At 47.6% G+C, this 72089-nt stretch overlaps 1 protein-coding gene and 1 long non-coding RNA gene across 2 annotated transcripts; both read right to left on the bottom strand.

The window, feature by feature from the left end:
- Nucleotides 1-23068: 23068 nt before the first annotated feature.
- Nucleotides 23069-30439, bottom strand: LOC134909559 (uncharacterized). Its single transcript, XR_010175969.1, has 2 exons — nucleotides 27025-30439; nucleotides 23069-23531 (listed from the first exon to the last, which is right to left on the bottom strand). It is a non-coding gene; the product is annotated as an uncharacterized LOC134909559 (long non-coding RNA).
- Nucleotides 30440-41213: 10774 nt separating this feature from the next.
- PTMA (prothymosin alpha) lies at nucleotides 41214-55332 on the bottom strand. Its single transcript, XM_063916548.1, has 5 exons — nucleotides 55097-55332; nucleotides 51180-51251; nucleotides 50118-50208; nucleotides 43358-43431; nucleotides 41214-42230 (listed from the first exon to the last, which is right to left on the bottom strand). The coding sequence occupies exons 1-5, from the start codon at nucleotides 55139-55141 to the stop codon at nucleotides 42180-42182; spliced, it is 333 nt and encodes a 110-aa protein (XP_063772618.1). The 5' UTR covers nucleotides 55142-55332; the 3' UTR covers nucleotides 41214-42179.
- Between the last annotated feature and the right edge of the window lie 16757 nt (nucleotides 55333-72089).

Genomic DNA, 72089 nt, shown 5'->3' with positions numbered 1-72089 from the left:
AACTTCTTAAGTAGAAATTGTTTGGAATTGTTCTGACCGAGCCTTCCGGCCTCAGAAGCACAAAAAAGCTTGAATAACAGCTTTTATTTTTTTTACGTGACCGGGACAGCAGAACAATGACCTGATTCTGACCCAACTCTTGTATGGCGTCGCATACTATCTCCCCGTCCAGAGGAGAATTGGAAAGGTTTATTTGAAAAATCAGTGAGGGGAATCATCTGGAAACTCCAGTATGTCCCCCCCCCAAACTCACTGGTCCATGTCCGTTCCAGGACTGACTGAAGAGCATTAGACGTGGTCCCACCGGTGTGGGCTCCCGCAAGTTAGACCCAGCAACATGCGGTGGATGTGGTAGAAACAGAGGATGATTTCTGCTTCTGCGAACTTGAAGAGGCTGCTGACCTCTTACCTTTTCACCTTCCTCTACCTGCAAAGAAAGGGAAACCCATATCCATTCGGTCGAAATGACTGCATCCTACAAAAATGCGTCACCAACCGTTGTGAGGGAACATAGGTCAAGAAGGTAGACTTACCAGTGGTATCTGCCGAGATCAACTTAACAAAGCCATCCCCAAACCAGACTTCACCTTCATAGGGAAGATACTCCAGTACTTCTCTGAGTCAGCCTCAGCATTCCATTGGTGAATCCACAACGACCCTCCTCGCCGAGACCGCCATGGAAGTGGCCCGCGAAAACAAGAGTCCCATATCCCTTGTAGTCGCACGGCAGTATGCTGCAAAGATATAGACATGACTCAACTTAAGTTGCATACAACTACTCCCCCATGCGCATGTAATGCAAGTATAAACAACGTACATGCGGACACATCATTAGAGTACCACATATCTTCCTGCATACGATCCTTTGTGACAGGTCCCCGTGCAGAACAGGGGGTGACTCTCACCTTCTATCCATTGAGAAGGACAAACTTTACCTCAGCATTCATTATAAATATCTTTATATACATATATACATAAATATATCTTCCAATGCACCTATACACACATATGTACATATATATATATATATATATATATACATACATATATATACAAGAAAGGGGGGTGTCTTAAGGGAGCTTAATCAAGGTATTATCTTCCAGGATTTGACCACAGTTAACTTAAAAAACTCCAATTTATTTGTATAAAAGTGTTAGACAGTGAATCACATTGAATAACAAATGGTTGACATATTTAAAATACAGACATCAGATATAAAACAATATAATGCGGACAATTTGTTAATCCGAAGATGCTCTCTTAATTAATACATATCCGATGCTCTCATATCCGAACCAAAACCCTAAATACATATATATATACATAGTATATATATCTACACATACACATTCTTTGCCAGGAACAGCAAGGTCCTTAGAGACGTTAATACGTTCTAATGTGTAACTATAAACAGGTACTGAATGCCAATTTTTGAGGATCTGATCAGGAAACATTATGGTCGACCTAAGAAAGATTTTCGAGTCGATCTCAGGGAGTAGTAACTGGGCAAAATAAAATTTTTGCGGCCCTGAAGGGTCTGAGAGAAATCTATTCTATGAATATGGGCCCTCATTCCGAGTTGTTCGCTCGGCGATTTTCATCGCATCGCAGTGAGAATTCTCTTGGTGCGCATGCGCAATGTTCGCACTGCGACTGCGCCAAGTAACTTTGCTATGAAGAAAGTAAGTTTACTCACGGCTTTTTCATCGCTCCGACGTTCGCATTGTGATTGACAGGAAATGGGTGTTACTGGGCGGATGCACGGCGTTTTAGGGGCGTGTGGCTGAAAACGCTGCCGTTTCCGGAAAAAACGCAGGAGTGGCCGGAGAAACGGTGGGAGTGCCTGGACGAACGCTGGGTGTGTTTGTGACGTCAGCCAGGACCGAAAAGCACTGAACTGATCGCACAGGCAGAGTAAGTCTGAAGCTACTCAAAAAGTGCTAACTCGTTTGTGATCGCAATATTGCGCATACATCGGTCGCACATTTAAGAAGCTAAGATTCACTCCCAGTAGGCGGCGGCTTAGCGTGTGTAACTCTGCTACATTCGCCTTGCGAGCGATCAACTCGGAATGAGGGCCATGATTTCCACCATAAAATTATCACGTCTGTGATCGTGCCACAGACCTATACAATCATACTATACATACATATTACACATAGGTATAGATCTATTTGATATGCATCATATTATCATGTCCATATCCACCCAGTCAGATATTGTTGGTGCCCTCAGGGACACCCCCCACGTCTGTGTCTCCCATATAGTTTTCTCTTGGGAAAATATGCCTCTACTGACATGTTGACATATTTACATGTACCAAGTACCATTAGGAGTCGACAGCACCGACATAGTCCTTCCCTTTGTGGCAGAGCCCTCAGCCTCAAATATGCTGACACACGTGTACCAAACACCCACCGACATTTCACTGGCTATAAGGGATAGACCCCAGTACATTTTGTTATGGACACAGAAGGAGTTTTCAGCTCATTTTCCCCAGCGCCCCTGATATAGTGTTTTTATTTCACTTTATATCACACCAAACCACTGTGCCCCCCACCCCCTTGTTTTCCACTCTGATCCATGCAGCAGTGTTTAGGAAGGACCAGTGTCTCTGAGGAGAAAATGGCGCTGGAAGTGCAGTGAGGGCTAAGCCACGCCCCCTCACCGGCGCGCTTCAGTCCTGCTCAAAATTACATATTTATACTGGCAGAGGTTATATTTTAGTGCCTAGGCACTTATAATACCAGTTTTAGAAGCTTCAGTGTCCATGCTGCCCAAAGCGCCCCCCCTGCGCCCTGCACCCTGTCAGTGCCGTTGTGTGTGTGGGAGCATGGCGCGCAGTGTGACCGCTGCGCGGTACCTCAACACTGAAGTTTTCTGCCGTCACTGAAGTCTTCTTTTCTTCTTTACACTTACCCGGCTTCTTTCTTCCGGCTCTGTGAGGGGGTTGACGGCACGGCTCCGGGAACAAGCAGCTAGACATACCAAGTGATCGAACCCTCTGGAGCTAATGGTGTCCAGTAGCCTAAGAAGCAGAGCCCTTGAACTCTTGAGAAGTAGGTCTGCTTCTCTCCCCTCACTCCCACGAAGCAGGGAGCCTGTAGCCAGCATGTCTCCATGAAAATAATAAACCTAACATAAAGTATTTTCATAGAAACTCAGTAGAGCTCCCCTGTGTGTGACCAGTCTCTCTGGGCACAGAATCTAAACTGGAGTCTGGAGGAGGGGCATAGAGGGAGGAGCCAGTTCACACCCAATCAAAGTCTTAAAGTGTGCGTATGTCTCCTGCAGATCCCGTCTATATTCCATGGTTCTTGAAGCATCCCCAGCATCCTCTAGGATGTATGAGAAAAGTGAATTAAAACCATTATTTCAATGACAGGCTCTCATTCAAAGTAAAGCTGGGAATCTTACGTACAGTCACAGTTAGGCCCATGGAGAAAGGGGACACCCATACAGGGCCCCAAGGGTAAAAGGCACAAAAAATGGGTCCGCATAACCTCATAATGCTAAGTGTTCCAGCTGCCCGTGGTTTTAGTTCAAAACACAGTACAGGATTCACAAAGCACCCGCTTTTAGCAGTGGCGGTTCCGTACCCTCCAACTGTACCTTTTTGGCAGGTACAGTACTTTTTTTTATGGTCTGTACCATACTTGCCTTCTCTCCCAGAATGGCCGGAAGGCTCCCCGCAAGAGCAGGCAAATCTCCCGATTTCTGGAGTCCCCCCTGCTCGGCCGCCCACTTAACGAGTAAAGTGGGTGGTCCAGGCAGTCGATGACTCGTTTCTTGCTGAATTGCATCATCATAGCCACCTCTGGTACTCACCCCTCTGCTCATCACGTCACTGCCCCTCCCCCTGCTGGGCCGACCAGGCTGATCTCTCTCGGGGAGAGCTGCCATAAAGTCGGTAAATATGGTCTGCACCGATTTTTGGATCTTCAAATTTACATTGAAAGTATAGGAAAAGGGATGTGACCACGCCCCTTTACCCGTGACCACGCCCCTTATGTGTAAAATGTTGGAGGGTATGCGGTTCACTACAGGCAAGCAGGGCAATCACGCAGTGACTCCACCGGCGCCGTCAATATTACGGCCGCTCTCGCCCACCCCCAGTGTCATGCCAATAATGTGAAAGGGGCAGGAGGTCTCTCCTGTCCCATCCGGGTGCCAAAGGCAGACAACGGTAGCATGGACCTCAGAGGCTATACTCCCAGCACAGAGACCACCTCGTAACCAGCAGAGAACCCCACCCGCCAGGCTGCTCCCACCCCTCACAGCCCCAGACTGGAGTCCAGCAGCAGCAGCAGCCCACCTCCTAACTACTCCCATCACCCGGCCAGCAACAGCATCATGTACAGAGCACACGAATGGCCCGGTGAGTACCACCTTGTTTCATAGCATTGGGACTAGAAGTCCCAGCATGTCTTCCTGCCTTTTTACTTGCACAGCAGCTGAGATTCCCCCATTTTGCTTTATCTGGCCAGTAAAGTGTGTAGTTTACATTTGGCATGGTGTTATGTGGAGGTGTAACTACCAGTCCCAGCATGTCATTATTGTAGGCCACACCCTACAATAATTTTTGCCCTGTGCTCCACTTGGACCATGTCGACCTAAAGACCCTGTTGTCCTAGAGACCCTGTCGACCTAGTCACTGTCGACCTAGTTACTATCTACCTTCCATACCACACCCTTCTAGGGTTACCCTGTAACGTGGTCCGGTCCAGGCGGTCCATGCTGTGTCGCTATCATGACGCTATCTGTCCCTGCCAACATTGAGGAATCAGGCATACTAGTTGGAAAACATATGTATATGTATGTATATATATACAGTATGTGTGTATATACTGTACATGTATCTATGTAAGTATAATTTAAAGCAGTGGTTCTCAACCTCGGTCCTCAAGTACCCCCAACAGTTCATGTTTTCCAGGTAACCCAGCAGGTGCACAGGTGTATTCATTACTCACTGACACATTTTAAAAGACCCACAGGTGGAGCTAATTATTTCACTTGCAATCCTGTGAGGAGACCTGGAAAACATGAACTGTTGGGGGTACTTGAGGACCGAGGTTGAGAACTATTGATTTACAGCATCCCTCTGCTTTAAAAGTGGGGGGCCATGGGGAGTTGAGCGGGCCCAGATATCAGTGTACCAGGCCCCAATATTTCTGTTACCAGCCCTGGTCGCAGTACATAAGATTCACAACCTGGCTGAGTTTTATACCCATTATGCATGCAGAGCAAGAGAGCTGTGGCAGGCCCAGGTACATTTTCAGGGGCGTGACCTAATTTCAAGAAGCCTGGCCAAGCACCCTTATACAAATTAGTGTTAAAAAAGGTATTTTCAGTGTCGCGATTTTGGGCAGCACTATCATGCCAGGGACAAATCCAGAGAGGGGCACAATCAGTGTGATCACTTCTCCCTCAACATTCTTTCTCCCCCCCATCCCCGGAGGGGCAAAAGAAACTGCTGCTGCACCACCACAACCCAGCCAGCACACGCTGCTGCTGACAGGTCGGGGTGGTGGCGGCGGACCTGGGCCCTCCATCAGGCCCGGACCCAGGTGAATAATACCTGCTGCGTCTCCCTCTCTGTGGCAGTAGCCCCAAACTTTGATACATTCTAATTGTTTCAACTAAACATTGGCAGGGCTTCTGCAACATTTCACCCTCCTCCCCTACTCCCTCCAATTCATAATATACTACATATCAGTGACCCCAAGTTATAATATTCCACACAGCAGTGTCCCAAATTCTTAATATACTATATAGAAAATAAATGCCCCAACTAATATGCCACACAGCAGAGCCCCAAAATAATAATCTGATTCATAATCCACAATTCATAATATCATATGCCACACATCTGTGCCACAAATTCATTATATGCCACCCAGCTGTATCCCCGCTGTATAATTATGCTACACATCACACTCACACACATACAATTCATACCTCCCAACTTTGTCAGGGTGTGAGGAGGACATCTGGGCATGCCCATTTTTGTCACTATGGGGGCATGCCCAGCGCTCTGTGAGCTGCTGGCCATGTCCTTAGTCCCTCTCTCCCAGTCAATAGATGCTGCGCGCATGCGCACACCATTTATTCACAGATGCATGTGAAAGGGGGCCTCACCACCCCACCATAGCGGGTCACTGCGGCATGCAGGGCTGACGGCAAGACTGTGCACAAAAATGGGACTTTCCCGACAAAATCAGGACAGTTGGGAGCAGTAGCAGCTAGAGGTGGGGTTGCAGCACAGTACAAAATTCAGATAGGGGAGCCACACCAACTGCCACCCCAAATGCTGCCAAACATCGCCGGCTGGGACTCACTGGCAGTTGGTGTGGCTCCCCTATTTGAATTTTGGACACACACTATTACTGTCAGCACTCATTAACACATATACCCCATCCACTACACACACACTCACATACGCATACACACTCATCCTGCCAACACTCATTAACTCCAGACCCCCCCCCTACACACACACACACACACACACACACACACACACACACACACACACACTATTCCTGTCAGAACTCATTAACACACATTGCACACACTCACCCTGCCAACACTATCCATGTCAGAACTCATTAACACACATTGCACACACTCACCCTGCCAGCACTCCATAACTCCCACACACACTCACCCTGTCAGCAATCCATAACCCCCACACAGGCCCGGCGCTACCTGCTCAGCAAGGGGATGCAGAGCAGGTAGGCGCCAGGCTGGAGAGGCACTCTCCCTGCTCTGGTTCCCCACTGCTGCGCCTGGCCTCCCTGCTGCTGCGCCTGTCACTGTATTAGGGATGGCCATCGACCATTGATGATTCAAAATTATCGATGGTCTATAGCCGATGTTCAATAATTTTACCATCAATGGTGTATAACCAGATGGTTATACACCATCGATGGTAGCTGTACGCACGATGGGTTTTACCCCCACCTTTCAATTTTAGGGCTGCCTGTTGCTGCACAGGGCTGCTAGGCTGTCAGCCAGCAGCCCTGCGCAGCCTCCGGCTTTTACACTGTGTGTAAGATCCGGGAATGGGATGTCCCTCCTCTTTAAGAGGCTGAGCTGTCACTCACATCTCAGCCTCGCCCCTATCTCTTACGCAGCAGAAGAGCAAGCATCTGCGCATGCGCATAAACACCGATGGTAAAAGCCATCAATGTCTATGCAAAGAATACTTAGCTGCCATCAATGGTTTGTCTCACCATCGGCATCGATGGTAACTATCGATGGCAGTAGCGCCGATGGCCATCCCTACACTGTATGACAGGCAGCAGGGCCTGGCAGCTTAAAGCCTCCTCTCCCCCTCCTGTGACAGCGGCAGTCAGTGACAGACCGGAAGAAAAGGGGCAGAGCTACAAGGTTGAAGGTGGTGGCGCTATACGGATGGAGAGGCGGAGCTACATGGGACCAGCATACTGCAGTGCCACAGAGGAGGACATGCTGCTCCAGATCCTGCCAGCCAGATTGTGATAGGTAAGTGAAGGGAGAGTGAGTGAGAAAGTATGTGTGTGTAACTATGTATGTATGTATGTATGTACTGTATGACTGTATGTATCTGTGTGTATTTATGTATGTGTGCGGGGGGGTAAGGATGTGAATAAACAGCACTTCTGTCGGAGTAAGCGGCGCTACTACTGGGGCGTTATGTGTAAGCTGCATTACTGCAGTGTTATGTGTAAGCTGCGCTTCTACTGGTGGCGTTATATGTAAGCTGCGCTACTACTGGGGTGTTAGGTGTAAGCTGCGCTACTACAGGGGCATTACGTGTAAGCTGCACTACTACTGGGGCGTTATATGTAAGCTGCACTACTGCAGCGTTATGTGTAAGCTGCACTACTGTGGCGTTATGTGTAAGCTGCGCTACTATTGGGGTTATTACATGTAAGCTGCGCTACTACTGGGGGCATTACATGTAAGCTGCGCTACTACTGGGGGCATTACATGTAAGCTGCGCTACTACTGGGGGTGTTACGTGTAAGCTGCGTTACTACTGGTACATTATGTGTAAGGGGCGCTACTACTCGGTTCGTTATGTGCAAGTGATGCTACTACTGGGGTGTTACGTGTAAGCTGCACTACTACTGGGGGCATTACATGTAAACTGCTCTACTACTGGGTTCGTTATGTGTAAGCGGCACTACTACTGGGGGCGTTACGTGTATGCTGCGCTACTACTGGGGGCGGTACATGTAAGCTGCGCTACTACTGGGGTGTTACGTGTAAGCTGCGCTACTACTGGGGCGTTATGTGTAAACTGCACTATCACTGGGGTCGTTATGTGTAAGCTGCGCTACTACTAGTGGTGTTATGTGTAAGCAGCACTACTACTGGGGCTTTATGTGTAAGCGGCGCTACTACTGGGGAGTTATGTGTAAGCGGCGCTAGTACTGGGGTCGTTATGTGTAATCAGCGCTACTACTGAGGGCGTTATATGTAAGCGGCGCTACTACTGGAGTCGTTAAGTGTAAGCGGCGCTACTACTGAGGCGTTGTGTGTAAGCTGTGTCACCACTGAGGCGTTATGTGTAAGCAGCGCCACTACTGGGGGTGTTTTAAATGGAGGTACTATTGTGTGGCCACGCCCCTTCCTTGTGAGACCACATCCCTTTTTTGACACGCGCTGTCCCTTTGTAAAGTATGGGAGGGCGCAAATTTATAGTTTGCAGGGGGGCGCCGAACACCCTAGCACCGGCCCTGCCCCCACACACACTCACCCTGCCAGCACTCATTAACCCCCCCACATACACACATACACACACTCACATTATGCCTGTCAGCACTCATTAACACACATACACACACACACACACACACACACACAAGCCACGACCCACCCCCTACACACTCACTCAACCTTTAAAACTTTCTCTTCACCAAAAGAGATATGCCTTGCTTGTGTTGTCTAGCAGGGTGGAGGAGATTCTTAAGTGAGTGTAAGGCTGCTATCTGGAGGAAAGGAGAGGACTGGAGGAGTCAGCTGCTGACTTTCTCACTGACAGGTAAGGGGGGTGAGTTTCAAAGGCTGAAAAAACATCATTCATCTTTTTTTCTGTGATGGACTCAGCAGCGCAATCCAATGGGCAGCGCTCTTAGGCAGCTACCTAAAGCTGCCTGATGGTACCGCCAGCCTTGAACATTGGGTGGTTTAGGTGGCAGGTTAGACAGGACAGCCAGGATGCATGTAGCATAAAGGGGACAACCGTTCCATCCAAGCACACCCATGAACAGCCATTAACTGCAGCTAATTATGCCAAAAGCAACAGGAGTCAGAATCTGACAGACAGGGAGCCACCAGCTTGCACCCACACAGAAAATATATGGGATGTGGTCAGGATCCCGGCAGTCGGAATACCAATGCCTGAATACCGACACAGCTCGGAATGCCTGACAGCGGGGATCCTGAACGAGTTTCTGCAGACCCGCCAGAGAGGTAAGTCGCGAAGGTTGGAGAAAGTTAGGTTTAGGCTGTGGGGAGGGGGGATTAGGGTTAGGCACCCCCGGGTAGGGTTATGGTTAGGCTGCGGGGAGGGGGGATTAGGTTTAGACACCACTGGGGAGGGTTAGGGTTCGGCTATGGGTAGGTGAGGGTAAGGTTTAGGCTGGGGGAAGGGAGGGTTAGGGGCCATTAGGGATTCCCATCATCGGGATACCGCATATCGATCCCAAGCCAAATATACATTTATTTTCTCAAACTCTCCATTTGTAGAGGTGGATTGTACCTAGACTAGTGATGAGCGGGTTCGGTTTCTCGGAAACCGAACCCCCCCGAACTTCACGCTTTTTACACGGGTCCGAGGCAGACTCGGATCTTCCCGCCTTGCTCGGTTAACCTGAGCGCGCCCGAACGTCATCATCCCGCTGTCGGATTCTCGCGAGGCTCGGATTCTATATAAGGAGCCGCGCGTCGCCGCCATTTTCACACGTGCATTGAGATTGATAGGGAGAGGACGTGGCTGGCGTCCTCTCCGTTTAGAGTAGACTAGAGAGTAGTAGAGACACTTGATTTACTAATTTTGGGGAGCATATTAGGAGTACTACTTGCTGATAGTGTGACCAGTGACCACCAGTTTAATTAATCCGTTCTCTGCCTGAAAAAAAACGATACACAGTGTGACACAGTCACATACCATATCTGTGCTCAGCCTCAGTGTGCCCTCAGTGTGCTGCATCATCTATGTAATACTGTATATCTGACTGTGCTGAGTGCTCACTGCTCACACAGCTTAATTGTGGGGGAGACTGGGGAGCAGTTATAGCAGGAGTACATATTTTAACAGTGCACACTTTTGCTGCCAGAGTGCCACTGCCAGTGCCAGTGTGACTGACCAGTGACCACTGACCACCAGTATATTGTGATTGTCTGCCTGAAAAAGTTAAACACTCGTCGTGTGGTGTTTTTATTCTATAAACGCATTCTGCTGACAGTGTCCAGCAGGTCCGTCATTATATAATATATACCTGTCCGGCTGCAGTAGTGATATATATATATTTTTTATATCATTATCATCCAGTCTATATTAGCACTGCAGCAGACGCAGTACGGTAGTCCACGGCTGTAGCTACCTCTGTGTCGGCAGTCGCTCGTCCATCCATAATTGTATACCACCTACCCGTGGTGTTTTTTTTTTTTCTATCTTCTTGATACTAGTAGCTTACTTTAGGAGTCTGCAGTGCTGAGCTGACAGTGTCCAGCAGGTCCGTCATTATATAATATATACCTGTCCGGCTGCAGTAGTGATATATATATATATTTTTTATATCATTATCATCCAGTCTATATTAGCAGCAGACGCAGTACGGTAGTCCACGGCTGTAGCTACCTCTGTGTCGGCAGTCGCTCGTCCATCCATAATTGTATACCACCTACCCGTGGTGTTTTTTTTTTCTATCTTCTTGATACTAGTAGCTTACTTTAGGAGTCTGCAGTGCTGAGCTGACAGTGTCCAGCAGGTCCGTCATTATATAATATATACCTGTCCGGCTGCAGTAGTGATATATATATATTTTATATCTCATTATCATCCAGTCTATATTAGCAGCAGACGCAGTACGGTAGTCCACGGCTGTAGCTACCTCTGTGTCGGCAGTCGCTCGTCCATCCATAATTGTATACCACCTACCTGTGGTGTTTTTTTTTTTTTTTTCTATCTTCTTGATACTACTAGTAGCTTACTTTAGGAGTCTGCAGTGCTGAGCTGACAGTGTCCAGCAGGTCCGTCATTATATAATATATACCTGTCCGGCTGCAGTAGTGATATATATATATATTTTTTATATCATTATCATCCAGTCTATATTAGCAGCAGACGCAGTACGGTAGTCCACGGCTGTAGCTACCTCTGTGTCGGCAGTCGCTCGTCCATCCATAATTGTATACCACCTACCTGTGGTGTTTTTTTTTTTTTTCTATCTTCTTGATACTACTAGTAGCTTACTTTAGAAGTCTGCAGTGCTGAGCTGACAGTGTCCAGCAGGTCCGTCATTATATAATATATACCTGTCCGGCTGCAGTAGTGATATATATATATATTTTTTATATCATTATCATCCAGTCTATATTAGCAGCAGACGCAGTACGGTAGTCCACGGCTGTAGCTACCTCTGTGTCGGCAGTCGCTCGTCCATCCATAATTGTATACCACCTACCTGTGGTGTTTTTTTTTCTTTCTATCTTCTTGATACTAGTAGCTTACTTTAGGAGTCTGCAGTGCTGAGCTGACAGTGTCCAGCAGGTCCGTCATTATATAATATATACCTGTCCGGCTGCAGTAGTGATATATATATATATTTTTTATATCATTATCATCCAGTCTATATTAGCAGCAGACGCAGTACGGTAGTCCACGGCTGTAGCTACCTCTGTGTCGGCAGTCGCTCGTCCATCCATAATTGTATACCACCTACCTGTGGTGTTTTTTTTTTTTTTCTATCTTCTTGATACTAGTAGCTTACTTTAGGAGTCTGCAGTGCTGACAGTGTCCAGCAGGTCCGTCATTATATAATATATACCTGTCCGGCTGCAGTAGTGATATATATATATTTTATATCTCATTATCATCCAGTCTATATTAGCAGCAGATGCAGTACGGTAGTCCACGGCTGTAGCTACCTCTGTGTCGGCAGTCGCTCATCAATCCATAAGTATACTAGTATCCATCCATCTCCATTGTTTACCTGAGGTGCCTTTTAGTTGTGCCTATTAAAATATGGAGAACAAAAATGTTGAGGTTCCAAAAATAGGGAAAGATCAAGATCGACTTCCACCTCGTGCTGAAGCTGCTGCCACTAGTCATGGCCGAGACGATGAAATGCCAGCAACGTCGTCTGCCAAGGCCAATGCCCAATGTCATAGTACAGAGCATGTAAAATCCAAAACACCAAATATCAGTAAAAAAAGGACTCAAAAATCTAAAATAAAATTGTCGTCGGAGAAGCGTAAACTTGCCAATATGCCATTTACCACACGGAGTGGCAAGGAACGGCTGAGGCCCTGGCCTATGTTCATGGCTAGTGGTTCAGCTTCACATGAGGATGGAAGCACTCAGCCTCTCGCTAGAAAAATGAAAAGACTCAAGCTGGCAAAAGCACAGCAAAGAACTGTGCGTTCTTCGAAATCACAAATCCACAAGGAGAGTCCAATTGTGTCGTTTGCGATGCCTGACCTTCCCAACACTGGACGTGAAGAGCATGCGCCTTCCACCATTTGCACGCCCCCTGCAAGTGCTGGAAGGAGCACCCGCAGTCCAGTTCCTGATAGTCAGATTGAAGATGTCAGTGTTGAAGTACACCAGGATGAGGAGGATATGGGTGTTGCTGGCGCTGGGGAGGAAATTGACCAGGAGGATTCTGATGGTGAGGTGGTTTGTTTAAGTCAGGCACCCGGGGAGACACCTGTTGTCAGTGGGAGGAATAGGGCCATTGACATGCCTGGTGAAAATACCAAAAAAATCAGCTCTTCGGTGTGGAAGTATTTCAACAGAAATGCGGACAACATTTGTCAAGCCGTGTGTTGCCTTTGTCAAGCTGTAATAAGTAGGGGTAAGTACGTTAACCACCTCGGAACATCCTCCCTTATACGTCACCTGCAGCGCATTCATCATAAGTCAGTGACAAGTTCAAAAACTTTGGGCGACAGCGGAAGCAGTCCACTGACCAGTAAATCCCTTCCTCTTGTAACCAAGCTCACGCAAACCACCCCACCAACTCCCTCAGTGTCAATTTCCTCCTTCCCCAGGAATGCCAATAGTCCTGCAGGCCATGTCACTGGCAATTCTGACGAGTCCTCTCCTGCCTGGGATTCCTCCGATGCATCCTTGCGTGTAACGCCTACTGCTGCTGGCGCTGCTGTTGTTGCTGCTGGGAGTCGATGGTCATCCCAGAGGGGAAGTCGTACTCGTAAGACCACTTTTACTACTTCCACCAAGCAATTGACTGTCCAACAGTCCTTTGCGAGGAAGATGAAATATCACAGCAGTCATCCTGCTGCAAAGCGGATAACTGAGGCCTTGGCATCCTGGGCGGTGAGAAACGTGGTTCCGGTATCCATCATTACTGCAGAGGCAACTAGAGACTTGTTGGAGGTACTGTGTCCCCGGTACCAAATACCATCTAGGTTCCATTTCTCTAGGCAGGCGATACCGAAAATGTACACAGACCTCAGAAAAAGACTCACCAGTGTCCTAAAAAATGCAGTTGTACCCAATGTCCACTTAACCACGGACATGTGGACAAGTGGAGCAGGGTAGGCTCAGGACTATATGACTGTGACAGCCCACTGGGTAGATGTATGGACTCCCGCCGCAAGAACAGCAGCGGCGGCACCAGTAGCAGCATCTCGCAAACGCCAACTCTTTCCTAGGCAGGCTACGCTTTGTATCACCGCTTTCCAGAATACGCACACAGCTAAAAACCTCTTACGGCAACTGAGGAAGATCATCGCAGAATGGCTTACCCCAATTGGACTCTTCTGTGGATTTGTGGCATCGGACAACGCCAGCAATATTGTGTGTGCATTAAATATGGGCAAATTCCAGCACGTCCCATGTTTTGCACATACCTTGAATTTGGTGGTGCAGAATTATTTAAAAAACGAGAGGGGCGTGCAAGAGATGCTGTCGGTGGCCAGAAGAATTGCGGGACACTTTCGGCGTACAGGCACCACGTACAGAAGACTGGAGCACCACCAAAAACGCCTGAACCTGCCCTGCCATCATCTGAAGCAAGAAGTGGTAACGAGGTGGAATTCAACCCTCTATATGCTTCAGAGGTTGGAGGAGCAGCAAAAGGCCATTCAAGCCTATACAACTGAGCACGATATAGGAGGTGGAATGCACCTGTCTCAAGCGCAGTGGAGAATGATTTCAACGTTGTGCAAGGTTCTGCAACCTTTTGAACTTGCCACACGTGAAGTCAGTTCAGACACTGCCAGCCTGAGTCAGGTCATTCCCCTCATCAGGCTTTTGCAGAAGAAGCTGGAGACATTGAAGGAGGAGCTAACACAGAGCGATTCCGCTAGGCATGTGGGACTTGTGGATGGGGCCCTTAATTCGCTTAACAAGGATTCACGGGTGGTCAATCTGTTGAAATCAGAGCACTACATTTTGGCCACCGTGCTCGATCCTAGATTTAAAACCTACCTTGGATCTCTCTTTCCGGCAGACACAAGTCTGCTGGGGTTCAAAGAACTGCTGGTGACAAAATTGTCAAGTCAAGCGGAACGCGACCTGTCAACATCTCCTCCTTCACATTCTCCCGCAACTGGGGGTGCGAGGAAAAGGCTCAGAATTCCGAGCCCACCCGCTGGCGGTGATGCAGGGCAGTCTGGAGCGACTGCTGATGCTGACATCTGGTCCGGACTGAAGGACCTGACAACGATTACGGACATGTCGTCTACTGTCACTGCATATGATTCTCTCCCCATTGAAAGAATGGTGGAGGATTATATGAGTGACCGCATCCAAGTAGGCACATCAGACAGTCCGTACTTATACTGGCAGGAAAAAGAGGCAATTTGGAGGCCCTTGCACAAACTGGCTTTATTCTACCTAAGTTGCCCTCCCACAAGTGTGTACTCCGAAAGAGTGTTTAGTGCCGCCGCTCACCTTGTCAGCAATCTGCGTACGAGGTTACATCCAGAAAATGTGGAGAAGATGATGTTCATTAAAATGAATTATAATCAATTCCTCCGTGGAGACATTGACCAGCAGCAATTGCCTCCACAAAGTACACAGGGAGCTGAGATGGTGGATTCCAGTGGGGACGAATTGATAATCTGTGAGGAGGGGGATGTACACGGTGATATATCGGAGGATGATGATGAGGTGGACATCTTGCCTCTGTAGAGCCAGTTTGTGCAAGGAGAGATTAATTGCTTCTTTTTTGGTGGGGGTCCAAACCAACCCGTCATTTCAGTCACAGTCGTGTGGCAGACCCTGTCACTGAAATGATGGGTTGGTTAAAGTGTGCATGTCCTGTTTATACAACATAAGGGTGGGTGGGAGGGCCCAAGGACAATTCCATCTTGCACCTCTTTTTTCTTTCATTTTTCTTTGCGTCATGTGCTGTTTGGGGGGTGTTTTTTGGAAGGGCCATCCTGCGTGACACTGCAGTGCCACTCCTAGATGGGCCAGGTGTTTGTGTCGGCCACTAGGGTCGCTTAGCTTACTCACACAGCTACCTCATTGCGCCTCTTTTTTTCTTTGCGTCATGTGCTGTTTGGGGAGTGTTTTTTGGAAGGGCCATCCTGCGTGACACTGCAGTGCCACTCCTAGATGGGCCAGGTGTTTGTGTCGGCCACTAGGGTCGCTTAGCTTACTCACACAGCTACCTCATTGCGCCTCTTTTTTTCTTTGCGTCATGTGCTGTTTGGGGAGTGTTTTTTGGAAGGGCCATCCTGCGTGACACTGCAGTGCCAGTCCTAGATGGGCCAGGTGTTTGTGTCGGCCACTTGGGTCGCTTAGCTTAGCCATCCAGCGACCTCGGTGCAAATTTAAGGACTAAAAATAATATTGTGAGGTGTGAGGTGTTCAGAATAGACTGAAAATGAGTGGAAATTATGGTTATTGAGGTTAATAATACTTTGGGATCAAAATGACCCCCAAATTCTATGATTTAAGCTGTTTTTTAGGGTTTTTTGAAAAAAACACCCGAATCCAAAACACACCCGAATCCGACAAAAAAAATTCGGTGAGGTTTTGCCAAAACGCGTTCGAACCCAAAACACGGCCGCGGAACCGAACCCAAAACCAAAACACAAAACCCGAAAAATTTCCGGTGCTCATCACTAACCTAGACCTTATTGGGACATTTCCTGCTAGGCCGATGACCTTATGGGGCAGTACAGATGGTGTAATGATAGCATTGAGGTCATGGGTAAATTGTATATCCTCCCTATGCTTGTGTGGGTATTCACAATACAAACATATACTGTTAATTGGTTTCCGACTGAAAAATAATAAATCCTAGTGTGTAAGTGTCATAATGTACATGTCTTAAGGGCAGACTAGATGAGCCACGTGCTTTCTTATCGTCTGTCAGAATTCTCTGTTCCTATGTTTCTATCAGGAGGCAGTCTGATGTGTGGGTTTTATTGGCTATCTGCTTATTTTTTTTACCAGTCAGTATTAAAGCTTTTCCTCTTGTGCCTGATGACATAGAGAGGCCTGATTTTGTGGTGCATGCAGCTGCATGCTCAGCTGTGATTTTATACGCTGCAGAATTGCAAAATATGCAAATTACTCAGATGCCATTTTGTGCTTAGAGAGGCCCACTGTCTGCATCTCATATCAGTCACTTATGTACAAAGGTGGGAACATGGGGAGCACATAGGGGCATTTTAAGAGAGGAGGGAACTCGCGTGCAGCCTTCGTCGCAGGCCCTCTCCTCTCCAGCAGCAGGCATAATGCCAAAGTCTATTGCGCATGCGCAGGTCTCCAGGAACATGGCGCCCACGCCTTGTTTCCGGGGAGATCTCCAGTGTGCATGCGCAAATCACTCAGAAATGGCCACGGCGGTCATTTTCCGAGTGATTCCTGTCTGCGGTGCAGGTCTGCCTTCACGGGACTCCAAACGAGTAAGTTTAATACATGGATGCAGTGTGTGCGGTGTGGGCCCCCCTGGACCCAAGGGCCCATGTGCACCGCACACACTGCACCCATTATAGAAACGCCTATGGGTGCACATCAGTCGGCCATCGAACCTCTGAGCAACCCTGTGCTGTCTCAGAATGAGCATCTTACCTAAGACGCAGTGGCATCTCCAGCTCCATACAAATGTGCAAAGTATCTGACTATGGAAAACCCATAAAACGGTCCTGACACGCCTGCATGTTTCTAGCCACCCCAGTTACCACACTCAGACTCTGACTACTTGTCATTCACTTTGCAAATAAATCCCGTGTACATAATACATCGCATGTGATCAGTGCGGCTTTGGTGCATGCACAGTAGCAAAATATTGCTTCACTGCATCCACCTATGAATTAGGGGGGTCATTCCCAGTTGATCGCCCGCTAGCTACTTTTTGCAGCGCTGAGATCAGATAGTCGCCGCCTATGGGGGAATGTATTTTCGCTTTGCAAGTGTGCGAACGCCTGTGCAGCCGAGCTCTGCAAAAACATTTTGTGCAGTTTCTGAGTAGGTCTGAACTTACTCAGGCGCTGCGTTCACTTCAGCCTGTCTGGTCCCAGAATTGACGTCAGACACCCGCCCTGCAAACGCTTGGACACACCTGCGTTTTCCCAACCACTCCCAGAAAACGGTCAGTTGACACCCATAAACGCCTTCTCCTTGTCAATCTTCTTGCGATCAGCTGTGCAAATGGATTCTTCGTTAAATCCATCGCTCAGCAACGATCCGCTTTGTACCCGTACAACGCGCCTGCACATTGTGGTGCATACGCATGCGCAGTAGTGACCTGATCGCTGCGCTGCGAAAAACGCCAGCGTGCGATCAGGTCGGAATGTCCCCCTAGGTCCAGTGTTCTTTCTTTTAGACCAGTGGGACCCCCCCATTTTAAGCCCCCTGGCCCCCTGAAGTCTTAATCCAGCTCTAGCTGTAGGAATAAACACTCTGTGCTCGTGTTTCATGTTCTTTTCTTCCTAGCTTTCAAAACTTTCTGGATCCCATACTCCTGTTTATATTCATGGAGGTTTAAGGGCTTTTTTTTATCTAGAGGAAAATGTAATCAATAAGACTGAACTAAAATCAGGAGATTTAATAAAGTGACCCAGTGGGCATGTAATTACCACTACATTGGGTTTGGGGCCTAATTCAGAGTTGATTGCAGCAGCAAATTTGTTATCAGTTGGGCAAAACCATGTGCACTGCAGGGGGGGCAGATATAACATGCGCAGAGAGAGAGTTAAGCGCCCCAAACACTACTGCGACATGTCCATCTGACATGTCGCAGGCGATCGCTGGCGATCACCCCAGCAGCCTCCCGGAGGGCAGGATCGGCCAAGATACATTGTATGCTGTCGTTTTGCATACAATGTATCTTGGGCGATCCTGGTCAATCCCAGCCACGCCTATGGGGTCGGACGAGATTGAATGTGCAGCACATTCAATCTGGAGGATCCGATCCGATCATCGCAGGGCCGTGCATCGGATCGGATACACAGCCAAAATGCCCGATTTCACCCAATATAACAGACCGAATGCCCGAACTGGGCTGAAATCGGGCATAATCGCTCTAGTGTATGGGGCCCTTTAGATTTGGGTGGGGTGTGTTCAAACTGAAATCTAAATTGCAGTGTAAAAATAAAGCAGCCAGTATTTACCCTACACAGAAACAAAATAATCCACCCAAATCTAACTCTTTCTGCACATGTTACATCTGCCACACTTGCAGTGCACATGGTTTTGCCCAACTACTAACAAATTTGCTGCTGCGATCAACTCTGAATTACCCCCATGATCCAGAGTTACGCAGAACCATTTTTTGCAGACGAAACTTGTGGTTTTTACTACTGTGCATTATCCACAGCCAAGCGCAGGAACATACAGGCAATTCCGAATCATAAACATCTCAGTCACAACTCTGCTTCCAGGTCAGTGGGTGGCAATGGGGTATTCACGCTTAGGGGGATATCCAGTTATCCCCGGTAAAACATTGGGTCCAAAAAAATGGTTGAAAATGGCCTTTTTTCTGACTTTTTTATCGATGTTTCACAGATTTTTTTTTGATTTTTTTTACAGACTATCCAGATTGATCGCCTGTAAAAAAAAAACCTTTCTCCTGAAAACACACACAGGTTCAGTGAAATTTGTGTATTTTCCTGTGAAATAGCTCCGTTTTCGGACGAAAACGGGGCTATTTCTGGGGATTCTGCTTCACCTGCCTGAGGCAGGGGAGACATAATCCCCGATAAACCGCGGCACGCACCGGCTTATCGGGGCTAATTAGCTAGCCCCCGGCAGGACAATTAGCCCCGGTAAATTACCGGGGCTAATTGGATATCCCCCTTAGTCTAAGGGGTCAATTAATTTAGCCACAAGGATGGCAATTAACTGCTGTAATGGCGTGGAAACACAGCCAACAGCACCACAACGCACCCACCTAGTGGCCTGTTCTCGACCCAGACTCGTGGATTTTAGTATTCAGCCCTATAGCAATACAGACAAAAATCCATGAATCTGGAACTGGAAGTACTGTAAGCGGCATATAGCCGCACCTACTCGCACCATGAGACACAAAGTTTCCTGAATTGACCACAACGTTTAGTGAGGGCATGCCAAGGGTGTGTAGATGGAAGCCTTGCATGAGGTATGGGGCAGGTTGTATGCAGATAAGGAAGACAGCTATTTCAAGAAGCAGATGGATGGGTTGGTGCCAGTGGTAAATTTAGGGGTTAGGCACAACAATTATCGGCTGTCCTCCATCATGTCACTGCTCACTTCATGTTGGAGCCGCCTGACTGCCAAAGCAGCACCGACCTCACTTCCGCTCCACCACCACAATTTACTGACCATTGCCTCCTCTACCTCACCAGTATCAAAATAAATGACAAAAACATAAAAGAGTAACCTGGCTTCATCTGGCCATCGGACTAGAAGAGCTCTCATACATCTGAGCATGCTGTGCGACCCCCCCCCCCCCCACCTCCTCCAAGTGTCACTTCTAGGCACGTGCCTCATGAAGTAACACCTTAATATAATTTTACAGACTAGGTATTTACTAGACAGAGCTCTGGCAAATCAAATAATAGGAAGGATGAACATACTACTTTTATTTTTTATAACAATAGATTTCAGGATTCCATAGAAAAGGACTATGGGGGTAATTCCAAGTTGATCCCAGCAGGAATTTAGTTAGCAGTTGGGCAAAACCATGTGCACTGCAGGGGAGGCAGATTTAACATGTGCAGAGAGAGTTAGATTTGGGGGGGTTATTTTATTTCTGTGCAGGGTAAATACTGGCTCTTTATTTTTACACTGCAAATTAGATTGCAGATTGAACACACCCCACCCAAATCTATCTCTCTCTGCACATGTTAAATCTGCCTCCCCTGCAGTGCACATGGTTTTGCCCAATTGCTAACAAAATTCCTGCTGCAATCAACTTGGAATTACCCCCTATGTAAGCTTAGAATCACTTGCGAGTGCTAGCTAACTCCTACTTTACTGTAATATAAAGAAGGAAAAAATTAGGCTCTTTAAAACCCACTATAAAGCCACATTGAGATAATGGACTTCACAGTTCATAAAAAATACATTGCAGAAGCCAATATCATTAATGTCAGGAGTAAATTATTTGAGATTGCTGAAATTGGGTGGTATTTACATAAAAATAAAGGACATTTAAAATGCGAAATTATTTACTGTATACAAGGTCAACGAAGTACAAAACAAAATAGCTTTATATCCAAGAACAATTGAAAGGACAATAGCACATCTTTTGAAATTAGCTTGTAGTTGATTTAAATGAACAGGAATTCTAAGACCATCCTTGTAGAGATCATCACACAACGTTGCCTCTTAAACTATATGAGGGCATTTATCAGTTATGACTAATTACATTGCACTGGAATCCAATACATCCTGTTTTTCTTATAGGGTTCCTACCTTGAATTTTACAATTCCCAGACAGGGGGCATGACCAGGTTACATGGTCAAAACTGCAGCAAAGCTACAATCATTTTAGAATTCAGGCCATTATATAACCAGTCTAATAAAGAGCCCCCTTATGTCCCCTTTATATGCCTCAGAGCTCCCTCATGTCCATGTATGTGCCTCAGAGCCCCATCTTGCCCCTTGATATGCGTCACTCAGAGCCCCCTCATTTCCTTTTATATGCTACAGAGACCCTTCATGCCCCTATTTATATGCTTAGCTCTCATAGTGATTAATATTGTGGTATGTCTCCTAAAATAAGATTGCCACTATTATGATGTCTGTGGGAACTCCAAGCCCCAAGATGATGCTTACTAAAGTCACATGAAATAATCACCAAGACAATTAATCTGGGTGTGAGAGGCAAGAGAGCATGTGCAGGCCCATAATCCTTGTAATGAGGTTATGGAACCCACAGAACTTTTGATATTAGGATAATCCCCCCACATGTGGAATATTGAGATCTACAAGTGGCAGTTCTGAAATGCTCAGGAAAAGATAGCATTGACACATGAAGGCGCAAATTGTCCTCTCTTAATTCCTGGACTTTCATGTTGAGCTTTAGCTTTTCGTTAATGACTAAGGGGGTAATTCTAAGTTGATCGCAGCAGCAAATTTGTTAGCAGTTGGGCAAAACCATGTGCACTGTAGGGGGGGGGGGGGGGCAGATATAACATTTGCAGAGAGAGTTAGGTTTGGGTTGGTTATTGTTTCTGTGCAGGGTAAATACTAGCTGCTTTATTTTTACTTCAATTTCGATTTCAGTTTGAACATACCCCTCCCAAATCTAACTCTCGCTGCACATGTTATATCTGCCCCCCTACAGTGCACATGATTTTGCCCAACTGCTAACAAATTTGCTGCTGTGATCAACTCTGAATTACCCCCTAAGACATAGTAGAATGTAGAGATGAGGCTGGCAGAGTCAGTTTTGCAAAGGCCCCTATGACTCTAAAGTAGGGGGATTGGAAATCGTTCAAAATGCATAAATTGAATTCTAATTTGCGTATACATTTTCAATATTAATACAAGCAAGAAGAGGGCAATGAAAGCATTATTGAAGTCCACTGAAGTTTGGAAAAAGCTGAAACCAGCCTATATCAGGCAAACTATGTATATCATATGAAGTGCATTTTTGAATGCTTTGTAGTTTAGGCAAGGAACGTATGGATTATCAAAAAGGGGACTTATTCTCACCAAAAATGAAAATGCATGACAGCTGACCCAGATTCCAAAGAAAACCTTTAGAATTGGAGGAAGCAATACTGTGGAAGGACCATAGCTGGGGCTAATCGAACATAATGTATGGCAGGAATGTTATATGGGCTAATTCTCTTTCTTTGATGTTCTGTCAATCTTGCTGTTACCTATCTGGAGTTGTGGACATCCCTGTTTGCCTCTACTGCTGCCTTTCCATTTCTCTGTCTGTGACTCATTGGACCGTCGCTACAAGCACAACACTGCTGACCCTGCTGCTACTCTCGGAGCTGTGATCTTTCATCTCCCAACTGAATAACTTCCATACCACATGGAGGACAGATAATCTATATACGTCCTAGTTCCAACCTACTACTACTGCTGTGCTCCTGCTAGATTCTTGCTGGCTCAAACCTGCGGGTATCAACATTCTTTAGGCGTTCAGGGAGCAAGAGAAAAAATGGATTTAGATGCTTTGTTCAGTGCGCATTAGTTTAGAGCAGCTTAGTTGTGTACTACGGTAACCTCGAGGTAACTCTCTAACTAATACCTCCAACCCCCACTGGTGGGATAAGCATGCAAAGAAAAAATGGTACCAGTACATATGCCAAGCGCGTCAGATGGAGCTCCAAGGGCCACTAGTATCGGTAGTCCTCATATGTAAATTTTCCCAAAAGAAATGAAAAAAGTGCATATAGTGAAGCACAATTTTTTAAATATACGTGGGGATTTTAGTGGTTAAAAAACATTTATTAAACACATATAAAAACATCAATTCCCACACGGTTAAAAGTATAATGGCAGTAGTAAGAGTGACACAAAGTGCAGTCTGTCTAGCAGCAATAGGAGTATCCACACAAGGAGTCCAAATGGACAATTACCAGCATTAGATGAGAAGAGTGCATATAAGTATAATGTCCACGGCAACTGCAACAACTCCTTCACCTCCCCTGTGGTAGGACGTCCAGAATCTGCTTTCAGTGATCCAGTTGATATAGCCAGGGAGCAAGAGGTTTGGTGATTGTCTCCCGCGTATGATGCCAACTTATATTCTTGAGTGCCAGCTACGAGTCCAGATATGTCAGGGTTGTATCGACAAGGGGGATCCCTGAAGTGTGCCCTTTAAAATCCAGAATGGAGAAGCTAATCTATTTACGATAACATCTGCCAAAGGTTTAAATTAGCTATGATTCTGTGGAGGAAGGGACAAGTAAAGCCAATTTCACGTGATGTATACAGCAAAATAGTACAGTTGACTCTAACTAAAGCCTTCTGCTTGTCTAAGATCATCATTCTTTCTTAGAAAGATAGGAAGGAGACCAGCTTTGATTGTACAAGTCTGAATAATAGTCTCAAAGGCAATTATCCATGACTGGGAGTCAAAAATCAAGGAACGCAAAGAATTTTTGAGTGATATAATTCTATTGCAAGTACATTTATTGCATAAAAAGACAGGTCAAAATAGAATCCATCCTGTTGCCTCTCATAAAAATTTATTTTGTAAGTAGAGGAGAGTCTTAGCCACTTTATGGTTCTCCTTTAAAAGTAAGTAAATTCAGTTCCTCAAGATCTAGATAAATACACTTTTGGGATGTTTGCTCCACTGCAACTAAGATGGTCCCCTAGAAGATTACTCCCTGATCAATAGGTCTGTATCTGTAGAGTAGAAAATTATCTCAAAAGAGAATCACTGAGATGCCAGCAAGGTTGTGTGGGTTGCCAGGCAAAAAGTCTAATTGAATTGGGATCAATTAATAATTTGACAAAGAAACCAGGATCTATAGCCACAGTCTTGGGCAATAGGGTGGAAAAATGATCTATAAGGAACATATCTATATACAAATAGAGTATACGGGGTGATTGCAAAGGTTATACTATTAAGCTGTGGGGGGGGGGGGGGGGGTGAACTAATGCTGAAGTGACAGATGTTAGATTAACTTTACATACAAGTATTACATCATGGGAAATCGACTTCAGAGTATTCAATCTGAATTGGTTCTGAATTATGGAGAATAGTAACACTCTTGTTTTTTGTGAAGGCTCTGGCATGACAATATAAACCATTAAGTGCTTAAAATATTGTAAAGTGGTGGGAAACAGGGAAAGTTAGGGGAAACAGGATATATGGGAGAGGGTTGGTGGGAGTACGGGCAAAGAGCAATTCCTGAAGTATCGGGCAGAGAGCAATTCCTGAAGTATCAGGCAGTACAACAATCCAGCATGTAGCTGTGACACAGTCGTAGAAGAGGCTTGTTGGTCCTGGGATTGTTAGTTGCTCATGTTTGAACTGTGGACTTGGACAGTAACGGTGATCAAAGCTCATCAGTTTTTATAGTAAGGATATAACTACTTAATTAGGCTGATCAGGCTGAAGACTAGAGTACCAAGCCATGGGAGACATCAGCTGCACCATTAACCCATCTACCATATTTTGTTACTAGTTGAACTACTTAATGACACCGTCATGGGCCTAGCTCCCAGCAGCTTTTGGGCCACAGATATCTTCTAAGCACGCCGTATGGATGCAATGTTGCCATAGTGAGCAGATAAGTGGGGACAAGCCACAAGGACTACATAACTTGCACTTGTCTTTTCCTAGAGCATGCAGGAGTCTAAAGAGCGTTAGTGCAAGCTAGTTAGTTCACCCTACATATAAGCGCTGATTTTTTTTTTAAATCAAGTGGGAGGGATGGGGGTTTCAACGTCTCTCCCATAGATCAGAGGAGCGGCGCCTGCGGCCGAACACGGAGGGCAGCAGCGGTCTGAAATCAAGAGCGGGGATTGTTAGTATTAATTTTTAAATTTTTTGTAAGCGGCACAACTCTACTGGGGGCAATACTGAGGGCACAAACTAGGGGGCACAACTCTACTGGGGACAATACTGAGGGCACAAACTAGGGGGCACAACTCTACTGGGGACACTACTACTGGGGGCATAACTGACCGTGCCCTTTCATGAAGCCACGCCCCTATATTTTTACCCGGGCGCCACAAGGGTTAGATGGATATCAGGTATGGCGAAAGAGAGAGAGAGAAAAAAGAGTAGACCCAGGAGTAACAGTGTAACCAGCTCTGCAATTTGACCACAAAATTGTGCATGTTTTATACACAATTTGTGCATTAAACTTTCATATTTCTTCCCCAACATTACATCGTAGAATGAATTGACAGATATCCCGTCCAGCAGCTCTGTTCATTGGGGGTCATTCTCACCCAGTCGCACGCAGCAGTTTGTCGCAGCGGTGCGAACATGTCAGAACTGCGCATGCTCGGTGGATGCATTGTGCACGTGCGTCGTTGTCCGGTGACAGCAGCGCTGCCAGCGAAAAAAGTGATCGCAGCGGCGATCGCAAGAAGACTGACAGGCGGGACGCGTCTCGGGGCGTCAACTGACCGTTTTCCAGGTGTGGTGAGGCGAACGCAGGCGTGTCCAGGCGGATGTCTGACGTCAATTCCGGAACCTTCGCCGCTGGATCCGTCGCACAGGGTAAGTAAGTCTGACCCTGGTCTTGTTTTACAGGAAACTTTTTTAGCATAGCAGGGCTGCACAAGCGATCGCAGCCCTGCTATGCTAAAATACACTCCCCCATAGGCGGCGTCAAGTTGATCGCACGAGCAGCAAAAAGTTGCTACGTGCGATCAACTCGGAATGAGGGCCATAGGACATACAGTCAGTGAAATGTTAGTTTACAAATAGTTTGGTATTGCACAGCCTGGTGAGGCTAAAATGAAGGACCGGATGTAATGAAGTCTGAGTTGGCCAGAGGTGCGGGATACTGTCCGAAAGTGGATGGTTTTTTAAAAATGGCAATCATGTACAAGGCAAAACCATGACTTTCACATGATTGACGCTTTAAAAAATGTCCAAGTTCAGCTTGGAAACTCGCACCGCAGGCCAACTCGAAACTTCATTTCATCTGGCCCGAAGATCGTATCACTTAGAAGACACGTCTGCAACCTGCACTGTTACAGAATGAAACTCAGGGCCTTATTCAGCTTCAGTTGCAAAATCACAAATTGTCTGATTATCGGATTGCGCATACTCTGCGACTGCAATGCAAAATGCTCCTGCAATGCGATTGCATAGTTATTGCCAGGTAGTGACCATTAGTGGGCGGTAACATGACGTTTGTGGAGAGTGGTTTGGAAAACGCAGGCGTGTCATGGCTGTTTCAGGGGCATGAATCTGACGTCAGCTGCAATTGCAAACATGGCGCCGCATATATCCTGCGTAGGCATGGGTCAACCTGCATTGTCGGTGTCCAATGGTTCCCTTTTTATGCATATGCATTGCACTCATGCGAATGCAGCTGTGGACGTCTTTTTCCTTTCTGGGCGGCTCTTCACATGCAGTTTTTAGAAGCAGGATTGAGAAAATCGCAATTTCTGTCTCAGTAGTGATCCAAACTCATCTATCATTGCAAATCCTACATTCTCTGTTCTATAAACCATGCGTATGAGAATATTCTACAAAAAATAGTGGTTGGATATGAATGACCGGCGGTCGGGATGCCAGTGTTCAGTACACCAACGCCAGCATCCCAACAACCGAAATCCTGACAGGGGTGAGGTAGGGCTAATCTCTCCTCTCCCTCCCCCATTGTTGCCTAAACCTAACCCCCACCCCCACTTTCCTGTAGCCTAAACCTAACCTCCCTGGGTGGCGCCTAAACCTATGTACTCACAGTTCGGATGCCAGCTGTTGGGATTTCAGCGTCCGTGTCCTGAGCTTTCCTAGATTCCAGTGTCCGTATTCCGACTGCTGGGTTCCCGGCAGCCAGCATCTTGACCGGATCCTGAAACCAGCAGTTGCAGCTGTAGAAAATGAGCAGTAATCATGTCTGCACCAGATCTGTGAAATGTACATGTGCTTGCACCATAAGAGTAGGTAACACCTACAAGGGTACATCTGGATGTACCCTTAAATTCACTTCATGTTCAGGGAGCTCCTCTGTTGTAACTCTCCAGTAATCACCCAGCCTGCCTCCCATTTCACAAATTCTCCTACACACACTCCCAACCTCATTCACAATGTGTTACACAGCTGGCGTGCTGGCTCTCACAAAAAATAGGATTTTAATTACCTACCGGTAAATCCTTTTCTCGTAGTCCGTAGAGGATACTGGGGTCCACATTAATACCATGGGGTATAGACGGGTCCACTAGGAGCCTTGGGCACTTTAAGAAATCAATAGTGTGCACTGGCTCCTCCCTCTATGCCCCTCCCACCAGACTCAGTCTAGAAACTGTGCCCGAGGAGACGAACATATCCTGAGGAAGGTTGTAACAGAACAGTGATGAGATTCGAACCAGCACACACAAACAAGAGGAAAGACATGCTAACCAACTTGAACAGGAACAGGAACAGCAAGAGCTGAACCAACAACATTACTTAACAAAGTAACAGTGCAGGAAAAAGAGGCACTCGGCGGGCGCCCAGTATCCTCTACGACTACGAGAAAAGGATTTACCGGTAGGTAATTAAAATCCTATTTTCTCTTACGTCCTAGAGGAAACTGGGGTCCATATTAGTACCATGGGGATGTACCAAAGCTCCCAAATCAGGTGGGAGAGTGCTGAGGTTCCTGCAGAACTGTTTGACCAAACTGAAGGTCCTCAGAGGCCAAAGTATTGGACTTGTAGAACTCAGCAAACGTGTTCGAACCCGACCAAGTAGCTGCTCGGCAGAGCTGTAAAGCAGAGACACCCCGTGCAGTCGACCAGGAAGAACCCACCGACCTAGTAGAGTGGGCCTGTACTTTAGGAACCGGCAATCCTGCCGATGAATAAGATGCTGGATAGTAAGCCTGATCCAGCGAACAATAGACTGCTTTGAAGTAGGACACCCAATCTTCTTGGGATCATAGAGAACAAATAGCGAGTCAGATTTCCTGTGACGAGCTGTCCGCTTCACATAGATTTTCAAAGCTCTCACAATATCCAAGGACTTTGAGGTAGCAGAGGTGTTAGTAAGCACCGGAACCACAATAGGTTGGTTGATATGAAACGCAGACACCACCTTAGGAAGAAATTGCTGACGAGTTTTGAGTACAGCTCTATCTTATGAAAAATCAAATAGGGGCTTTTGTGAGACAACGCCCCCAGTTCCGACACATGCCTTGCAGAAGCTAAGGCCAACAGTGTAACGGTCTTCCATGTAAGAAACTTTACGTCAACCTCCTGTAAAGGCTCAAACCATTCTGATTGTAGGAACTGCAACACCACGTAAAGATCCCAAGGTGCCGTGGGAGGCACAAAGGGCGGTTGGATGTGCAGAACCCCCTTCAAGAACGTCTGAACCTCAGGGAGGAAAGCCAATTGTTTCTGGAAGAAAATGGATTAGGCTGAAATCTGGACCTTCAAGGAGCCCAAACGTAGGCCATCCACACCCGACTGTAGAAAAAAGAGAAAACGTCCCAGCTGAAATTCCACTACAGGAAATTTCCTGTTTTCACACCATGAGACATATTTTTTCCAAATACGGTGGTAATGTTTAGACGTTACCCCTTTCCTGGCATGGATTAGGATTGGAATAACCTTGTCCAGAATGCCTTTCCGGGCTAAAATTTGTGGTTAGCAGAATCCAATTTTGAATCCCGAACCTTCGGCCCTCGGTCAGGTGAGAAGTCTGAAGCAACCACAGAAGAGAAATCCTGGCTTTTGGTGACCGACGTATCCTCTGGTGCATGTGAAGATGCGATCCGGACCATTTGTCCAGCAGAACCAGCTGGAAGGGCCTCGCATGAAACCTTCTGTACTACAGAGCCTCGTAAGAGGCGACCATCTTCCCCAGAAGGCGAATGCATAAATGCACAGATATCTGGGCTAGTTTTAGAACATCCCGCACCATCGACTGAATTACCAATGCCTTTTCCAATGGAAGGAATACCTTCTGTTCCTCCATATCCAGTATCATCCCCAGGAACAGAAGCCTCCGTGTTGGTTCCAGGTGGGATTTTGGTAGGTTCAGAATCCATCCGTGATCCTGAAGTAGTCGGGTTGAGAGGGCAATGCTGTCCAACAACCTCTCCCTAGAGATCTCTGAATTCTAATATTGTGTGGGATTTAAATCTGGTTACTGTTATCATTCAGAGTGCTGGAGGAAACAAAATGCCTTTTTTTTCTTGCTTAGAAATACCCCTCCCTTTCACCTGAATCATATCACTAAGCTAATTGAGCACCTGCCACTATATATGTCTGTTGTGAGAGGCAGAGAGGTTCCTGCATTAGGAGGAGGTGCAGGCCCTGACATGCCATATGGAGCATTATGGGGTTGCTCCAAGGTAGGTAGCTCTTAGCTTAGATATATTTAAGTAAGGAGCCATTATCATGTGGCTCCTTGCTGGTTAATCATTGACCCAGATTGTGGTAATGGAGGTGTGGGGTGTGGTGCCCCTGAATTGGCTGAGCTGGATAGCTTTAGTGTGGCATACCTTTACATTCTATTAACACTTATCATTTACTAATTTCTTTAACACTATTTCTCCATTTTAATTACATATCATTTTTGTATCAGTTTCTTTATAGCTTCAGCTTCCTAATACTAATTTATTAACACTATAGTTTTTTCACCGGTATGCTACCCTGGGCTTTCTGGCTTATGCTGGTTTTTTTGGGGTGCCACACCCTGCATCTAGATATAGTGCTAAGGACCCCAAATATATAGAGAGGCCTTGACGCGGCTTTGGGGCTTGTTCATACATTTGCGCAAATATATGTAACCGAGATCTCTGAATTCTAATATTCTGTGGGATTTAAATCTGGTTACTGTTATCATTCAGGGTGCTGGGGGAAACAAAATGCCTTTTTTTTCTTGCTTAGAAATACCCCTCCCTTTCAAGCACCTGAATGATATCACTAAGCTAATTCAGAACTTGCCACTATATATAAACCTCTCCCTGGAGGGCACTTTTATCAGCAGGTCGTCCAGGTACGTTATTATGTTCACTCCCTGCTTGCGGAGAAGAAACATCATCTCTGCCATTCAGGGCCATTTCTTGGGGCGGGCGAGCCGTGCAACCGCACAGGGCATCCGCCGCGGCACTAACTGTGGCTCCCAGCTTCCCCCTCCTCCGTCTCCCCGAGTACCCCGCTCGGGGGGCAGAGTTTCGTGGAATGACGCAGTTGCGTCGTGACATCACGACGCAACCGCGTCATTCCGTGAAACTCCGCCCCCCGAGCGGAGAACAGAGGAGGAGGGGGAACCAAGTTAGGAAGAGGGAGAGGCGGCCGGAGCGAGGAGCAAATGGTGAGGTGGACCGAAGAGCAGCAATCGCCTCTGTAAGTATTCTCTCTTTCTCTCTCTGTACCATAATGTGTAAAATGGGGACACCTGACGTAATGTGTAAAAAGGGGACACTTGCCTGCCGTAATGTGTAACTGGGGAATCTTGCCTGCCGTATTGTGTAAAATGGGAACTCTTGCCTGCCGTAATGTGGAAAATGGGGACTCTTGCCTGCCGTAATGTGGAAAATGGGGACTCTTGCCTGCCGTAATGTGTGAAATGGGGACTCTTGCCTGCCGTAATGTGTGAAATGGGGACTCTTGCCTGCCGTAATGTGGAAAATGGGGTCTCTTGCCTGCCGTACTGTGTGAAGTGGGGACTCTTGCCTGCCGTACTGTGTGAAGTGGGGACTCTTGCCTGCCGTACTGTGTGAAGTGGGGACTCTTGCCTGCCGTAATGTGGAAAATGGAGACTCTAGCCTGCCGTAATGTGGGGATTTAATGTATCAAGGGCATTGCGGTGTGTGGCATAATATGGTGCAGGGGCATTACTGTGTGGGGCTTAATATGGTAGAATTTTTTTTTTCCTATGGTGGTTGTGATCTGTTGGAGCAGAGTCAAAAACTGGACTGTGAGGTAGTATTTTCAGACGAGACCACGCCCATTTAAATGAGACCACACACCCTCACCGAGGGTTTTTTTTTTTTTTTAAAAATCTAGGTGGGGGGCACATTTTTTTTTTACGCCATTGGGGAGGGGGGGCGCATCTTTAAATCTCGCACTGGGAGCCAAATTGGCTAGAAACAGCCCTGCTGCCATTACCTTGGTGAATACTCAGTGCCGTGGAGAGACCAAATGGCAGGGCCTGAAACTGGTAGTGACAGTCCTGTAGTGCAAACCGTAGATAAGCCTGATGAGGCGGCCAAATCGGAATATGAAGGTAGGCACCCTTGATGTCCAGAGACACCAGGAATTCCCCCTCCTCCAGAGCTGAAATCACCGCTCTCAGAGACTCCACCTTGAACACCCTTAAATACGGGTTCAGTGATTTGAGGTTTAAAATGGGCCTTACCGAACCGTCCGGTTTCAGTACCACAAACCGGTTGGAGTAATAACCCTTGTTGTGTAGTTGAAGTGGAACTGGGACAATGACCCGAGTCTGTACCAGTTTTTGAATTGTTGCCTGTAAAGTTGTACTTGCTACCGGAGAAGCTGGTAAGCCTGATTTGAAGAATCTGTGAGGTGGGAGTTCCTGAAACTCCAGTCTGTATCCCTGGGTTATAAGGTCTGCGACCCAGGGATCCTGGCAAGATGTTGCACAAACGTGACTGAAATAACGTAACGGAGCTCTCACCTGTCTGTCTTCCAGGCAGTGCGGACCACCGTCATGCTGAAGGCTTTGAGGAAGCAGACTGGCAGGTCTGTTCCTGAGAACCTGCAGCTACTGGTTTTCTGGGTTTACCTCTATTACCTTTGAAGGCTGTAGAAGAACCTTTGGATTTGCCTTTAAATTTTGCTGTCCTAAAGGACTGCAGAGTTGGAGCAGAGTATATTTTCCTAGCTGGGGGTGCTGCGGAAGGAAGGTACGTAGACTTTCCCACCGTAGCCTTGGGGGAGTCCGCACTGGTGGGGGCACGTCTTCGACTTTTCAGTCAGGCCTGGGTCAGTTCGGACCTGAATCCCTGGGTGTTGGAAATAATTTCCCAGGGTTACAAATTGGAATTCGAGGAGGTGCCCCCGCGCCGATTTTTCAAATCGGCCCTACCAGCTTCCACATCGGAAAGGGATGTAGTGTTAGCTGCAATTCAAACGCTGTGTATACAGCAAGTGATAATCAAGGTTCCCCTGCACCAGCAGGGAAGAGGTTACTATTCAACCCTATTTGTGGTCCCGAAACCAGACGGTACGGTCAGACAGATTTTGAATCTGAAATCCCTAAACCTGTACATAAAAAGATTCAAAATTCAAAATGGAATCTCTCAGAGCAATAATAGCGAACTTGGAGGAGGGGGAGTTTATGTTGTCTCTGGACATAAGGGATGCGTACCTTCATGTCCCCATATATGCCCCACATCAGGAATACCTGAGATTCGCTGTACAGGATTGTCATTACCAATTTCAGACGTTGCCGTTTGGACTTTCCACGGCCCCGAGGATTTTCACCAAGATAATGGTGGAAATGATGGTGGTCCCGCACAAGCATGAAGTCACAATTATCCCATACTTGGACGATCTCCTGATAAAAGCAAGGTCAAGAGAGAAATTGCTGAGCAGTGTGGCGCTCTCTCTGAGAGTACTCCAGCAACACGGTTGGATTCTAAATTTACCGAAGTCACAGTTGATCCCGACAACTCGACTACCGTTCCTAGGTATGATACTGGATACGGAACAAATGAAGGTCTTCCTCCCAATAGAGAAAGGCCAAGATATCCAGAACATGGTCAGAGATCTGCTAAAACCGAAAAGGGTGTCAGTTCACCAATGCACTCGAGTTCTGGGTAAAATAGTGGCGGCCTACGAGGCCATTCCCTTCGGAAGGTTCCATGCAAGGACTTTTCAATGGGACCTTCTGGACAAGTGGTCCGGGTCCCATCTGCATTTACATCGGAAAATAACTCTGTCCCCAGGAACCAGAGTGTCCCTCCTGTGGTGGTTGCAAAGGGCTCACCTGCTGGAGGGTCGCCGGTTCGGGATTCAGGACTGGATCCTGGTTACCACGGACGCGAGCCTCCGAGGATGGGGAGCGGTCACACAGGGAAAGACTTTTCAGGGTCTTTGGTCAGACCAGGAGTCCTGTCTACACATCAATGTGTTGGAACTCAGGGCCATTTACAACGGCCTTCGACAAGCGGAGAGTCTTCTTCGAAACCTTCCGGTTCGGATTCAAACAGACAATGTCACAGCAGTGGCTCATGTGAACCGCCAAGGCAGGACAAGAAGCAGAGTCGCGATGGCGGAAGCCACAAGGATCCTTCGCTGGGCGGAAAGTCATGTAAGCGCTCTGTCGGCTGTCTTCATTCCGGGAGTGGACAACTGGGAAGCAGACTTCCTCAGCAGACACGATCTCCATCCAGGAGAGTGGGGACTTCATCAAGAAGTCTTTGCAGACGTAACACGTCTTTGGGGAACTCCTCAAATAGACATGATGGCGTCACGCCTCAACAAAAAACTTCGGCGGTATTGCGCCAGGTCTCGGGACCCTCAGGCAGTAGACGCACTGGTAACACCGTGGGTGTTCGAATCGGTTTACGTGTTCCCTCCTCTTCCTCTCATCACGAAAGTGTTGAGGATCATAAGTCGATGAAGAGTACAGACGATTATCGTTGTCCCAGACTGGTCTCGAAGGGCTTGGTACTCGGAACTACAAGAGATGCTCACAGGAGACCCCTGGCCTCTTCCTCTGAGGGAAGACCTGTTGCAGCAGGGGCCCTGTGTATTTCAAGACTTACCACGGTTACGTTTGACGGCATGGCGGTTGAACGCCGAATCCTAGCAAAAAAGGGGATTCCGGAAGAGGTCATCCCTACTTTAAATAAGAATTTACTTACCGATAATTCTATTTCTCGGAGTCCGTAGTGGATGCTGGGGTTCCTGAAAGGACCATGGGGGGATAGCGGCTCCGCAGGAGACAGGGCACAAAAAGTAAAGCTTTAGGATCAGGTGGTGTGCACTGGCTCCTCCCCCTATGACCCTCCTCCAAGCCTCAGTTAGGTACTGTGCCCGGACGAGCGTACACAATAAGGAAGGATTTATGAATCCCGGGTAAGACTCATACCAGCCACACCAATCACACTGTACAACCTGTGATCTGAACCCAGTTAACAGTATGATAACAGCGGAGCCTCTGAAAAGATGGCTCACAACAATAATAACCCGATTTTTGTAACTATGTACAAGTAATGCAGATAATCCGCACTTGGGATGGGCGCCCAGCATCCACTACGGACTCCGAGAAATAGAATTATCGGTAAGTAAATTCTTATTTTCTCTATCGTCCTAGTGGATGCTGGGGTTCCTGAAAGGACCATGGGGATTATACCAAAGCTCCCAAACGGGCGGGAGAGTGCGGATGACTCTGCAGCACCGAATGAGAGAACTCCAGGTCCTCCTTAGCCAGGGTATCAAATTTGTAGGATTTTACAAACGTGTTTGCCCCTGACTAAATAGCCGCTCGGCAAAGTTGTAAAGCCGAGACCCCTCGGGCAGCCGCCCAAGATGAGCCCACCTTCCTTGTGGAATGGGCATTTACATATTTTGGCTGTGGCAGGCCTGCCACAGAATGTGCAAGCTGAATTGTATTACACATCCAACTAGCAAAAGTCTGCTTAAAAGCAAGAGCACCCAGTTTGTTGGGTGCATACAGGATAACAGCAAGTCAGTTTTCCTGACTCCAGCCGTCCTGGAACCTATATTTTCAGGGCCCTGACCACATCTAGCAACTTGGAGTCCTCCAAGTCCCTAGTAGGCGCAAGACACCACAATAAGCTGGTTCAGGTGAAACACTGACACCACCTTAGGGAGAGAACTGGGGACGAGTCCGCAGCTCTGCCCTGTCCGAATGGACAAACAGATATAGGCTTTTTTGAGAAAAAAACCACCAATTTGACACTCGCCTGGTCCAGGCCAGGTCCAAGAGCATGTTCACTTTTCATGTGAGATGCTTCAAATCCACAGATTTGACTGGTTTTAAACCAATGTGTTTTGAGGAATCCCAGAACTACGTTGAGATCCCACAGTGCCACTGGAGGCACAAAAGGGGGTTGTATATGCAATACTCCCTTGACAAACTTCTGGACTTCAGGAACTGAAGCCAATTCTTTCTGGAAGAAAAATCGACAGGGCCGAAATTTGAACCTTAATGGACCCCAATTTGAGGCCCATAGACACTCCTGTTTGCAAGAAATGCAGGAATCGACCGAGTTGAAATTTCTTCGTGGGGCCTTCCTGGCCTCACACCACGCAACATATTTTCGCCACATGTGGTGATAATGTTGTGCGGTCACCTCCTTTCTGGCTTTGACCAGGGTAGGAATGACCTCTTCCTGAATGCCTTTTCCCTTAGGATCCGGTGTTCCACCGCCATGCCGTCAAACGCAGCTGCGGTAAGTCTTGGAACAGACATGGTACTTGCTGAAACAAGTCCCTTCTTAGCGGCAGAGGCCATAAGTCCTCTGTGAGCATCTCTTGAAGTTCCGGGTACCAAGTCCTTCTTGGCCAATCCGGAGCCATGAGTATAGTTCTTACTCCTCTACGTCTTATAATTCTCAGTACCTTAGGTATGAAAAGCAGAGGATGGAACACATACACCGACTGGTACACCCACGGTGTTACCAGAACGTCCACAGCTATTGCCTGAGGGTCTCTTAACCTGGCGCAATACCTGTCCCGTTTTTTGTTCAGACGGGACGCCATCATGTCCACCTTTGGTAATTCCCAACGGTTTACAATTATGTGGAAAACTTCCCCATGAAGTTCCCACTCTGCCGGGTGGAGGTCGTGCCTACTGAGGAAGTCTGCTTCCCAGTTTCCATTCCCGGAATGAAACACTGCTGACAGTGCTATCACATGATTTTCCGCCCAGCGAAAAGTCCTTGCAGTTTTTGCCACTGCCCTCCTGCTTCTTGTGCCGCCCTGTCTATTTACGTGGGCGACTGCCGTGATGTTTTATCCCACTGGATCAATACCGGCTGACCTTGAAGCAGAGGTCTTGCTAAGCTTAGAGCATTATAAATTTACCCTTAGCTATATTTATGTGGAGAAAAATCTCCAGACTTGATCACACTCCCTGGAAATTTTTTCCTTGTGTGACTGCTCCCCAGCCTCTCGGGCTGGCCTCCGTGGTCACCAACATCCAAAACTGAATGCCGAATCTGCGGCCCTCTAGAAGATGAGCACTCTGTAACCACCACAGGAGAGACACCCTTGTCCTTGGATATAGGGTTATCCGCTGATGCATCTGAAGATGCGATCCGGACCATTTGTCCAGCAGATCCCACTGAAAAGTTCTTGCATGAAATCTGCCGACTGGAATTGCTTCGAAGGAAGTCACCATTTTTTTACCATGGCCCTTGTGCAATGATGCACTGATTTTAGGAGGTTCCTGACTAGCTCGGATAACTCCCTGGCTTTCTCTTCCGGGAGAAACACCTTTTTCTGGACTGTGTCCAGAATCATCCCTAAGCACAGGAGACTTGTTGTCGGGATCAGCTGCGATTTTGGAATATTTAGAATCCACCCCTGCTGTTGTAACAGTATCCGAGATAGTGCTACTCCGACCTCCAACTGTTCCCTGGACTTTGCCCTTATCAGGAGATCGTCCAAGTAAGGGATAATTAAGACGCCTTTTCTTCGAAGAAGAACCATCATTTCGGCCATTACCTTGGTAAAGACCCGGGGTGCCGAAGACAATCCAAACGGCAGCGTCTGAAACTGATAGTGACAGTTCTGTACCACGAACCTGAGGTACCCTTAGTGATAAGGGCAAATTTGGGACATGGAGGTAAGCATCCCTGATGTCTCGGGACACCAGATAGTCCCCTTCTTCCCGGTTCGTTATCACTGCTCTGAGTGACTCCATCTTGATTTGAACCTTTGTAAGTGTTCAAATTTTTTTAGATTTAGAATAGGTCTCACCTAGCCTTCTGGCTTCAGTACCACAATATAGTGTGGAATAATACCCCCTTTTCTTGTTGTAGGAGGGGTAATTTAATTATCACCTGCTGGGAATACAGCTCGTGAATTTTTTCCCATACTGCCTCCTTGTCGGAGGGAGACCTTGGTAAAGCAGACTTCAGGAGCCTGCGCAGGGGAAACGTCTCGACATTCCAAACTGTACCCCTGGGATACTACTTGTAGGATCCAGGGGTCCTGTACGGTCTCAGCGTCATGCTGAGAGCTTGTCAGAAGCGGTGGAACGCTTCTGTTCCTGGGAATGGGCTGCCTGCTGCAGTCTTCTTCCCTTTCCTCTATCCCTGGGCAGATATGACTCTTATAGGGACGAAAGGACTGAAGCTGAAAAGACGGTGTCTTTTTCTGCAGAGATGTGACTTAGGGTAAAAACGGTGGATTTTCCAGCAGTTGCCGTGGCCACCAGGTCCGATGGACCGACCCCAAATAACTCCTCTTCCTTTATACGGCAATACACCTTTGTGCCGTTTGGAATCTGCATCACCTGACCACTGTCGTGTCCATAACATCTTCTGGCAGATATGGACATCGCATTTACTCTTGATGCCAGAGTGCAAATATCCCTCTGTGCATCTCGCATATATAGAAATGCATCCTTTAAATGCTCTATAGTCAATAAAATACTGTCCCTGTCAAGGGTATCAATATTTTTAGTCAGGGAATCCGACCAAGCCACCCCAGCTCTGCACATCCAGGCTGAGGCGATCGCTGGTCGCAGTATAACACCAGTATGTGTGTATATACTTTTTATGATATTTTTCCAGCCTCCTGTCAGCTGGCTCCTTGAGGACGGCCCTATCTATAGACGGTACCGCCACTTGTTCTGATAAGCGCGTGAGCGCCTTATCCACCCTAAGGGGTGTTTCCCAACGCGCCCTAACTTCTGGCGGGAAAGGGTATACCGCCCATATTTTCTATCGGGGGGAACCCACGCATTATCACACACTTCATTTAATTTATCTGATTCAGGAAAAACTACGGTAGTTTTTTCACATCCCACATAATACCCTCTTTTGTGGTACTTGTATCAGAAATATGTAACACCTCCTTCATTGCCCTTAACGTGTGGCCCTAATAAGGAATACGTTTGTTTATTCACCGTCGACACTGGATTCAGTGTCCCTGTCTGTGTCTGTGTCGACCGACTAAAGTAAACGGGCGTTTTAAAACCCCTGACGGTGTTTTTGAGACGTCTGGACCGGTACTAATTGTTTGTCGGCCGTCTCATGTCGTCAACCGACCTTGGCGCGTGTTGACATTATCACGTAATTCCCTAAATAAGCCATCCATTCCGGTGTCGACTCCCTAGAGAGTGACATCACCATTACAGGCAATTGCTCCGCCTCCTCACCAACATCGTCCTCATACATGTCGACACACACGTACCGACACACAGCACACACACAGGGAATGCTCTGATAGAGGACAGGACCTACTAGCCCTTTGGAGAGACAGAGGGAGAGTTTGCCAGCACACACCAAAAACGCTATAATTATATAGGGACAACCTTATATAAGTGTTTTCCCTTATAGCATCTTTTTTATATATTTCTAACGCCAAATTAGTGCCCCACCCTCTCTGTTTTAACCCTGTTTCTGTAGTGCAGTGCAGGGGAGAGCCTGGGAGCCTTCCCTCCAGCCTTTCTGTGAGGGAAAATGGCGCTGTGTGCTGAGGAGATAGGCCCCGCCCCTTTTTCGGCGGCCTCGTCTCCCGCTCTTTAGTGGATTCTGGCAGGGGTTAAATATCTCCATATAGCCCCCGGAGGCTATATGTGAGGTATTTTTAGCCAAAAAAGGTTTTCATTTGCCTCCCAGGGCGCCCCCCTCCCAGCGCCCTGCACCCTCAGTGACTGCCGTGTGAAGTGTGCTGAGAGGAAAATGGCGCACAGCTGCAGTGCTGTGCGCTACCTTAAGAAGACTGAGGAGTCTTCTGCCGCCGATTCTGGACCTCTTCTCGTTTCAGCATCTGCAAGGGGGCCGGCGGCGAGGCTCCGGTGACCATCCAGGCTGTACCTGTGATCGTCCCTCTGGAGCTAATGTCCAGTAGCCAAGAAGCCAATCCATCCTGCACGCAGGTGAGTTCACTTCTTCTCCCCTAAGTCCCTCGTTGCAGTGATCCTGTTGCCAGCAGGACTCACTGTAAAATAAAAAACCTAAGCTAAACTTTTCTAAGCAGCTCTTTAGGAGAGCCACCTAGATTGCACCCTTCTCGGCCGGGCACAAAAATCTAACTGAGGCTTGGAGGAGGGTCATAGGGGGAGGAGCCAGTGCACACCACCTGATCCTAAAGCTTTACTTTTTGTGCCCCGTCTCCTGCGGAGCCGCTATCCCCCCATGGTCCTTTCAGGAACCCCAGCATCCACTAGGACGATAGAGAAATAAAGGCTAGGAAGGAGGTGACGATAAACATCACCACCGTATCTGGCGAAAGTATGTGTCTTGGTGTGAGACCAAGAATGCACCTACGGAAGATTTTCATTTGGGTCGTCTTCTCCATTTCCTACAGACAGGAGTGGATATGGGCCTGAAATTAGGCTCGATTAAGGTACAGATTTCGGCCCTCTCAATTTTCTTTCAGAAGGAATTGCCTTCTCTTCCAGAAGTCCAGACGTTCGTAAAGGGAGTGCTGCACATCCAGCCCCCTTTTGTGCCTCCAGTGGCACCATGGGACCTGAACGTGGTGTTGCAGTTCCTAAAATCACACTGGTTTGAACCGCTTAACAAGGTTGAGTTGAAATTTCTTACCTGGAAGGTGGTAATGTTGTTGGCCTTCGCATCAGCAAGGCGAGTGTCAGAATTGGCGGCTCTATCACACAAGAGCCCCTACTTGATTTTTCATGTGGATCGAGCTGAATTGAGGACACGTCCGCAATTTTTGCCTAAAGTGGTTTCGTCGTTCCATATGAATCAACCTATAGTGGTGCCTGTGGCTACCGGTGACCTGGAGGATTCCAGATCCCTGGACTAGTCAGGGCCTTAAAAATTTATGTAGCCAGGACGGCTAGAATTAGGAAAACAGAGGCTCTGTTTGTCCTGTATGCGGCCAATAAGATTGGCGCTCCTGCTTCAAAGCAGACTATTGCTCGCTGGATCTGTAATACGATTCAGCAGGCTCACTCTACGGCTGGATTGCCGGTACCAAATTCGGTTAAGGCCCATTCCACTAGGAAAGTGGGCTCTTCTTGGGCGGCTGCCCGAGGCGTCTCGGCTTTACAACTTTGCCAAGCGGCGACGTGGTCGGGGTCAAACACTTTTGCTAAATTCTACAAGTTTGATACCCTGGCTGATGAGGACCTAGCGTTTGCACAGTCGGTGCTACAGAGTCGTCCGCACTCTCCCGCCTGATTGGATGCTTTGGTATAAACCCCATGGTCCTTACGGAGTCCCCAGCATCCTCTAGGACGTAAGAGAAAATAAGATTTTAAACCTACCGGTAAATCTATTTCTCCTAGTCCGTAGAGGATGCTGGGCGCCCGTCCCAGTGCGGAAACTCTGCAAGACTTGTATATAGTTGTTGCTTACATAAGGGTTATGTTACAGTTGGAATAGGTCTTGGACCGTTACTGTCGTTTGTTCATTCTGTTAACTGGTTATGTATGTTCCAGGTTACATGGTATGATTGGTGTGGGCTGGTATGAATCTTGCCCTTGGATTGCTAAATCCTGCCTTGTATTGTCCATCTCCTCTGGGCACAGTTCTCTATCTGAGGTCTGGAGGAGGGGCATAGAGGGAGGAGCCAGTGCACACCCGTAGTCAAAGTTCTTTTTAGGTGCCCTATCTCCTGCGGAGCCCCTCTATACCCCATGGTCCTTACGGAGTCCCCAGCATCCTCTACGGACTAGGAGAAATTATGTTGCTAAGTGTATGTGCTTAGCAACATTTATTGTTAACACTTACCAGTATGTACCAGTTTTCATGTCTGTTGGTTTTACTAAATAAATGAACAGAAGACTCAAACACCATGCTTATTAGAACAAAAAGTAAGCCTGCAAATTAAAATTGCAGTTTTATTGACAATACTGCCACACACATCCAGCCAGGCCAAGAAATGACAAAGTAAACAGCAACTTCAGACAGAACACAAAAAAAAAAAAAAAAGTCTTTGGCCATTTTACGCATCCAAACCCATCTAAAGTACAGCTAAAAATATGCTCAAAAACAACAAAAAAAGTAAAAAGTTACTGGAATGATCAGAATATTTTTCTTATAAGGGAATTTTGTCTTATTTATTTAGTTTTTTTTGTAACAACTTTTTTTTCTCTTTTTTTTTTGTAAAGATTTCTCCATTTGTTCCCCTTGGAGAAGAAACAGCCCTATCTTACTCCACCCCACCCCGCCCAGAAAAGAACAAAATACATCAGGGTTTAAATTGGCAGAAATCTACAGGAGCAATTACAAAAAAAATAAAATAAAACAAATTACATGTGTAATTTAAAAGCCCCACACCCTGTCAGCCAGATCCCTGGTACAGAAAAAGGACAGCTGTATACCAATATGTACAAAAATATAAAATGTAAATAAAAAATACAAACATAGGACCCCCACATCCAAGGGTGTTTTAGTTTTCCCATTTGAGAAATTTAAAAAGGAAAAAACAAAAACCTCTGTTGTGGTGAACCTCACCCCCTTTTTCCTCGAGACCAGAGAGGACAGCAAGTGATTGCAACCCACACAGGCAGTAAAGGGGTTGGCCCACTCAGCTTAAGAAGGCCTAGGGCTGCTCTAAAAAGTATGCACCACGGCACACAATGACTTGCGCCTCAGACGTAGCCATGTGTGCGGACGGAGATGGGGGCCATGGGAGCCTGCGTGAAGGGTGGGACGGATGCATCACTTTAAGTGATCATATTCTGAGCGTGATGAGGGTGAGGAGGCGGTGGAGAAGGATTATATATAGAATTTTTATGACAGGGTAACCCCCCCCCCTTCCTCTAGTCATCTTCATCTGTTTTCTGCTTCTTTGTTTCAACATCATCGTCGTCCTAGAAATAGATAATTTCTTATATAGTAATCGTAGAACATATCAGCAGTAACACTATACTGTACATTAACATTATTATAAAAGATTGCTATCAAATGGGACAGTTTTGAAGACTGAAAATTTTCAGTCAAACCACTGCATTCTAAAATTATGCAGGCAAGTACTGGTCATACATTAAACATTAACATCCAATACGACGTGATCCAGGTAGGAGCCATCATAAGGATAAAGGACTCCTAAGACCATTGTAAGAGTCTTTAGTGAAGAGTCTTAAAATATATACACTTAATACAATAAACATGCACCAAAGCACTTTGACCACTGCACATGTAAGAGCACTTTGACAGCAGCTAACACTACAATAGCCCATATAGAAATATTTCCACTTCAGAATTAACAGATGGGTCCTATGGAGCACTCCTCTGCCCTCAACAGCAGAAGTTTTAAGGGGTAAATTTACTAAGATGGGAGTTCTATTTAAGATGGGATGATGCCCATAGCAACCAATCAGATTTCAGGTATTATCTTCTAGAAGGTGCTAGATAAATGAGAAGTAGAATCTGATTGGTTGCTATGGGCAACATCCCATCTTACATAGAACTGCCATCTTAGTAAATTTACCCCTAAGTCACAAGCCATAAGCAAACCTGGCAGGTGGGAGTAAAAAATATTTCCTGGTTGCACAGAACAGAGGACTATAAATTGGCAAATTCGCCTCTAACACAAATTAAAAAGGCTTATTATCTTATTAAAAGGATATTACAGGATGCCTCTGTGTGGTTAAATACAAGAGAAAGCCCAATCCAAGTACCCTTCTACTGAACTGCTGCAACAGTTCATAAAAATAAATGTCAAGTACTTCTATGGGGTGTAGTATGGTCTCTCGGCGACCAGCATACCGACAGCGTGGCGAGCGCAAATGAGCCCCTTGCGGGCTCGCTGCGCTCGCCACGCTATTTATTCTCCCTCCAGGGGGGGGCGTGGATACCCACGAGGGAGAATATGTGTCGGTTTGCCGGGTGTTGGGATTCCGGCGCCGGTATACTGTGTGCCGGGATCCCGACATTCGGCAACCAGAAGACCACCCCTTCTATGCAATCACTATATTGTTGTGCTTCTGTAACTCACATCGTCATCTTCTGCTGCTCTTTTCCCAGTGGGTCCATCAGCTTCATCATCTTCATCCCCCTCATCTTCTTCTCCTAATAGAGAAGAAAAAAAAAAAAACAAACAAACGTGATTAGTTATGTGATTAATGCCTAAGCAATGTAATAAATAAACTTAGCACCAAAACAGAAAATGCGGTTTAATGAAAGTCAATACATATACATTATGGATTATTTGGGGTCCTACACTGTGCCCAAAATGGAGGGTTCCCCAGTGTCCTGAAAACGCTCCCCCTGGGATTTTTTTTTATATATACTGTGTCATCATCAACATCACTCTGCAGAGATGATCGCAATGAGAGATCACACTGACCTGCTCACCTGGATCAAGTGGAATGTTGGACGCCAGGTTATCTATATGATACTGCACTAATTTGTGGATACTTAGCCAAATTAGAATTTTATGCTTAACCACTACAAGGATTAAAATGAAAGTTAATACGGGTCGGATTTTTTTTCCAGATACTTGAATCGTTGGCAGGTTTATGTAAGCATTGCATTGACTATGTAACTTGTGTAATGAGGATTTAAGGCATATAATTATCCATGACCATAAAAAAAAAAAAAAAAAAAAAAAAAAAAATCGCACAGGGCAGGTGGGTGGGGGGCGGTACCAGCAGTACCGACCCTCCGGCTCATAGCTCCCGCACTGTGTGTGGAGAAACATTAAGTCTTCTCCCTTAGTGCTGTGGGAGCGGTTCTGCCGCTTGGAGCGTCTGTAAGACGCTCAGAGCAGCAGGCTAGTGAGTTGGATCAATGTGACCTACCCTACCTGCGCCCTGTTATGGGACTGCAATTATCCAGCACAGAACACAATTTATCATTAGTGCCATGCAATCATTCTTTGGCCAGAATTAAGCATGAAAAAAAATAAGAATTTACTTACCGATAATTCTATTTCTCGGAGTCTGTAGTGGATGCTGGGGTTCCTGAAAGGACCATGGGGAATAGCGGCTCCGCAGGAGACAGGGCACAAAAAGTAAAGCTTTACGATCAGGTGGTGTGTACTGGCTCCTCCCCCTATGACCCTCCTCCAAGCCTCAGTTAGGTACTGTGCCCGGACGAGCGTACACAATAAGGAAGGATTTTGAATCCCGGGTAAGACTCATACCAGCCACACCAATCACACTGTACAACCTGTGATCTGAACCCAGTTAACAGTATGATAACAGCGGAGCCTCTGAAAAGATGGCTCACAACAAAAATAACCCGATTTTTGTAACTATGTACAAGTATTGCAGACAATCCGCACTTGGGATGGGCGCCCAGCATCCACTACGGACTCCGAGAAATAGAATTATCGGTAAGTAAATTCTTATTTTCTCTATCGTCCTAGTGGATGCTGGGGTTCCTGAAAGGACCATGGGGATAATACCAAAGCTCCCAAACGGGCGGGAGAGTGCGGATGACTCTGCAGCACCGAATGAGAGAACTCCAGGTCCTCCTTAGCCAGGGTATCAAATTTGTAGGATTTTACAAACGTGTTTGCCCCTGACTAAATAACCGCTCGGCAAAGTTGTAAAGCCGAGACCCCTCGGGCAGCCGCCCAAGATGAGCCCACCTTCCTTGTGGAATGGGCATTTACATATTTTGGCTGTGGCAGGCCTGCCACAGAATGTGCAAGCTGAATTGTATTACACATCCAACTAGCAATAGTCTGCTTAGAAGCAAGAGCACCCAGTTTGTTGGGTGCATACAGGATAACAGCAAGTCAGTTTTCCTGACTCCAGCCGTCCTGGAACATATTTTCAGGGCCCTGACAACATCTAGCAACTTGGAGTCCTCCAAGTCCCTAGTAGGTGCAAGGCACCACAATAAGCTGGTTCAGGTGAAACACTGACACCACCTTAGGGAGAGAACTGGGGACGAGTCCGCAGCTCTGCCCTGTCCGAATGGACAAACAGATATGGGCTTTTTTGAGAAAAAACCACCAATTTGACACTCGCCTGGTCCAGGCCAGGGCCAAGAGCATGGTCACTTTTCATGTGAGATGCTTCAAATCCACAGATTTGACTGGTTTTAAACCAATGTGATTTGAGGAATCCCAGAACTACGTTGAGATCCCACAGTGCCACTGGAGGCACAAAAGGGGGTTGTATATGCAATACTCCCTTGACAAACTTCTGGACTTCAGGAACTGAAGCCAATTCTTTCTGGAAGAAAATCGACAGGGCCGAAATTTGAACCTTAATGGACCCCAATTTGAGGCCCATAGACACTCCTGTTTGCAGGAAATGCAGGAAACGACCGAGTTGAAATTTCTTTGTGGGGCCTTCCTGGCCTCACACCACGCAACATATTTTCGCCACATGTGGTGATAATGTTGTGTGGTCACCTCCTTTCTGGCTTTGACCAGGGTAGGAATGACCTCTTCCGGAATGCCTTTTTCCCTTAGGATCCGGCGTTCCACCGCCATGCCGACAAACGCAGCTGCGGTAAGTCTTGGAACAGACATGGTACTTGCTGAAGCAAGTCCCTTCTTAGCGGCAGAGGCCATAAGACCTCTGTAAGCATCTCTTGAAGTTCCGGGTACCAAGTCCTTCTTGGCCAATCCGGAGCCATGAGTATAGTTCTTACTCCTCTACGTCTTATTCTCAGCACCTTAGGTATGAGAAGCAGAGGAGGGAACACATACACCGACTGGTACACCCACGGTGTTACCAGAACGTCCACAGCTATTGCCTGAGGGTCTCTTGACCTGGCGCAATACCTGTCCCGTTTTTTGTTCAGACGGGACGCCATCATGTCCACCTTTGGTATTTCCCAACGGTTTACAATCATGTGGAAAAAACTTCCCGATGAAGTTTCCACTCTCCCGGGTGGAGGTCGTGCCTGCTGAGGAAGTCTGCTTCCCAGTTTCCATTCCCGGGATGAAACACTGCTGACAGTGCTATCACATGATTTTCCGCCCAGCGAAAAGTCCTTGCAGTTTTTGCCATTGCCCTCCTGCTTCTTGTGTCGCCCTGTCTGTTTACGTGGGCGACTGCCGTGATGTTTTTCCCACTGGATCAATACCGGCTGACCTTGAAGCAGAGGTCTTGCTAAGCTTAGAGCATTATAAATTTACCCTTAACTCCAGTATATTTATGTGGAGAAAAGTCTCCAGACTTGATCACACTCCCTGGAAATTTTTTCCTTGTGTGACTGCTCCCCAGCCTCTCGGGCTGGGCTCCGTGGTCACCAGCATCCAATCCTGAATGCCGAATCTGCGGCCCTCTAGAAGATGAGCACTCTATAACCACCACAGGAGAGACACCCTTGTCCTTGGATATAGGGTTATCCGCTGATGCATCTGAAGATGCGATCCGGACCATTTGTCCAGCAGATCCCACTGAAAAGTTCTTGCGTGAAATCTGCCGAATGGAATTGCTTCGTAGGAAGCCACCATTTTTACCAGGACCCTTGTGCAATGATGCACTGTTTTTAGGAGGTTCCTGACTAGCTCGGATAACTCCCTGGCTTTCTCTTCCGGGAGAAACACCTTTTTCTGGACTGTGTCCAGAATCATCCCTAGGCACAGCAGACGTGTCGTCGGGATCAGCTGCGATTTTGGAATATTTAGAATCCACCCGTGCTGTTGTAGCAGTATCCGAGATAGTGCTACTCCGACCTCCAACTGTTCCCTGGACTATGCCCTTATCAGGAGATCGTCCAAGTAAGGGATAATTAAGACGCCTTTTCTTCGAAGAAGAATCATCATTTCGGCCATTACCTTGGTAAAGACCCGGGGTGCCGTGGACAATCCAAATGGCAGCGTCTGAAACTGATAGTGACAGTTCTGCACCACGAACCTGAGGTACCCTTAGTGAGAAGGGCAAATTTGGGACATAGAGGTAAGCATCCCTGATGTCCCGGGACACTATATAGTCCCCTTCTTCCTGGTTCGTTATCACTGCTCTGAGTGACTCCATCTTGATTTGAACCTTTGTAAGTGTTCAAAAAATTTTTTAGAATAAGTCTCACCTAGCCTTCTGGCTTCAGTACCACAATATAGTGTGGAATAATACCCCTTTTCTTGTAGTAGGAGGGGTAATTTAATTATCACCTGCTGGGAATACAGCTTGTGAATTTTTTCCCATACTGCCTCCTTGTCGGAGGGAGACCTTGGTAAAGCAGACTTCAGGAGCCTGCGAAGGGGAAACGTCTCGACATTCCAATCTGTGCCCCTGGGATACTACTTGTAGGATCCAGGGGTCCTGTACAGTCTCAGCGCCATGCTGAGAACTTGTCAGAAGCGGTGGAACGCTTCTGTTCCTGGGAATGGGCTGCCTGCTGCAGTCTTCTTCCCTTTCCTCTATCCCTGGGCAGATATGATCTTATAGGGACGAAAGGACTGAGGCTGAAAAGACGGTGTCTTTTTCTGCAGAGATGTGACTTAGGGTAAAAACGGTGGATTTTCCAGCAGTTGCCGTGGCCACCAGGTCCGATGGACCGACCCCAAATAACTCCTCTTCCTTTATACGGCAATACACCTTTGTGCCGTTTGGAATCTGCATCACCTGACCACTGTCGTGTCCATAACATCTTCTGGCAGATATGGACATCGCATTTACTCTTGATGCCAGAGTGCAAATATCCCTCTGTGCATCTCGCATATATAGAAATGCATCCTTTAAATGCTCTATAGTCAATAAAATACTGTCCCTGTCAAGGGTATCAATATTTTTAGTCAGGGAATCCGACCAAGCCACCCCAGCTCTGCACATCCAGGCTGAGGCGATCGCTGGTCGCAGTATAACACCAGTATGTGTGTATATACTTTTTATGATATTTTCCAGCCTCCTGTCAGCTGGTCCTTGAGGACGGCCCTATCTATAGACGGTACCGCCACTTGTTTTGATAAGCGTGTGAGCGCCTTATCCACCCTAAGGGGTGTTTCCCAACGCGCCCTAACTTCTGGCGGGAAAGGGTATACCGCCCATAATTTTCTATCGGGGGGAACCCACGCATCATCACACACTTTATTTAATTTATCTGATTCAGGAAAAACTACGGTAGTTTTTTCACATCCCACATAATACCCTCTTTTGTGGTACTTGTAGTATCAGAAATATGTAACACCTCCTTCATTGCCTTTAACGTGTGGCCCTAATAAGGAATACGTTTGTTTATTCACCGTCGACACTGGATTCAGTGTCCCTGTCTGTGTCTGTGTCGACCGACTAAAGTAAAAGGGCGTTTTAAAACCCCTGACGGTGTTTTTGAGACGTCTGGACCGGTACTAATTGTTTGTCGGCCGTCTCATGTCGTCAACCGACCTTGCAGCGTGTTGACATTATCACGTAATTCCCTAAATAAGCCATCCATTCCGGTGTCGACTCCCTAGAGAGTGACATCACCATTACAGGCAATTGCTCCGCCTCCTCACCAACATCGTCCTCATACATGTCGACACACACGTACCGACACACAGCACACACACAGGGAATGCTCTGATAGAGGACAGGACCCACTAGCCCTTTGGAGAGACAGAGGGAGAGTTTGCCAGCACACACCAAAAACGCTATAATTATATAGGGACAACCTTATATAAGTGTTTTCCCTTATAGCATCTTTTTTTTTTTTTTTTTTTTTTCTAACGCCAAATTAGTGCCCCCCCTCTCTGTTTTAACCCTGTTTCTGTAGTGCAGTGCAGGGGAGAGCCTGGGAGCCTTCCCTCCAGCCTTTCTGTGAGGGAAAATGGCGCTGTGTGCTGAGGAGATAGGCCCCGCCCCTTTTTCGGCGGCCTCGTCTCCCGCTCTTAACGGATTCTGGCAGGGGTTAAATATCTCCATATAGCCTCCGGAGGCTATATGTGAGGTATTTTTAGCCAAAATAGGTTTTCATTTGCCTCCCAGGGCGCCCCCCTCCCAGCGCCCTGCACCCTCAGTGACTGCCGTGTGAAGTGTGCTGAGAGGAAAATGGCGCACAGCTGCAGTGCTGTGCGCTACCTTTAGAAGACTGAGGAGTCTTCTGCCGCCGATTCTGGACCTCTTCTTACTTCAGCATCTGCAAGGGGGCCGGCGGCAAGGCTCCGGTGACCATCCAGGCTGTACCTGTGATCGTCCCTCTGGAGCTGATGTCCAGTAGCCAAGAAGCCAATCCATCCTGCACGCAGGTGAGTTCACTTCTTCTCCCCTAAGTCCCTCGTTGCAGTGATCCTGTTGCCAGCAGGACTCACTGTAAAATAAAAAACCTAAGCTAAACTTTTCTAAGCAGCTCTTTAGGAGAGCCACCTAGATTGCACCCTTCTCGGCCGGGCACAAAAATCTAACTGAGGCTTGGAGGAGGGTCATAGGGGGAGGAGCCAGTACACACCACCTGATCGTAAAGCTTTACTTTTTGTGCCCTGTCTCCTGCGGAGCCGCTATTCCCCATGGTCCTTTCAGGAACCCCAGCATCCACTAGGACGATAGAGAAATATCTATACCATGCATTGTAAGATACACTCTGGGAGAAATTTGAAACGAGCGAAAGCTTGTAACTGCAGCACTTTGCAGGCACAACTGCACTCCTTTTTCCTCACACCCAAATAAGGGTGCGCAGTAAAAGCAGCAATGTTGCTCTCCCATAATTCTCCATGACATGTGCAGCCGCACATCACGCATAATGAATTGCCCGGTACATGTTTCTCTGTTATGACTGCCAATATAGAGCAGATTTAGGATACTGATTTTGCTCTCCAATCCCTTCTTTAATAAACATATAATCCATTAGAAAGGTTTTAGCTAGTGGTAATTTACCTTCTACTTCATCTTCTTCATCCTCCTCATCAACTTCTTCCTCCTCATCGCCTTCATTGTCTCCACCATCATCGCCATTCTCTTCATTCTCCTGAAGTGTTACATTTAAGACTTCAATGCATATTACATGAAAGGTTTGTCCTTTTGAAAGAGAGGTCAGTTATAGAAACTATAGTTATCCTTGCTGGGATACTCATTTGTAGAAAGTGACATTACTTTTATTAGTCTTCCACTAGACTGATCAATTCAATTGGCTCATGTAAGTTGCAGCATGTTACTTAGCAAGTCTCCACTGATTTAAAGAGTTACATCTGATTTCAAGCAGCTGCTTAAATCTCTACATCTAAGTGGCCTTTACTAAGCATTGATTAAAGGCTGCAAGCTACAAAAATATATCCTTCCCCTGGCAGCAGCTACATGCAGCCATTGTCCCTTGTGCTATGCTGATATTGTAATACAGATCCAATAAAATGCCCCTTCTTTAAACCGAAGCAGAGGGTGTTGTAAGTTGTGAACACAGGACCAGACAGAGTTTGCAATTTCTCGATTGGTGCAAGCAAAAGGAACAGAGTTTTCAGCAGGAGCTGTGAGAAATAGGGGGCGCCCTAGCATAAATTGCTCACAATGCATCCCCTGTGTCTTAGGGGGACATTTACTAAGCAGTGATAATGGCGGAGAAGTTTCCCATGGTAACCAATCAGCTCTGAAGCAACATCTATAATTTGCATACTATAAAATTATACAGAGCTGCTGATTGGTTGCCATGGGCACTTCTCCACTGGCTCACTTTTCCGCTCTTATCACTGCTTAGTAAATGTCCCCCTTAGGCTAGTATGGGATGTTTGGATAATAAGGGAGCCAGTTATACTTAAAAAAAAAAAAAAACAAACAAACAAACAAACACACCCACAAGAAATAAAACATTGAAGTACAGCATAAAGCATATAAACATTCTATGCTGACATCAACTATACTCCAGGGTCATATATTGGCCTGTGTGGACACAAAACTTTCAGTTGATCTGACAATATTTTGAGGACTCTAAGTACATAGAGCACTTACTGCTTTTCCATTGGCTGCCTTCTTTCCAATTTCTGTTTCTTCTACAACTTCCTTTTCTTTTGCTTTCAAGTCCTTAAAAAAAAAAAAAAAAAAAAAAAAAAAAAAAAGAAAAGTTTGTTAGTTTTAACACATTAAAAAGAAAAATGACAGCACCATCTATAGTTAAAATCACTCATAAGTGCAAATATTAGATACCTTTTCTCTGCTATTATGGCCTGTCTATGTAGCAGGTCGATATCAATGTATACCATGAGAGACCTGAACAATGAATGGCCTTATCAGTCTGACCATCACTGTCATTATCTGGTTATAATCCCCTTGACAGGCTCAGGTTGTAAGCTTGCCAAGCTTGTGGAACCTATATGACCCCAGCATGCAGAATGGACAGGGCAATCATACGAGTTATCAATCTGCCTATACTGCATAGTCCTGATATTTCAGCAAAAAAAAAAAAAACACCCCCTCTTGTAACTTGTTCAGGCGCATTTTGCTGTGCTTTACATATTGTAGCAGGTTACAATGTTCAAGTAGTAAAGTTTTGTTCAGTGGGTGGCAGTTTTCCTCCAGGCCACACGCCTGAAAGCAATAGCATCCACACTATTCAGATCACACCACACTCATGCTCAAGAAACATTACATGTAGAACTTTGGGAGATTAAGCGCTTTGTTTTTTTGTTTTTATTTTACTATACAAGGCACTTTAAATGACGGTCATCATTGCTAGTGATGCATAAGTGAAGGTTCAAATAGAACACACACATAACTTATTTAAATAAAAAGCCTGATACCCACAGAGCATAGGAGTCTCAGCCCAGCTTGAACATAACTATGCAATGTGAGCTTTCATTTTCTAGATCACTGATCCTTTATGAAAGAATACAAAACCAAACCATTCACTGACCTGTTTGCCACATATCCCAGCCCACACAATATACTTCAAATATAAAAATAGTAATACGATGACATCAAGGTCAAAATATGAAAGCTTTTTTATTCTGATGGTAGTGTACAGAACCATATTTTAGAGCACTTGTGCCGAAGTTCAGGACTTTATAGGCCAAGAATAGCTTCAACACACAAGGTAGCATAGTGATGGGGTGCATCTGATATTATTTAACAAAAACCGAATTCAACACATACCTATTTAAAAGAATAATTAAAAAAACAATTCTATTACTCCCCTTAATAAAACTAGAAGGGAATTTAGTAAGCAATGCAAAAATACTAAAACATTATAAATGGATACACACAGGAAGCCACTTATGTAGTATTTCCAATTGTACAATTGGAAATACTACATCATATGAACAAATACTAGCCTGAACAAGTACCAGCTTCACTCAACTGATAGCACAACTAGTAAACAGGGGATATAATATACGCACAGCAATGATTGCCCAGTTGGTAGCACCATATGGCCCTGTAGTTTTTGCACAGACAGCCAAGTCCCTGCATGTGCTGCCAGTAGCTCCACAAATCCACTGAAGAACATAAGTTGCAGCTTGCTAAAGATTACAGAACCCTTCCTCGGGTACCCTATGTGCTTGGACTCATGATGGGACTATGTATGTTGCCAAATATTTATACATAAAAAAGGGGTGTATCCTGGGAGAATGAGGACACGTGGGTCCTCAGTAGTCCTCCAGGTAGGGGAACATACATTTTACACCACACAAGCCTGATGTCAGAGGCTCTCCGCAAAAAGTAATATATTTTTATAGATTGCACCGATATAAAAAGAAGGTGCATGCGCATGATTACCCCTCCTCCCCGCACAGTGTAGTACTCTGCCCGCACTCTGCATACACTTTGTAAACATGCTTTAAAGTCCATTTCAAAATCGGTGCAGCTCACGGCGCCCAGCCATTGGCCAGTCCGTAGCCATTGTTCCCGCCCATGTCCTTATGTGGCTTTCCGGGGCGGCTGATTGGTCGCCCCCTCTGTGTGCCGGCCCCCATGAGGCACACAGGCTCCCGGGATTTGTAGATCGCTGACGCTGGGCTCGCCCGACTCCCTCATGCAGACACGCCCGGAGCGGGAGGGCGGGGAGACTACAAGTCCCAGGAGGCTACTTACGGCACTTTACGGGGAGTGAGTGACGCGCGCTACAGCAGCTCACACATTAGTGGGGAGACAATACAGCAATGGCATTAGCGGGGTGACCGGGCAGTACAGGACGGAGACACTGTGCATCCTCCCGCCCGCTCACCCGCCTTCCCCTGTGCTGCTGGGTGACACTATTACCCCCCGGTGCCCGCATGCTAGGCACGATCAGTATTCCCAGGTAGACAGTGTGCAATCAGCGCGCTCAGTAATTACCCTCCTCCACCTCCTAATTACAGGCTCTGCCTTCAGAGTCTTAATCCGGTTACCATCTGTCCCCCTCCCCGCAGACTCCTCGTCCCCCGGGACTGCAGCCGGTGGACGTGGTGAACTGTGTACAACACAAACAAGTGGCAGCAGCCCCCTCCCCATCATAAGTCATCCGCGCAGCTGGAACCCCAGTAACCCCTGCGCCGCCGCTGCATACAGGCTCCCTGCCGCCGGGGAAGGGACACCGCTGTGCAGGAGGTCGGGGATGAGGCATCATTGTACACCGCCCGGCAAGTGGCTGGTCCCGGCTGCGCTCGGCTTACTCGGAGATGTCACCAGCAGCGGGGAGCCCTGTCATTGCAGCCGGCATCTGTGCGGGGTAGTACGGAGGTTACAGCGGCGTATGTAACCGTGCTCAGCACACGGCAGAGGACGTGCCCCACAGCGAGGATGCCCGTCCCGGCCAATGTCATAACACATTCATCACACACAGGAGCAGGTTACCGAATGCATGGGTAGACCGCATCCATCCTGTCACCATCGGCGCAATCCCTCCGGCATGTACCGTGGTAACCAGCCCCCTCCCCATGCCCCGTCCTACATCTCCGGTAGGCACTATGGGGCACATTTATTAAGCCTGGTGAAGTGATAAAGTGGAAGGTGATAAAGGACCAGCCAGTCAGCTCCTAACTGTCATTTTTCAAACCCAGCCTGTGACATGGTAGTTAGGAACTGATTGGCTGGGGCTTTATCACCTTCCACTTTATCACTTCACCGAGCTTAATAAATCTGCCCCTATGCCGGCAAGGGACATGGCAATGCCGGAGACTTCGTGCCTGACAGCCAGCGGACAGAGCAGGGTGAGGAGGCAGCACAGCCCCGGCACTAGGGTGACACCAGCAGATCGCTGGGCACCATGAGCCGGGGTGACAGCGCCGGAGCGGATCCCATCTCCCCTGTGTAAGAGCCTCGCTGTGCGCTCCGCTGTGGGCTGCGGGAGGGGGCAGGTACCAGGATAGCAGCACATCGCTCCCGGCGCGGGGGATGCCAGCGCTCCCACCCTGTGCGTGGGCACTAGTCGTGAGTACGAAGCTCAGCGCCCCTCTGCCCGCACACAGCTACTGTACACCGGGACTCGCCGGTAAACTTTAATCGCGGAGACATGCAGTCACTGCGCCCGGTGTGTGAGCCACTGCGGAGGGAGCCCGATCCCCACCCCCTGTAGTGTCTGCTCAGGACAGCTGGTACCTGACAGGCTCCGCACGCTAATACCACCTAACAGCACCTACATCCGATCAGGGCGACACCTAACAATGGGATGCTGAACGGGTACCGCTGCTGCCAACTGCTCTGCCCTTACCAATGCGCCCCCCCCCCCCCCCCCCCCCTCTCCCTCCAATACAGACAGCACTGTGCCCCCAGCAGTCAGCTCCAACTTCTTGTCCGCTGCCAGCAGCCTCTGACAACTGGGACAAAGTATCAGTAAGGGAGAGATCAGGTGCAGCACAGATACATTGTAACAAACAGCACTGCCAGGCTCACCATAAATAAACACACACACACACACACACACACACTGCTACTACACAAAGATGAGTTGTTACCTTAGTTGTCTTCTCCACACTGGCGTCCACTGCTGTGTCTGACATGGTGGCTGTAATAAAATCTAATCTAATCTATACAGAACTTTAAATTAAAAAAAGGTGGGTGTGGGGGGGGATGTCTCCAGCAGGTAGATCCGAGGAAGCTGCGGAGACGGAGGAGCGGGTGCGGGAACAATGCAAAGATGGCTTTTTTTTTTTATTTTTCTATAGTGACTGCCAGTGACGGACTCACGCGGCGCCAGAGACTTTAATATAGATTAGAGGGAGGAGCAACAAACCGGCTTCTCACCCGCTGATTGGTGAATGTTTCCCCAGAAAAGGGGGGCCATCATCTACGCTGTCTGATTGGCCCAAGCTAAAACAATGGGGGAGGGGGACTTGTTTGCCTGCGCTCTCCCAGCTGCAGTTCCTCGGGCAGCCTCTGCGCCCCCCGGTCGCTCCATAGCGCATGCGCCGTGACTTAGCATTAGCAGCGCTTAGTTTGGCAATGCAAATGGACAGGTTTTTTTATTTTTCTCCGGGAGGGGGAGCGGGTTGCTGGTGGCGTGTGCAAAGCTAGCAGGGGGAAAAAAAACCCCAGTAAAGCGCATAGAATAAGAACAGCCCCTTTACGTTGTGAAACATGCCCCTGGGGCATCTGCTTGCCCTCTGCGCACAATCTGATATGCACGCATTCGCTATTCCTTAAGACTTGCGTTCTAGGACACCGGGTATTCTATATACAGTATGTGCAGGACACTGACTGAGCATCTCCTGCATGGGGCGCCCACATCGCGACAGATCCAGCGAGTTGCGTTCTATAAACGCGATGTATTATAGCGCGATGTGACTACAGTAGTTTCCTACCAGCAGTGTGACTGCCCCGGCCACTTCCACACCTGTCCTCTGTTACCCCTTTCCTCTCAGGAAGCCATATACTGTATATCCACACCCGTGTGCCAGGGGAGCGCCCCACCACACTGCCCCCCCACCCCACATGGGCACGCCACTCACGTATAGCAGACATTATATATAGTACATATGCTATCATTACTCTGATATATAGGCGCATATAGCACTGGGTACAGAGCAGGCAGCTGCTAAGTTAACTAGCGTTTCCCTCGCAAAACCGACCGGGCTGCGGCTACTGGGCGGTTTCGCAAGAGAAACGCGGTTTTTTCTCCCCGCCAACACCCCCCCATTTACTTAACCCTTAAGGAAGGAGAGAAACCGAGTGGAAATTTTCCATTCGGCACTGACCCTCCCCCTGTATTACACAGTCACCTCTCCGAGACCGGACTGTCCCGCCCTCCTGCTGCCGCCGCTGGAGTGCAGTACCGGGGCTGTCCGCTAGCCTGAGATCTGTGACATGCTGCAATTACGAAGGTAAAACGCAGCCGCCTGTGAGACGCGGCAGTAGCCGCCGCTACTGTGTATGAGAGCGCGGCTGTGTGCCCGCGTCTGGCGCTGTGTAATGCAGCAGGGTTCCCCCTCACCGCGAGGGGTATTGGTGCAAGAGCCGGCTACGTAGCTTCCAGCTGCGCTGTGTCCACTGCGCTCCCTGTATACACACTGCCCCATTAGTTACCTCTCACATGCTCCTGGCGGGGAATAATGCTGCCCCTACCGGCTGGGGGAAAGCCAGTCCTTACCAGGTTATCTTTATCCGTCTTGTATGGGTACACTACAGTATCCCCGCCCGGTCACTTATTGCCGGCTCACGGTGAGATGGTGTTATTAGACGCTAGTGTATACATGTTCTGTGCTGTGTGGCAATGACAGCTTCTCTCATACACGCTGTGCACTGCTACATGCGGCACTAGTGCGGGCGGCTGCGCCATAACTAGCTGCACGCCGTAGCCGAATTGGTAATGACAGCACAACCCCTCCCTTTCCCATAATGGCCATTACCGCCGCACGCACACACACACACACACCCCGGGCATAAATCGTAGTACATAAGGTGATATTTTCATATATGCCTTCGTTACTGGAATACGGAAATATTATTTTGGAAGAATAAAATAACTGCAATACAATTATAGGGGGAGGGGAATATGACGCGTTTGGCTCCGTTTCAATGTACACATAGAATGCCACATCCAACATGGCGCCTTGGAAGATTAGCCCACACGTTTCTTCGAATAACTCACTGGACATTGAGTAGAAGTGGAATTGCTCTCCCACAATGCATATTACACGTGTTAACGAGCTAGACAGTGTTCAGAAAGCCTAGTGAAAGACTTTTAATGGGACGAAACGTCGACGAACAGAGGGTGAAATTAGCGACGTCTGTTCCACACACAATATGGCATCTTGAATTAACCACTAAGCCTGACGTCAAGGCTGCGAATCTGCTCTGTCATTGGTGATATGTGCGTTATGTCTTAGCCATTGCTTCCTGATTGGGAGATATATTACAACGAACTCAGAATTGACGCTTTGCGGCTTTTTATTGGCTGGATATAATGCCCATCATATTTCACGCCTGCAAGGTGGTGAACATAAAATAAAACTCGGAGTATGGATTTGAAAACTGGAGTTCACTTCAGCCTTTCAGACTACTGTGAGCGGGGAGGGCGAGGCAGGAGCATTCAGGAAACTGGAAAGTATTAGGTCAGGGTGAGGATTTGTACTACTGACGGATTATTTATATGCTGAGTTTCAAGAGCAGAGCCATTAACTCACTGATGCCATTCCTTATTGTTATTCACCAGGTCAGGATTTGTCAGGGCTCACCACAAAGAAAAGCACCAACCGCACCAATATTATTCCTTATAATTAATAAGTTTGTATTTAACAACTGTGCCAATTAAATATAAAATACGTTTAGTCAACAATGGCACAGACTTATCAAGCCTTGGAGAGTGGTTATATATATATATATATATATATATATATATATATACTCTGCTACCAGCTTGTAACTGCCATGTTACAGGCGGTTTTGACAAATGATAGGAGCTGGTTGTCTAGTACTTTATCACTGTGCAAATAAATATATATATATATATATATATATATATATATATATATATATATATATTAATGAATGTGGCGGCCCCAGGGTGGCTTTTTATAAATTCTAAATATGCCACACAGTAGTAGTACCCCATGTAAATGTTACACCACACAGTAGTAGTACCCCATGTACACTTTATACCACAGAATAGTAGTGCCCATTATACACATTATGCCACACAGTAGTAGTACCCATTGTACACATCATGCCATACCGTAGTAGTATCCATTATGCCACACAGTAGTAGTACCCATTATACACATTATGGCACATGGTAGTAGTACCCCATACATACGTTACGCCACACAGCACACAGTAGTAGTACCCCATGTACACGGTATGCCACAGAGTAGTAGTGCCCATTTCTCTGACGTCCTAGTGGATGCTGGGGACTCCGAAAGGACCATGGGGAATAGCGGCTCCGCAGGAGACTGGGCACAAAAGTAAAAGCTTTAAGACTACCTGGTGTGCACTGGCTCCTCCCCCTATGACCCTCCTCCAAGCCTCAGTTAGATTTTTGTGCCCGAACGAGAAGGGTGCAGTCTAGGTGGCTCTCCTGAGCTGCTTAGAAAAAAGTTTAGTTTTAGGTTTTTTATTTTCAGTGAGACCTGCTGGCAACAGGCTCACTGCATCGAGTGACTAAGGGGAGAAGAAGCGAACTCACCTGCGTGCAGAGTGGATTGGGCTTCTTAGGCTACTGGACATTAGCTCCAGAGGGACGATCACAGGCCCAGCCATGGATGGGTCCCAGAGCCGCGCCGCCGTCCCCCTTACAGAGCCAGAAGAGCAGAAGAGGTCCGGAAAAATCGGCGGCAGAAGACGTCCTGTCTTCAATAAGGTAGCGCACAGCACCGCAGCTGTGCGCCATTGCTCTCAGCACACTTCACACTCCGGTCACTGAGGGTGCAGGGCGCTGGGTGGGGGCGCCCTGAGACGCAATATAAACACCTTAGGGGGCAAAAAATGCATCACATATAGCTCCTGGGCTATATGGATGCATTTAACTCATGCCTGTTTTTCCATAAAAAAGCGGGAGAACGGCTGCCGAGAAGGGGGCGGAGCCTATCTCCTCAGCACACTGGCGCCATTTTTCCTCACAGCTCCGTTGGAGGGAAGCTCCCTGACTCTCCCCTGCAGTCCTGCACTACAGAAACAGGGTAAAACAAGAGAGGGGGGGCACTAATTTGGCAGATAAATCTATACAGCAGCTATATAAGGGAAAAACACTTATATAAGGTTATCCCTATATATATATATATATATATAGCGCTCTGGTGTGTGCTGGCAAACTCTCCCTCTGTCTCCCCAAAGGGCTAGTAGGGTCCTGTCCTCTATCAGAGCATTCCCTGTGTGTGTGCTGTGTGTCGGTACGTTGTGTCGACATGTATGAGGAGGAAAATGGTATGGAGGCGGAGCAATTGCCTGTATTAGTGAAGTCACCCCCTAGGGAGTCGACACCTGACTGGATGGTCTTATGGAAGGAATTACGTGATAGTGTCAGAACTTTACAAAAGACTGTTGACGACATGAGACAGCCGGCAAATCAGTTAATACCTGTACAGGCGTCTCAAACACCGTCAGGGGCTCTAAAGCGCCCGTTACCTCAGGTGGTCGACCCAGACACGGACACTGACTCCAGTGTCGACAATGAGGAAACAAACGTATTTTCCAGTAGGGCCACACGTTACATGATCACGGCAATGAAGGAGGTTTTGAACATTTCTGATACTACAAGTACCACAAAAAAGGGTATTATGTGGGGTGTGAAAAAACTACCCGTAGTTTTTCCTGAATCAGATGAATTAAATGAGGTGTGTGATGAAGCGTGGGTTTCCCCCGATAAAAAACTGCTAATTTCTAAAAAATTATTGGCATTATACCCTTTCCCGCCAGAGGTTAGGGCGCGTTGGGAAACACCCCCTAGGGTAGATAAGGCGCTCACACGCTTATCAAAACAAGTGGCGTTACCGTCTCCTGATACGGCCGCCCTCAAGGAACCAGCTGATAGGAAGCTGGAAAATATCCTAAAAAGTATATACACACATACTGGTATTATACTGCGACCAGCAATCGCCTCAGCCTGGATGTGCAGTGCTGGGGTGGCTTGGTCGGATTCCCTGACTGAAAATATTGATACCCTGGACAGGGACAATATATTATTGACTATAGAGCATTTAAAGGATGCATTTCTATATATGAGAGATGCACAGAGGGATATTTGCACTCTGGCATCAAGAGTAAGTGCGCTGTCCATTTCTGCCAGAAGAGGGTTATGGACGCGACAGTGGTCAGGTGATGCGGATTCCAAACGGCATATGGAAGTATTGCCGTATAAAGGGGAGGAGTTATTTGGGGTCGGTCTATCGGACCTGGTGGCCACGGCAACGGCTGGGAAATCCACCTTTTTACCCCAGGTCACCTCTCAGCAGAAAAAGACACCGTCTTTTCAGGCTCAGTCCTTTCGTCCCCATAAGGGCAAGCGGGCAAAAGGCCACTCGTATCTGCCCCGGGGCAGAGGAAGGGGAAAAAGACTGCAGCAGACAGCCTCTTCCCAGGAACAGAAGCCCTCCCCCGCTTCTGCCAAGTCCTCAGCATGACGCTGGGGCCTTACAAGCGGACTCAGGCACGGTGGGGGCCCGTCTCAAGAATTTCAGCGCGCAGTGGGCTCACTCGCAAGTGGACCCCTGGATCCTGCAGGTAGTATCTCAGGGGTACAAATTGGAATTCGAGACGTCTCCCCCTCGCCGGTTCCTGAAGTCTGCTTTACCAACGTCTCCCCCCGACAGGGAGGCGGTATTGGAAGCCATTCACAAGCTGTATTCCCAGCAGGTTATAATCAAGGTACCCCTCCTACAACAGGGAAAGGGGTATTATTCCACGCTGTTTGTGGTACCGAAGCCGGACGGCTCGTGAGACCTATTTTAAATCTGAAATCCTTGAACACTTACATACAAAGGTTCAAATTCAAGATGGAATCACTCAGAGCAGTGATAGCGAACCTGGAAGAAGGGGACTATATGGTGTCTCTGGACATCAAGGATGCTTACCTCCATGCCCTTCTCACCAAGGGTACCTCAGGTTTGTGGTACAGAACTGTCACTATCAGTTTCAGACGCTGCCATTTGGATTGTCCACGGCACCCCGGGTCTTTACCAAGGTAATGGCCGAAATGATGATTCTTCTTCGAAGAAAAGGCGTCTTAATTATCCCTTACTTGGACGATCTCCTGATAAGGGCAAGGTCCAGAGAGCAGTTAGAGGTCAGAGTAGCACTATCTCAAGTAGTACTACGACAGCACGGATGGATTCTAAATATTCCAAAATCGCAGCTGATTCCGACGACACGTCTGCTGTTCCTAGGGATGATTCTGGACACAGTACAGAAAAAGGTGTTTCTCCCGGAGGAGAATGCCAGGGAGTTATCCGACCTAGTCAGGAACCTCCTAAAACCAGGCCAAGTGTCAGTGCATCAATGCACAAGGGTCCTGGGAAAAATGGTGGCTTCTTACGAAGCGATTCCATTCGGCAGATTCCACGCAAGAACTTTTCAGTGGGATCTGCTGGACAAATGGTCCGGATCGCATCTTCAAATGCATCAGCGGATAACCCTGTCTCCAAGGACAAGGGTGTCTCTCCTGTGGTGGTTGCAGAGTGCTCATCTTCAAGAGGGCCGCAGATTCGGCATTCAGGACTGGGTCCTGGTGACCACGGATGCCAGCCTGAGAGGCTGGGGAGCAGTCACACAGGGAAGAAATTTCCAGGGCTTGTGGTCAAGCATGGAAACGTCACTTCACATAAATATCCTGGAACTAAGGGCCATTTACAATGCCCTAAGTCAGGCAAGGCCTCTGCTTCAGGGTCAGCCGGTGCTGATCCAGTCGGACAACATCACGGCAGTCGCCCACGTAAACAGACAGGGCGGCACAAGAAGCAGGAGGGCAATGACGGAAGTTGCAAGGATTCTTCGCTGGGCGGAAAATCATGTGATAGCACTGTCAGCAGTGTTCATTCCGGGAGTGGACAACTGGGAAGCAGACTTCCTCAGCAGACACGATCTCCACCCGGGGGAGTGGGGACTTCACCCAGAAGTCTTCCACATGATTGTGAACCGTTGGGAAAAACCAAAGGTGGACATGATGGCGTCCCGCCTCAACAAAAAACTGGACAGATATTGCGCCAGGTCAAGTGACCCTCAGGCAATAGCTGTGGACGCTCTGGTAACACCGTGGGTGTACCAGTCAGTGTATGTGTTCCCTCCTCTGCCTCTCATACCCAAGGTACTGAGAATCATAAGAAGGAGAGGAGTAAGGACTATACTCGTGGCTCCGGATTGGCCAAGAAGGACTTGGTACCCGGAACTTCAAGAGATGCTCACGGAAGACCCGTGGCCTCTACCTCTAAGAAAGGACCTGCTCCAGCAGGGACCATGTCTGTTCCAAGACTTACCGCGGCTGCGTTTGACGGCATGGCGGTTGAACGCCGGATCCTGAAGGAAAAAGGCATTCCGAATGAAGTCATCCCTACCCTGATCAAAGCCAGGAAGGATGTAACTGTGCAACATTATCACCGTATTTGGCGTAAATATGTTGCGTGGTGTGAGGCCAGGAAGGCCCCTACAGAGGAATTTCAACTGGGTCGTTTCCTGCATTTCCTGCAAACAGGACTGTCTATGGGCCTAAAATTAGGGTCCATTAAGGTTCAAATTTCGGCCCTGTCAATATTCTTCCAAAAAGAACTAGCTTCAGTTCCTGAAGTTCAGACGTTTGTCAAGGGGGTACTGCATATACAGCCTCCTTTTGTGCCTCCAGTGGCACCTTGGGATCTCAATGTAGTTTTGGGGTTCCTAAAATCACATTGGTTTGAACCACTCACCACTGTGGACTTAAAATATCTCACATGGAAAGTGGTAATGCTGTTAGCCCTGGCCTCAGCCAGGCGTGTCTCAGAATTGGCGGCTTTATCCTATAAAAGCCCTTACCTAATTTTTCATACGGACAGGGCAGAATTGAGGACTCGTCCTCAATTTCTCCCTAAGATGGTTTCAGCATTTCACTTAAACCAGCCTATTGTGGTGCCTGCGGCTACTAGGGACTTGGAGGATTCCAAGTTGCTGGACGTAATCAGGGCCCTGAAAATATATGTTTCCAGGACGGCTGGAGTCAGAAAATCTGACTCGCTGTTTATCCTGTATGCACCCAACAAGCTGGGTGCTCCTGCTTCTAAGCAGACTATTGCTCGTTGGATTTGTAGTACAATTCAGCTTGCACATTCTGTGGCAGGCCTGCCACAGCCAAAATCTGTAAAAGCCCATTCCACACGGAAAGTGGGCTCATCTTGGGCGGCTGCCCGAGGGGTCTCGGCTTTACAACTTTGCCGAGCAGCTACTTGGTCAGGGGCAAACACGTTTGCTAAATTCTACAAATTTGATACCCTGGCTGAGGAGGACCTGGAGTTCTCTCATTCGGTGCTGCAGAGTCATCCGCACTCTCCCGCCCGTTTGGGAGCTTTGGTATAATCCCCATGGTCCTTTCGGAGTCCCCAGCATCCACTAGGACGTCAGAGAAAATAAGAATTTACTTACCGATAATTCTATTTCTCATAGTCCGTAGTGGATGCTGGGCGCCCATCCCAAGTGCGGATTGTCTGCAATACTTGTACATAGTTATTGTTACAAAAAATCGGGTTATTATTGTTGTGAGCCATCTTTTCAGAGGCTCCTCTGTTATCATGCTGTTAACTGGGTTCAGATCACAAGTTGTACGGTGTGATTGGTGTGGCTGGTATGAGTCTTACCCGGGATTCAAAATCCTTCCTTATTGTGTACGCTCGTCCGGGCACAGTATCCTAACTGAGGCTTGGAGGAGGGTCATAGGGGGAGGAGCCAGTGCACACCAGGTAGTCTTAAAGCTTTTACTTTTGTGCCCAGTCTCCTGCGGAGCCGCTATTCCCCATGGTCCTTTCGGAGTCCCCAGCATCCACTACGGACTATGAGAAATAGAATTATCGGTAAGTAAATTCTTATTTATACACATTATGCCACACAGTAGTATTACCAATTATACACATTATGCCAAAACAGTAGTAGTGTCCATTAATCCACACCGTAGTAGTACCCATTATACAAATGCCACACTATAGTAGTACCCATTATACATATCATGACACATAGTAGTAGTACCCCATACACACGTTACGCCACACAGTAGTAGTACCCCATGTACACGGTATGCCACAGAGTAGTAGTGCCTATTATACACATTATGCCACACAGTAGTATTACCAATTTCTCTGACGTCCTAGTGGATGCTGGGACTCCGTCAGGACCATGGGGATTAGCGGCTCCGCAGGAGACAGGGCACAAAAACAAAAGCTTTAGGACTAGGTGGTGTGCACTGGCTCCTCCCCCTATGACCCTCCTCCAAGCCTCAGTTAGGTTTTTGTGCCCGTCCGAGCAGGGTGCAATCTAGGTGGCTCTCCTAAAGAGCTGCTTAGAAAAAGTTATTAGGTTTTTTATTTTCAGTGAGTCCTGCTGGCAACAGGCTCACTGCAACGAGGGACTTAGGGGAGAAGAAGTGAACTCACCTGCGTGCAGGATGGATTGGCTTCTTAGGCTACTGGACACCATTAGCTCCAGAGGGATCGAACACAGGCCCAGCCATGGAGTCCGGTCCCGGAGCCGCGCCGCCGACCCCCTTTGCAGATGCCGAAAAGTGAAAAGGTCCAGAAACCGGCGGCAGAAGACTTCTCAGTCTTCATGAGGTAGCGCACAGCACTGCAGCTGTGCGCCATTGTTGTCAGCACACTTCACACCAGCGGTCACTGAGGGTGCAGGGCGCTGGGGGGGGGGCGCCCTGGGCAGCAATGATAATACCTTGTTCTGGCTAAAAATACATCACATATAGCCCCTGGGGCTATATGGATGTATTTAACCCCTGCCAGGTCTCACAAACACCGGGAGAAGAGCCCGCCGAAATAGGGGGCGGGGCCTATCTCCTCAGCACACAGCGCCATTTTCCTGCACAGCTCCGCTGCGAGGAAGGCTCCCAGGACTCTCCCCTGCACTGCACTACAGAAACAGGGTAAAAAAACAGAGAGGGGGGGCACTTTTTTGGCGATATTGATATATTAAGCTGCTATAAAGGAAACAACACTTCTGTAGGGTTGTTCCTATATATTTATAGCGCTTGGGTGTGTGCTGGCAAACTCTCCCTCTGTCTCCCCAAAGGGCTAGTGGGGTCCTGTCTTCGATAAGAGCATTCCCTGTGTGTCTGCTGTGTGTCGGTACGTGTGTGTCGACATGTATGAGGACGATGTTGGTGTGGAGGCGGAGCAATTGCCGGTAATGGTGATGTCACCCCCTAGGGAGTCGACACCGGAATGGATGGCTTTGTTTATGGAATTACGTGATAATGTCAGCACGTTACAAAAATCAGTTGACGACATGAGACGGCCGGCAAACCAGTTAGTACCTGTCCAGGCGTCTCAGACACCGTCAGGGGCTGTAAAACGCCCTTTACCTCAGTCGGTCGACACAGACCCAGACACGGACACCGAATCTAGTGTCGACGGTGAAGAAACAAACGTATTTTCTCTATCGTCCTAGTGGATGCTGGGGTTCCTGAAAGGACCATGGGGAATAGCGGCTCCGCAGGAGACAGGGCACAAAAAGTAAAGCTTTTCCAGATCAGGTGGTGTGCACTGGCTCCTCCCCCTATGACCCTCCTCCAGACTCCTGTTAGATTTTTGTGCCCGGCCGAGAAGGGTGCAATTCTAGGTGGCTCTCATAAAGAGCTGCTTAGAGAAAGTTTAGCTTAGGTTTTTTATTTTACAGTGATTCCTGCTGGCAACAGGATCACTGCAACGAGGGACAGAGGGGAGAAGAAGTGAACTCACCTGCGTGCAGGATGGATTGGCTTCTTGGCTACTGGACATCAGCTCCAGAGGGACGATCACAGGTACAGCCTGGATGGTCACCGGAGCCGCGCCGCCGGCCCCCTTGCAGATGCTGAAGTAAGAAGAGGTCCAGAATCGGCGGCTGAAGACTCCTGCAGTCTTCTAAAGGTAGCGCACAGCACTGCAGCTGTGCGCCATTTTCCTCTCAGCACACTTCACACGCAGTCACTGAGGGTGCAGGGCGCTGGGGGGGGGCGCCCTGGGAGGCAAATGAAAACCTATTAAAAGGCTAAAAATACCTCACATATAGCCCCCAGAGGCTATATGGAGATATTTAACCCCTGCCTGGATTCACAAAATAGCGGGAGACGAGCCCGCCGGAAAAGGGGCGGGGCCTATCTCCTCAGCACACGGCGCCATTTCCTCTCACAGCTCCGCTGGTCAGGACGGCTCCCAGGTCTCTCCCCTGCACTGCACTACAGAAACAGGGTAAAACAGAGAGGGGGGGCAAATTTAATGGCAATATTTTGATATATATAAAGCAGCTATAAGGGAGCACTTATTATAAGGCTATCCCTGTCATATATAGCGCTTTTTTGGTGTGTGCTGGCAGACTCTCCCTCTGTCTCCCCAAAGGGCTAGTGGGCCCTGTCTTCGTGTAGAGCATTCCCTGTGTGTCTGCTGTGTGTCGGTACGTGTGTGTCGACATGTATGAGGACGATATTGGTGTGGAGGCGGAGCAATTGCCAAATATGGGGATGTCACCTCCAAGGGGGTCGACACCAGAATGGATGCCTTTATTTGTGGAATTACGGGATAGCGTCAACTCGCTTAAGCAGTCGTTTGACGACATGAGGCGGCCGGACAATCAATTAGTGCCTGTCCAGGCGCCTCAAACACCGTCAGGGGCTGTGAAACGCCCTTTGCCTCAGTCGGTCGACACAGACCCAGACACAGGCACTGATTCCAGTGGTGACTGTGACGAATCAACCGTATTTTCCAGTAGGGCCACACGTTATATGATTTTGGCAATGAAGGAGGCGTTACATTTAGCTGATACTACAGGTACCACTAAACAGGGTATTATGTCGGGTGTGAAAAAACTACCTATAGTTTTTCCTGAATCAGAAGAATTAAATGACGTGTGTGATGAAGCGTGGGTTGCTCCTGATAAAAAGCTGATAATTTCAAAGAAATTATTGGCATTATACCCTTTCCCGCCAGAGGTTAGGGAGCGCTGGGAAACACCTCCTAGGGTGGACAAGGCGCTAACACGCTTATCTAAACAAGTGGCGTTACCCTCTCCTGAGACGGCCGCACTTAAAGATCCATCAGATAGGAGGATGGAAAATATCCAAAAAAGTATATACACACATGCAGGTGTTATACTACGACCAGCTATAGCGACTGCCTGGATGTGCAGTGCTGGGGTAGTTTGGTCAGAGTCCCTGATTGAAAATATTGATACCCTGGACAGGGACAATATTTTACTGTCGTTAGAACAAATAAAGGATGCATTTCTTTATATGCGTGATGCACAGAGGGATATCTGCACACTGGCATCACGGGTAAGTGCTATGTCCATTTCGGCCAGAAGAGCTTTATGGACGCGACAGTGGACAGGCGATGCGGATTCAAAACGGCATATGGAAGTTTTGCCGTATAAAGGGGAGGAGTTATTTGGAGTCGGTCTATCAGATTTGGTGGCCACGGCTACAGCCGGGAAATCCACCTTTCTACCTCAAGTCACTCCCCAACAGAAAAAGGCACCGACTTTTCAACCGCAGCCCTTTCGTTCCTTTAAAAATAAGAGAGCAAAGGGCTATTCATATCTGCCACGAGGCAGAGGTCGAGGGAAGAGACAGCAACAGGCAGCTCCTTCCCAGGAACAGAAGCCCTCCCCGGCTTCTACAAAAGCCTCAGCATGACGCTGGGGCTTCTCAAGCGGACTCGGGGACGGTAGGCGGTCGTCTCAAAAATTACAGCGCGCAGTGGGCTCACTCGCAGGTAGATCCCTGGATCCTGCAGATAATATCTCAGGGGTACAGGTTGGAATTAGAGACAGATCCACCTCGCCGTTTCCTGAAGTCTGCTTTACCAACGTCCCCCTCCGAAAGGGAGACGGTTTTGGAAGCCATTCACAAGCTGTACTCTCAGCAGGTGATAGTCAAGGTACCTCTTCTACAACAAGGGAAGGGTTATTATTCCACTCTATTTGTGGTACCGAAGCCGGATGGCTCGGTAAGGCCTATTCTAAATCTGAAGTCCTTGAACCTGTACATAAAGAAGTTCAAGATGGAGTCACTCAGAGCAGTGATAGCGAACCTGGAAGAAGGGGACTTTATGGTATCCTTGGACATCAAGGATGCGTATCTCCACGTTCCAATTTACCCCTCACACCAGGGGTACCTCAGGTTCGTTGTACAAAACTGTCACTATCAGTTTCAGACGCTGCCGTTTGGTTTGTCCACGGCACCTCGGGTCTTTACAAAGGTAATGGCCGAGATGATGATTCTTCTTCGAAGAAAAGGCGTATTAATCATCCCATACTTGGACGATCTCCTAATAAGGGCAAGGTCCAGAGAACAGCTAGAGATGGGATTAGCACTATCTCAAGAGGTGCTAAAGCAGCACGGATGGATTCTGAATATTCCAAAATCCCAATTTTATGCCGACAACTCGTCTGCTGTTCCTAGGGATGATTCTGGACACGGTTCAGAAAAAGGTTTTTCTTCCCGAGGAAAAAGCCAAGGAGTTATCCGACCTGGTCAGGAACCTCCTAAAACCAGGAAAGGTGTCTGTGCATCAATGCACAAGAGTCCTGGGAAAAATGGTGGCTTCTTACGAAGCAATTCCATTCGGCAGATTCCATGCAAGAATTTTCCAAAGGGATCTGTTGGACAAATGGTCAGGGTCGCATCTTCAGATGCACCTGCGGATAACCCTGTCTCCAAGGACAAGGGTATCTCTTCTGTGGTGGTTGCAGAGGGCTCATCTATTGGAGGGCCGCAGATTCGGCATACAGGATTGGATCCTGGTGACCACGGACGCCAGCCTGAGAGGCTGGGGAGCAGTCACACAAGGAAGAAACTTCCAGGGAGTGTGGTCGAGCCTGGAAAAGTCTCTTCACATAAACATTCTGGAACTAAGAGCAATCTACAATGCTCTAAGCCAGGCGGAACCTCTGCTTCAAGGAAGACCGGTGTTGATCCAGTCGGACAACATCACGGCAGTCGCCCATGTAAACAGACAGGGCGGCACAAGAAGCAGGAGTGCAATGGCAGAAGCTGCCAGGATCCTTCGCTGGGCGGAGAATCACGTGATAGCACTGTCAGCAGTGTTCATCCCGGGCGTGGACAACTGGGAAGCAGACTTCCTCAGCAGACACGATCTTCACCCGGGAGAGTGGGGACTTCATCCAGAAGTTTTCCACATGCTAATAAACCGTTGGGAAAGACCAATGGTGGACATGATGGCGTCTCGCCTCAACAAAAAACTGGACAGGTATTGCGCCAGGTCAAGAGATCCGCAGGCAATAGCTGTGGACGCGCTGGTAACACCTTGGGTGTACCAGTCGGTGTATGTGTTTCCTCCTCTGCCTCTCATACCAAAGGTATTGAGAATCATACGGCAAAGCGGAGTAAGAACGATACTAGTGGCTCCGGATTGGCCAAGAAGGTCTTGGTACCCGGAACTTCAAGAGATGGTCACGGACGATCCGTGGCCTCTACCTCTGAGAAGGGACCTGCTTCAACAGGGTCCCTGCCTCTTTCAAGACTTACCGCGGCTGCGTTTGACGGCATGGCGGTTGAACGCCAGATCCTAAAAGGAAAAGGCATTCCAGAAGAAGTCATTCCTACCTTGATTAAGGCAAGAAAGGAAGTCACCGCGAAGCATTATCACCGCATTTGGCGGAAATATGTTGCGTGGTGCGAGGATCGGAGTGCTCCGACGGAGGAATTTCAACTGGGTCGTTTCCTACATTTCCTGCAATCAGGATTGTCTATGGGTCTCAAATTGGGATCTATTAAGGTTCAAATTTCGGCCCTGTCAATATTCTTCCAAAAAGAATTGGCCTCAGTCCCTGAGGTCCAGACTTTTGTCAAAGGAGTACTGCATATACAGCCTCCTGTGGTGCCTCCGGTGGCACCGTGGGATCTAAATGTAGTTTTAGATTTCCTCAAATCCCATTGGTTTGAACCACTAAAAAATGTGGATTTGAAATATCTCACATGGAAAGTGACTATGTTACTGGCCCTGGCTTCCGCCAGGAGAGTATCTGAACTGGCGGCTTTATCTTATAAAAGCCCTTATTTAATTTTCCATTCGGATAGGGCAGAGCTGCGGATGCGTCCGCATTTTCTCCCTAAGGTGGTATCAGCGTTTCACCTGAACCAGCCTATTGTAGTGCCTGCGGCTACAAGCGACTTGGAGGACTCCAAGTTGTTGGACGTTGTCAGAGCTTTAAAAATATACATTTCAAGGACGGCTGGAGTCAGAAAATCTGACTCGCTGTTTATACTGTATGCACCCAACAAGTTGGGTGCGCCTGCTTCTAAGCAGTCGATTGCTCGTTGGATTTGTAACACAATTCAACTTGCACATTCTGTGGCAGGCCTGCCACAGCCTAAATCTGTTAAGGCCCATTCCACAAGGAAGGTGGGCTCATCTTGGGCGGCTGCCCGAGGGGTCTCGGCATTACAACTCTGCCGAGCAGCTACGTGGTCAGGGGAGAACACGTTTGTAAAATTCTACAAATTTGATACCCTGGCAAAAGAGGACCTGGAGTTCTCTCATTCGGTGCTGCAGAGTCATCCGCACTCTCCCGCCCGTTTGGGAGCTTTGGTATAATCCCCATGGTCCTTTCAGGAACCCCAGCATCCACTAGGACGATAGAGAAAATAAGAATTTACTTACCGATAATTCTATTTCTCGGAGTCCGTAGTGGATGCTGGGCGCCCATCCCAAGTGCGGATTATCTGCAATACTTGTACATAGTTATTGTTAACTAATTCGGGTTATTGTTTAGGGAGCCATCTTTCAGAGGCTCCTCTGTTATCATACTGTTAACTGGGTTTAGATCACAAGTTGTACGGTGTGATTGGTGTGGCTGGTATGAGTCTTACCCGGGATTCAAAATCCTCCCTTATTGTGTACGCTCGTCCGGGCACAGTACCTAACTGGAGTCTGGAGGAGGGTCATAGGGGGAGGAGCCAGTGCACACCACCTGATCTGGAAAAGCTTTACTTTTTGTGCCCTGTCTCCTGCGGAGCCGCTATTCCCCATGGTCCTTTCAGGAACCCCAGCATCCACTACGGACTCCGAGAAATAGAATTATCGGTAAGTAAATTCTTATTTTCCAGTAGGGCCACACGTTATATGATCACGGCAATGAAGGAGGCTTTGCATATCTCTGATACTGCAAGTACCACAAAAAGGGGTATTATGTGGGGTCTGAAAAAACTACCTGTAGTTTTTCCTGAATCAGGGGAATTGAATGAAGTGTGTGATGAAGCGTGGGTTAACCCCGATAGAAAACTGCTAATTTCAAAGAAGTTATTGGCATTATATCCTTTCCCGCCAGATGTTAGGGCGCGCTGGGAAACACCCCCTAGGGTGGATAAGGCACTCACACGCTTATCAAAACAAGTGGCGTTACCGTCTCCTGAAACGGCCGCCCTCAAGGATCCAGCTGATAGGAGGCTGGAAACTACCCTGAAAAGTATATACACTCATACTGGTGTTATACTGCGACCAGCCATCGCCTCAGCATGGATGTGCAGTGCTGGGGTGGTTTGGTCGGATTCCCTGACTGAAAATATTGATACCCTGGATAGGGACAGTATTTTATTGACTATAGAGCAATTAAAGGATGCTTTTCTTTATATGCGAGATGCTCAGAGGGATATTTGCACTCTGGCATCGAGAGTAAGTGCGATGTCCATATCTGCCAGAAGAAGTTTATGGACGCGACAGTGGTCAGGTGATGCGGATTCCAAACGGCATATGGAAGTATTGCCGTATAAAGGGGAGGAATTATTTGGGGTCGGTCTATCGGATTTGGTGGCCACGGCAACAGCCGGGAAATCCACCTTTTTAC

This window comes from Pseudophryne corroboree, chromosome 4, assembly GCF_028390025.1.
Source record: "Pseudophryne corroboree isolate aPseCor3 chromosome 4, aPseCor3.hap2, whole genome shotgun sequence".
In the NCBI taxonomy this organism is placed as follows: Eukaryota; Metazoa; Chordata; class Amphibia; order Anura; family Myobatrachidae; genus Pseudophryne; species Pseudophryne corroboree.
Note: the sequence above shows the minus strand (reverse complement) of the source record. Positions and strands in the feature narration are given on the sequence as shown.

What these genes read in the sequence shown, in the direction of transcription:
- PTMA (XM_063916548.1), bottom strand. Translation starts at nt 55,141, where the DNA reads ATGTCAGACACAGCAGTGGACGCCAGTGTGGAGAAGACAACTAAG. An exon ending in AGGCAGCCAATGGAAAAGCA is followed by an intron (nt 50,209 to 51,179) that starts GTAAGTGCTCTA and finishes GTAACACTTCAG; the next exon opens with GAGAATGAAGAGAATGGCGA. An exon ending in GAGCAGCAGAAGATGACGAT is followed by an intron (nt 42,231 to 43,357) that starts GTGAGTTACAGA and finishes ATCTATTTCTAG; the next exon opens with GACGACGATGATGTTGAAAC.